Source organism: Stegostoma tigrinum, chromosome 17, assembly GCF_030684315.1.
Source record: "Stegostoma tigrinum isolate sSteTig4 chromosome 17, sSteTig4.hap1, whole genome shotgun sequence".
NCBI lineage: Eukaryota > Metazoa > Chordata > Chondrichthyes > Orectolobiformes > Stegostomatidae > Stegostoma > Stegostoma tigrinum.
This window is the reverse complement of record NC_081370.1, coordinates 33788459-33860547: the sequence shown is the minus strand read 5'-3', so window position 1 is coordinate 33860547 and position 72089 is coordinate 33788459. Positions and strand designations below refer to the sequence as shown.

Here is a 72089-nt window from a genome sequence, read left to right as displayed (position 1 = left end):
CTGTGCTCTGTGCCGATCGGGTGTCCGTACTAGGATCAGTGTCCGCATGGTGCTCCTCGGGGAACCTGGGCTCACCAGGTGCGCTGCTGAGGGGTGAACCGGCCCAGGTCGGAAACGGAGCAGGTCAAAGCCCCCGCACTGTTCCGTAGTCGGATCGCACCTGTGAATAGATGCAGCAGTGCAGCCGGACCAATACAGTGAGACGCAGCCTTTTACACCACTCTTTACAGAGCGCCACGCCCAATAGCGCTTCCCAACTTTTGCCAACGCTGCAAACAATCTCACTTTCTCAATCCTCCTTCCCTCCGCACTCACTCGCGCCGCTACCCCTCCCACCGTTATTCACTCTCACTGTCTCCAAACTTTACAACCTCATCAACGAATACACACAGCTTCCAAGAAGCAAATCACCGCCGTCCCTCCACACTCACACAAACACCTTCTCCCCATCATTACCTTCATATCCGACACATTCTACACGGCCGCTTCTCTCTCCTCTACCTTCTACTGCTCCCTGCTGTTCACGGTAGCTACTGCCTGGAGTAAATCTCCACTTTCCACAAAACTACCAGCCTCGCACAGCAGAGAGCGCATATTTCTCTGCATTTCCTCACAGAAACACACGCACACGCACAGAGAGAGAAGCAGCAACATTCGTCATTCTAGACTTTAACTGGAAGCTCCGAGGCAGGTCACTTTTCAAAGTCCTCACCAACGTACTACCTCTGGAAGGTAACAAAGTGTGGAGCTGGATGAACACAGCAGGCCAAGCAGCATCTCAGGAGCACAAAAGCTGACGTTTCAGGCCTAGACCCTTCATCAGAAAAGGGGGTTGGGGTGAGGACTCTGAAATATATAGGGAGAGAGGGGGAGGCGGACCGAAGATGAATAGAGGAGAAGATAGGTGGAGAGGGGAGTATAGGTGGGGAGGAAGGGACGGAATAGGTCAGTCCTGGGAGAACGGACAGGTCAAGGGGTCGGAATGAGGTTAGTAGATATGAAGTGGAGGTGTGCCTCGAGGTCGGAAGAAGCGGGAGTGTCAGGTTCGTTTTCGGAGACCCTCACGGACTTGATGCAATAACAAGACACTGACCTGTTTAGAGAAACACAAATCCTTTTATTACAAAGCAAGTAGAAGCTGTGGAGAATCACCGTACTTAACCCGGCTCAGAGTGCAGAGTCTCGTAAGTAATTCTCCCCGAGCAGCGGACAGTCCCCACTTTTTATACTTTACGAAGTACATAATACATAAAACTATATCACTTCTCACAATCACATGATACATGAAACAATTATTACAACAGACAAATACAGGATACAAAACAATTATTACATCAAGAACATAAAAAAACAGCATATAGTATCGATCGTGCGTGAAGTGGCTGCCAAAGGCTGGAGGCGATTTCAAGTCGTTAACGAGGCAAATTGTAATTTCAAGTTACCGATGTGTGTGCCTGGAACAAAGTCAGGGCCCCGGCCCCTTCATCAGGGTCAGAAGTTACATACTTCAGAAGCCTCACACCTTTACAAATGTTCCTCATTTAACCTTATTTGAGACAGTTTAACTCTAATTCTATTCAGTCAGGAACCTTAAGGTAAGGTCTGCATACCGATGCATACGAAAATGAGGAGTTACAAAGTCTTACACCGAATTCCTAGCTGGGCGGGAAGCTTTAGGGCAGTGCCTGCATACCTATGTGTAGGCAGATAAAGGACATTAATTTATAGAAATATAGAAAGCAATGGAATGTGGTCCCAATAACATCTCAGTAGGTGGGAGGAAGAACAGGTTACGGAGGCGGGGACGAGCTGGGCTGGTTTTGGGATGCAGTGTGGGGAGGGGTGATTTTGAAGCTTGTGAATCGCTATTTCTCACGTTCCAACCGTCCCTTTCTCCGCGAATACACCACATCTTTCTCGCCATCAACCTTTGACATTTCTTGTGGAATACCTATACGTGGTCTTCCTCCAATTTCGAACTTTAAGTTTGAACTACCAGCCTCGCACAGCAGAGAGCGCGAAATTCTCTACATTTCCCTCACAGAAACACACACACATGCCCAGAGAGAGTGAGTCCGTCCCTTTGAGAATACACGTCATCTTCCCCGCTATCAACCTTTGAAATTTCTTGCAGAACACCAATATGTCGTCTTGCTCCAATTTCGACCTTTAAGTTTGAGGTCAGGTCTGTGCTTTTCCGTCACCACTTTAAATCTATCAGAATTATCATCACTCGCCTCAAAATGCTCGCCCACCAACCCCTCTGTCACTTGCCCGGCCTCCATTCGCCACAGATGTTCAGGTTTTGCTCCTTCGCGACTACACGCGTCCACAATAAGACAGCTTCCTGCCGCACACTTGTGTAGTTTCACTCTCTTCAAGCCCTTTACACTACGGCAGTCCCAGTCGATGTTTGGAAAGTTCAAATTCACTACATTACACTCCTAACATTGTTACAGATAGCGGACATTGTCGTGTAAAATGACCAGGAGACGGAGAGAGTTCTTCAAGAAGGCAAACCTTTATTTTCATGCAAAGGCTGTGCCAATCAGAAAGTTGTTCTGTTCCTCTAAATTCATCAGCATGGCCAATTGTGTCACCTCGCGTTATTTCTCTAAAAGCGCGCAATAAACCAATTGTGTTAGTCCATGTTATCTTTCCGAAGCTATTCATCTTCTGAATCATGTCCGGTGCAATGGTCTTCTACCCTACTCCTAGGTTATTACACTATATCACTGTGGCATTCAACAATCACTTAATTTAACTACGTTATGCCACCATGATATGAATAGTCACGTGATCATGTGATTTTTTTTTTTTTACTATCCTCCCAGTTGAAACTATATGGCCAACAATTGATATTATACAGCGACTCGACTTAATTGTGTCGACTTAAGTGTCCGGCCTGGTGTTTGATCTGGTCTATCAGAACACTTATGTGTTCCTGCCCTTTGATCTACTCGAACCTGGCAACTAGCGGCTACTGCCCTTTGATCTGTACTAGCCTAGCACTAAGTTGCTGTGATAATGGGAACTGCAGATGCTGGAGAATCCAAGGTAATAAAATGTGAGGCTGGATGAACACAGCAGGCCCAGCAGCATCTCAGGAGCATAAAAGCTGACGTTTCGGGCCTAGACCCTTCATCAGAGACGGTGAAGGGTCTAGGCCCGAAACGTCAGCTTTTATGCTCCTGAGATGCTGCTGGGCCTGCTGTGTTCATCCAGCCTCACATTTTATTAGCACTAAGTTGCTAATGTCTTTTGATCTATGCTAACATACTGGTATGTCAATCTATTTCTCATACATTCATGCTGGTATGCTGGCAATTGCCGACCTGTGGACCTATTTGACATTTGGTATGTTACTTTATTTTCCATAACATCTCTATGCTGACGTGCTTGTCAACTTCCAGCTGACAGTTGCCTGCTCAATTCTACAATCCCAATAAGCTTATTATTCCCTTCTTATCTCAATTCCACTCAAGCTGGAAAACACCCCGGAAAATACTCTCAACGCACAGGCGTATTGCTACCCCTGCACAAAAACGCCTCACCCGCTTCTGTTCTCCCTACACCATCTATACCGTGCAGCATGAAGCTGTCACCTCCAAGCAATCTCTGAACCACGTCTCTGTGATGGCTGTCATATGTCAATTCCATCTTCCTAACCATGGTTCAAATACCCGAAAAGACATAGGCATACCCTGGGAAACCAGCGTTTGTCTATACCCACACCTTAGTCTTGAAGAAACTGATGAGTGAAAGCAAAACCTATTACAAAGTAAGATTGGTTCATTCAAGCGAAGGACGGTTGACTATTCGAAGCTCTCTTTCTTTCAGATGCTCCAAGGGATCTCGCCTTGATGCTTTCCGCCAATCCTAATATGCTGGAAATCCCTGCTGGTTTGTCAAAAATGATTTCAGATGCAGAAACGAAAGCAGCTTCCGACCTACGTGATTGTAATTTTTAGAGTGTTGGTACATCTTACGCAAACCGCCTCACACTGTAACGGTACAAATCAACTCCTTTCGTCCGGCACTCGTCCACTCCACTGGGTCTGGAAGGAGCCAACATCGTTGGAGAGATGATATCAAGCAGAAGTGGAATAAATGTGTCAAATGCAATAAATGCTCTCACTCGGAGGCAGAGAAAAGCGGAACATAGCAGCTCATACGCCGACGGGCTCAGGCGAGGAACGGCAGCTCCCTGTAATATTTGCAGCGCCGACTGCAGCGGAGCGCTGGCTCCCATTCGAAATGAAGGCGGCTCGATCAAACTCGCCGCTCGCCGGGTGCTGTGGCGCGCACCTGTAATCCCGCCGCTGGGAGGCTGAGGCTGCCGGATTGCTTGAGGTCGGGAGTTCTGGGCTGCTGTGCTCTGTGCCGATCGGGTGTCCGTACTAGGATCAGTGTCCGCATGGTGCTCCTCGGGGAACCTGGGCTCACCAGGTGCGCTGCTGAGGGGTGAACCGGCCCAGGTCGGAAACGGAGCAGGTCAAAGCCCCCGCACTGTTCCGTAGTCGGATCGCACCTGTGAATAGATGCAGCAGTGCAGCCGGACCAATACAGTGAGACGCAGCCTTTTACACCACTCTTTACAGAGCGCCACGCCCAATAGCGCTTCCCAACTTTTGCCAACACTGCAAACAATCTCACTTTCTCAATCCTCCTTCCCTCCGCACTCACTCGCGCCGCTACCCCTCCCACCTTTATTCACTCACACTGTCTCCAAACTTTACAACCTCATCAACGAATACACACAGCTTCCAAGAAGCAAATCACCGCCGTCCCTCCACACTCACACAAACACCTTCTCCCCATCATTACCTTCATATCCGACACATTCTACACGGCCGCTTCTCTCTCCTCTACCTTCTACTGCTCCCTGCTGTTCACGGTAGCTACTGCCTGGAGTAAATCTCCACTTTCCACAAAACTACCAGCCTCGCACAGCAGAGAGCGCATATTTCTCTGCATTTCCTCACAGAAACACACGCACACGCACAGAGAGAGAAGCAGCAACATTCGTCATTCTAGACTTTAACTGGAAGCTCCGAGGCAGGTCACTTTTCAAAGTCCTCACCAACGTACTACCTCTGGAAGGTAACAAAGTGTGGAGCTGGATGAACACAGCAGGCCAAGCAGCATCTCAGGAGCACAAAAGCTGACGTTTCAGGCCTAGACCCTTCATCAGAAAAGGGGGTTGGGGTGAGGACTCTGAAATATATAGGGAGAGAGGGGGAGGCGGACCGAAGATGAATAGAGGAGAAGATAGGTGGAGAGGGGAGTATAGGTGGGGAGGAAGGGACGGAATAGGTCAGTCCTGGGAGAACGGACAGGTCAAGGGGTCGGAATGAGGTTAGTAGATATGAAGTGGAGGTGTGCCTCGAGGTCGGAAGAAGCGGGAGTGTCAGGTTCGTTTTCGGAGACCCTCACGGACTTGATGCAATAACAAGACACTGACCTGTTTAGAGAAACACAAATCCTTTTATTACAAAGCAAGTAGAAGCTGTGGAGAATCACCGTACTTAACCCGGCTCAGAGTGCAGAGTCTCGTAAGTAATTCTCCCCGAGCAGCGGACAGTCCCCACTTTTTATACTTTACGAAGTACATAATACATAAAACTATATCACTTCTCACAATCACATGATACATGAAACAATTATTACAACAGACAAATACAGGATACAAAACAATTATTACATCAAGAACATAAAAAAACAGCATATAGTATCGATCGTGCGTGAAGTGGCTGCCAAAGGCTGGAGGCGATTTCAAGTCGTTAACGAGGCAAATTGTAATTTCAAGTTACCGATGTGTGTGCCTGGAACAAAGTCAGGGCCCCGGCCCCTTCATCAGGGTCAGAAGTTACATACTTCAGAAGCCTCACACCTTTACAAATGTTCCTCATTTAACCTTATTTGAGACAGTTTAACTCTAATTCTATTCAGTCAGGAACCTTAAGGTAAGGTCTGCATACCGATGCATACGAAAATGAGGAGTTACAAAGTCTTACACCGAATTCCTAGCTGGGCGGGAAGCTTTAGGGCAGTGCCTGCATACCTATGTGTAGGCAGATAAAGGACATTAATTTATAGAAATATAGAAAGCAATGGAATGTGGTCCCAATAACATCTCAGTAGGTGGGAGGAAGAACAGGTTACGGAGGCGGGGACGAGCTGGGCTGGTTTTGGGATGCAGTGTGGGGAGGGGTGATTTTGAAGCTTGTGAATCGCTATTTCTCACGTTCCAACCGTCCCTTTCTCCGCGAATACACCACATCTTTCTCGCCATCAACCTTTGACATTTCTTGTGGAATACCTATACGTGGTCTTCCTCCAATTTCGAACTTTAAGTTTGAACTACCAGCCTCGCACAGCAGAGAGCGCGAAATTCTCTACATTTCCCTCACAGAAACACACACACATGCCCAGAGAGAGTGAGTCCGTCCCTTTGAGAATACACGTCATCTTCCCCGCTATCAACCTTTGAAATTTCTTGCAGAACACCAATATGTCGTCTTGCTCCAATTTCGACCTTTAAGTTTGAGGTCAGGTCTGTGCTTTTCCGTCACCACTTTAAATCTATCAGAATTATCATCACTCGCCTCAAAATGCTCGCCCACCAACCCCTCTGTCACTTGCCCGGCCTCCATTCGCCACAGATGTTCAGGTTTTGCTCCTTCGCGACTACACGCGTCCACAATAAGACAGCTTCCTGCCGCACACTTGTGTAGTTTCACTCTCTTCAAGCCCTTTACAATACGGCAGTCCCAGTCGATGTTTGGAAAGTTCAAATTCACTAACATTACACTCCTAACATTGTTGCAGATAGCGGACATTGTCGTGTAAAATGACCAGGAGACGGAGAGAGTTCTTCAAGAAGGCAAACCTTTATTTTCATGCAAAGGCTGTGCCAATCAGAAAGTTGTTCTGTTCCTCTAAATTCATCAGCATGGCCAATTGTGTCACCTCGCGTTATTTCTCTAAAAGCGCGCAATAAACCAATTGTGTTAGTCCATGTTATCTTTCCGAAGCTATTCATCTTCTGAATCATGTCCGGTGCAATGGTCTTCTACCCTACTCCTAGGTTATTACACTATATCACTGTGGCATTCAACAATCACTTAATTTAACTACGTTATGCCACCATGATATGAATAGTCACGTGATCATGTGATTTTTTTTTTTTACTATCCTCCCAGTTGAAACTATATGGCCAACAATTGATATTATACAGCGACTCGACTTAATTGTGTCGACTTAAGTGTCCGGCCTGGTGTTTGATCTGGTCTATCAGAACACTTATGTGTTCCTGCCCTTTGATCTACTCGAACCTGGCAACTAGCGGCTACTGCCCTTTGATCTGTACTAGCCTAGCACTAAGTTGCTGTGATAATGGGAACTGCAGATGCTGGAGAATCCAAGGTAATAAAATGTGAGGCTGGATGAACACAGCAGGCCCAGCAGCATCTCAGGAGCATAAAAGCTGACGTTTCGGGCCTAGACCCTTCATCAGAGACGGTGAAGGGTCTAGGCCCGAAACGTCAGCTTTTATGCTCCTGAGATGCTGCTGGGCCTGCTGTGTTCATCCAGCCTCACATTTTATTAGCACTAAGTTGCTAATGTCTTTTGATCTATGCTAACATACTGGTATGTCAATCTATTTCTCATACATTCATGCTGGTATGCTGGCAATTGCCGACCTGTGGACCTATTTGACATTTGGTATGTTACTTTATTTTCCATAACATCTCTATGCTGACGTGCTTGTCAACTTCCAGCTGACAGTTGCCTGCTCAATTCTACAATCCCAATAAGCTTATTATTCCCTTCTTATCTCAATTCCACTCAAGCTGGAAAACACCCCGGAAAATACTCTCAACGCACAGGCGTATTGCTACCCCTGCACAAAAACGCCTCACCCGCTTCTGTTCTCCCTACACCATCTATACCGTGCAGCATGAAGCTGTCACCTCCAAGCAATCTCTGAACCACGTCTCTGTGATGGCTGTCATATGTCAATTCCATCTTCCTAACCATGGTTCAAATACCCGAAAAGACATAGGCATACCCTGGGAAACCAGCGTTTGTCTATACCCACACCTTAGTCTTGAAGAAACTGATGAGTGAAAGCAAAACCTATTACAAAGTAAGATTGGTTCATTCAAGCGAAGGACGGTTGACTATTCGAAGCTCTCTTTCTTTCAGATGCTCCAAGGGATCTCGCCTTGATGCTTTCCGCCAATCCTAATATGCTGGAAATCCCTGCTGGTTTGTCAAAAATGATTTCAGATGCAGAAACGAAAGCAGCTTCCGACCTACGTGATTGTAATTTTTAGAGTGTTGGTACATCTTACGCAAACCGCCTCACACTGTAACGGTACAAATCAACTCCTTTCGTCCGGCACTCGTCCACTCCACTGGGTCTGGAAGGAGCCAACATCGTTGGAGAGATGATATCAAGCAGAAGTGGAATAAATGTGTCAAATGCAATAAATGCTCTCACTCGGAGGCAGAGAAAAGCGGAACATAGCAGCTCATACGCCGACGGGCTCAGGCGAGGAACGGCAGCTCCCTGTAATATTTGCAGCGCCGACTGCAGCGGAGCGCTGGCTCCCATTCGAAATGAAGGCGGCTCGATCAAACTCGCCGCTCGCCGGGTGCTGTGGCGCGCACCTGTAATCCCGCCGCTGGGAGGCTGAGGCTGCCGGATTGCTTGAGGTCGGGAGTTCTGGGCTGCTGTGCTCTGTGCCGATCGGGTGTCCGTACTAGGATCAGTGTCCGCATGGTGCTCCTCGGGGAACCTGGGCTCACCAGGTGCGCTGCTGAGGGGTGAACCGGCCCAGGTCGGAAACGGAGCAGGTCAAAGCCCCCGCACTGTTCCGTAGTCGGATCGCACCTGTGAATAGATGCAGCAGTGCAGCCGGACCAATACAGTGAGACGCAGCCTTTTACACCACTCTTTACAGAGCGCCACGCCCAATAGCGCTTCCCAACTTTTGCCAACACTGCAAACAATCTCACTTTCTCAATCCTCCTTCCCTCCGCACTCACTCGCGCCGCTACCCCTCCCACCTTTATTCACTCACACTGTCTCCAAACTTTACAACCTCATCAACGAATACACACAGCTTCCAAGAAGCAAATCACCGCCGTCCCTCCACACTCACACAAACACCTTCTCCCCATCATTACCTTCATATCCGACACATTCTACACGGCCGCTTCTCTCTCCTCTACCTTCTACTGCTCCCTGCTGTTCACGGTAGCTACTGCCTGGAGTAAATCTCCACTTTCCACAAAACTACCAGCCTCGCACAGCAGAGAGCGCATATTTCTCTGCATTACCTCACAGAAACACACGCACACGCACAGAGAGAGAAGCAGCAACATTCGTCATTCTAGACTTTAACTGGAAGCTCCGAGGCAGGTCACTTTTCAAAGTCCTCACCAACGTACTACCTCTGGAAGGTAACAAAGTGTGGAGCTGGATGAACACAGCAGGCCAAGCAGCATCTCAGGAGCACAAAAGCTGACGTTTCAGGCCTAGACCCTTCATCAGAAAAGGGGGTTGGGGTGAGGACTCTGAAATATATAGGGAGAGAGGGGGAGGCGGACCGAAGATGAATAGAGGAGAAGATAGGTGGAGAGGGGAGTATAGGTGGGGAGGAAGGGACGGAATATGTCAGTCCTGGGAGAACGGACAGGTCAAGGGGTCGGAATGAGGTTAGTAGATATGAAGTGGAGGTGTGCCTCGAGGTCGGAAGAAGCGGGAGTGTCAGGTTCGTTTTCGGAGACCCTCACGGACTTGATGCAATAACAAGACACTGACCTGTTTAGAGAAACACAAATCCTTTTATTACAAAGCAAGTAGAAGCTGTGGAGAATCACCGTACTTAACCCGGCTCAGAGTGCAGAGTCTCGTAAGTAATTCTCCCCGAGCAGCGGACAGTCCCCACTTTTTATACTTTACGAAGTACATAATACATAAAACTATATCACTTCTCACAATCACATGATACATGAAACAATTATTACAACAGACAAACACAGGATACAAAACAATTATTACATCAAGAACATAAAAAAACAGCATATAGTATCGATCGTGCGTGAAGTGGCTGCCAAAGGCTGGAGGCGATTTCAAGTCGTTAACGAGGCAAATTGTAATTTCAAGTTACCGATGTGTGTGCCTGGAACAAAGTCAGGGCCCCGGCCCCTTCATCAGGGTCAGAAGTTACATACTTCAGAAGCCTCACACCTTTACAAATGTTCCTCATTTAACCTTATTTGAGACAGTTTAACTCTAATTCTATTCAGTCAGGAACCTTAAGGTAAGGTCTGCATACCGATGCATACGAAAATGAGGAGTTACAAAGTCTTACACCGAATTCCTAGCTGGGCGGGAAGCTTTAGGGCAGTGCCTGCATACCTATGTGTAGGCAGATAAAGGACATTAATTTATAGAAATATAGAAAGCAATGGAATGTGGTCCCAATAACATCTCAGTAGGTGGGAGGAAGAACAGGTTACGGAGGCGGGGACGAGCTGGGCTGGTTTTGGGATGCAGTGTGGGGAGGGGTGATTTTGAAGCTTGTGAATCGCTATTTCTCACGATCCAACCGTCCCTTTCTCCGCGAATACACCACATCTTTCTCGCCATCAACCTTTGACATTTCTTGTGGAATACCTATACGTGGTCTTCCTCCAATTTCGAACTTTAAGTTTGAACTACCAGCCTCGCACAGCAGAGAGCGCGAAATTCTCTACATTTCCCTCACAGAAACACACACACATGCCCAGAGAGAGTGAGTCCGTCCCTTTGAGAATACACGTCATCTTCCCCGCTATCAACCTTTGAAATTTCTTGCAGAACACCAATATGTCGTCTTGCTCCAATTTCGACCTTTAAGTTTGAGGTCAGGTCTGTGCTTTTCCGTCACCACTTTAAATCTATCAGAATTATCATCACTCGCCTCAAAATGCTCGCCCACCAACCCCTCTGTCACTTGCCCGGCCTCCATTCGCCACAGATGTTCAGGTTTTGCTCCTTCGCGACTACACGCGTCCACAATAAGACAGCTTCCTGCCGCACACTTGTGTAGTTTCACTCTCTTCAAGCCCTTTACACTACGGCAGTCCCAGTCGATGTTTGGAAAGTTCAAATTCACTACATTACACTCCTAACATTGTTACAGATAGCGGACATTGTCGTGTAAAATGACCAGGAGACGGAGAGAGTTCTTCAAGAAGGCAAACCTTTATTTTCATGCAAAGGCTGTGCCAATCAGAAAGTTGTTCTGTTCCTCTAAATTCATCAGCATGGCCAATTGTGTCACCTCGCGTTATTTCTCTAAAAGCGCGCAATAAACCAATTGTGTTAGTCCATGTTATCTTTCCGAAGCTATTCATCTTCTGAATCATGTCCGGTGCAATGGTCTTCTACCCTACTCCTAGGTTATTACACTATATCACTGTGGCATTCAACAATCACTTAATTTAACTACGTTATGCCACCATGATATGAATAGTCACGTGATCATGTGATTTTTTTTTTTTACTATCCTCCCAGTTGAAACTATATGGCCAACAATTGATATTATACAGCGACTCGACTTAATTGTGTCGACTTAAGTGTCCGGCCTGGTGTTTGATCTGGTCTATCAGAACACTTATGTGTTCCTGCCCTTTGATCTACTCGAACCTGGCAACTAGCGGCTACTGCCCTTTGATCTGTACTAGCCTAGCACTAAGTTGCTGTGATAATGGGAACTGCAGATGCTGGAGAATCCAAGGTAATAAAATGTGAGGCTGGATGAACACAGCAGGCCCAGCAGCATCTCAGGAGCATAAAAGCTGACGTTTCGGGCCTAGACCCTTCATCAGAGACGGTGAAGGGTCTAGGCCCGAAACGTCAGCTTTTATGCTCCTGAGATGCTGCTGGGCCTGCTGTGTTCATCCAGCCTCACATTTTATTAGCACTAAGTTGCTAATGTCTTTTGATCTATGCTAACATACTGGTATGTCAATCTATTTCTCATACATTCATGCTGGTATGCTGGCAATTGCCGACCTGTGGACCTATTTGACATTTGGTATGTTACTTTATTTTCCATAACATCTCTATGCTGACGTGCTTGTCAACTTCCAGCTGACAGTTGCCTGCTCAATTCTACAATCCCAATAAGCTTATTATTCCCTTCTTATCTCAATTCCACTCAAGCTGGAAAACACCCCGGAAAATACTCTCAACGCACAGGCGTATTGCTACCCCTGCACAAAAACGCCTCACCCGCTTCTGTTCTCCCTACACCATCTATACCGTGCAGCATGAAGCTGTCACCTCCAAGCAATCTCTGAACCACGTCTCTGTGATGGCTGTCATATGTCAATTCCATCTTCCTAACCATGGTTCAAATACCCGAAAAGACATAGGCATACCCTGGGAAACCAGCGTTTGTCTATACCCACACCTTAGTCTTGAAGAAACTGATGAGTGAAAGCAAAACCTATTACAAAGTAAGATTGGTTCATTCAAGCGAAGGACGGTTGACTATTCGAAGCTCTCTTTCTTTCAGATGCTCCAAGGGATCTCGCCTTGATGCTTTCCGCCAATCCTAATATGCTGGAAATCCCTGCTGGTTTGTCAAAAATGATTTCAGATGCAGAAACGAAAGCAGCTTCCGACCTACGTGATTGTAATTTTTAGAGTGTTGGTACATCTTACGCAAACCGCCTCACACTGTAACGGTACAAATCAACTCCTTTCGTCCGGCACTCGTCCACTCCACTGGGTCTGGAAGGAGCCAACATCGTTGGAGAGATGATATCAAGCAGAAGTGGAATAAATGTGTCAAATGCAATAAATGCTCTCACTCGGAGGCAGAGAAAAGCGGAACATAGCAGCTCATACGCCGACGGGCTCAGGCGAGGAACGGCAGCTCCCTGTAATATTTGCAGCGCCGACTGCAGCGGAGCGCTGGCTCCCATTCGAAATGAAGGCGGCTCGATCAAACTCGCCGCTCGCCGGGTGCTGTGGCGCGCACCTGTAATCCCGCCGCTGGGAGGCTGAGGCTGCCGGATTGCTTGAGGTCGGGAGTTCTGGGCTGCTGTGCTCTGTGCCGATCGGGTGTCCGTACTAGGATCAGTGTCCGCATGGTGCTCCTCGGGGAACCTGGGCTCACCAGGTGCGCTGCTGAGGGGTGAACCGGCCCAGGTCGGAAACGGAGCAGGTCAAAGCCCCCGCACTGTTCCGTAGTCGGATCGCACCTGTGAATAGATGCAGCAGTGCAGCCGGACCAATACAGTGAGACGCAGCCTTTTACACCACTCTTTACAGAGCGCCACGCCCAATAGCGCTTCCCAACTTTTGCCAACACTGCAAACAATCTCACTTTCTCAATCCTCCTTCCCTCCGCACTCACTCGCGCCGCTACCCCTCCCACCGTTATTCACTCTCACTGTCTCCAAACTTTACAACCTCATCAACGAATACACACAGCTTCCAAGAAGCAAATCACCGCCGTCCCTCCACACTCACACAAACACCTTCTCCCCATCATTACCTTCATATCCGACACATTCTACACGGCCGCTTCTCTCTCCTCTACCTTCTACTGCTCCCTGCTGTTCACGGTAGCTACTGCCTGGAGTAAATCTCCACTTTCCACAAAACTACCAGCCTCGCACAGCAGAGAGCGCATATTTCTCTGCATTACCTCACAGAAACACACGCACACGCACAGAGAGAGAAGCAGCAACATTCGTCATTCTAGACTTTAACTGGAAGCTCCGAGGCAGGTCACTTTTCAAAGTCCTCACCAACGTACTACCTCTGGAAGGTAACAAAGTGTGGAGCTGGATGAACACAGCAGGCCAAGCAGCATCTCAGGAGCACAAAAGCTGACGTTTCAGGCCTAGACCCTTCATCAGAAAAGGGGGTTGGGGTGAGGACTCTGAAATATATAGGGAGAGAGGGGGAGGCGGACCGAAGATGAATAGAGGAGAAGATAGGTGGAGAGGGGAGTATAGGTGGGGAGGAAGGGACGGAATATGTCAGTCCTGGGAGAACGGACAGGTCAAGGGGTCGGAATGAGGTTAGTAGATATGAAGTGGAGGTGTGCCTCGAGGTCGGAAGAAGCGGGAGTGTCAGGTTCGTTTTCGGAGACCCTCACGGACTTGATGCAATAACAAGACACTGACCTGTTTAGAGAAACACAAATCCTTTTATTACAAAGCAAGTAGAAGCTGTGGAGAATCACCGTACTTAACCCGGCTCAGAGTGCAGAGTCTCGTAAGTAATTCTCCCCGAGCAGCGGACAGTCCCCACTTTTTATACTTTACGAAGTACATAATACATAAAACTATATCACTTCTCACAATCACATGATACATGAAACAATTATTACAACAGACAAACACAGGATACAAAACAATTATTACATCAAGAACATAAAAAAACAGCATATAGTATCGATCGTGCGTGAAGTGGCTGCCAAAGGCTGGAGGCGATTTCAAGTCGTTAACGAGGCAAATTGTAATTTCAAGTTACCGATGTGTGTGCCTGGAACAAAGTCAGGGCCCCGGCCCCTTCATCAGGGTCAGAAGTTACATACTTCAGAAGCCTCACACCTTTACAAATGTTCCTCATTTAACCTTATTTGAGACAGTTTAACTCTAATTCTATTCAGTCAGGAACCTTAAGGTAAGGTCTGCATACCGATGCATACGAAAATGAGGAGTTACAAAGTCTTACACCGAATTCCTAGCTGGGCGGGAAGCTTTAGGGCAGTGCCTGCATACCTATGTGTAGGCAGATAAAGGACATTAATTTATAGAAATATAGAAAGCAATGGAATGTGGTCCCAATAACATCTCAGTAGGTGGGAGGAAGAACAGGTTACGGAGGCGGGGACGAGCTGGGCTGGTTTTGGGATGCAGTGTGGGGAGGGGTGATTTTGAAGCTTGTGAATCGCTATTTCTCACGTTCCAACCGTCCCTTTCTCCGCGAATACACCACATCTTTCTCGCCATCAACCTTTGACATTTCTTGTGGAATACCTATACGTGGTCTTCCTCCAATTTCGAACTTTAAGTTTGAACTACCAGCCTCGCACAGCAGAGAGCGCGAAATTCTCTACATTTCCCTCACAGAAACACACACACATGCCCAGAGAGAGTGAGTCCGTCCCTTTGAGAATACACGTCATCTTCCCCGCTATCAACCTTTGAAATTTCTTGCAGAACACCAATATGTCGTCTTGCTCCAATTTCGACCTTTAAGTTTGAGGTCAGGTCTGTGCTTTTCCGTCACCACTTTAAATCTATCAGAATTATCATCACTCGCCTCAAAATGCTCGCCCACCAACCCCTCTGTCACTTGCCCGGCCTCCATTCGCCACAGATGTTCAGGTTTTGCTCCTTCGCGACTACACGCGTCCACAATAAGACAGCTTCCTGCCGCACACTTGTGTAGTTTCACTCTCTTCAAGCCCTTTACAATACGGCAGTCCCAGTCGATGTTTGGAAAGTTCAAATTCACTAACATTACACTCCTAACATTGTTGCAGATAGCGGACATTGTCGTGTAAAATGACCAGGAGACGGAGAGAGTTCTTCAAGAAGGCAAACCTTTATTTTCATGCAAAGGCTGTGCCAATCAGAAAGTTGTTCTGTTCCTCGAAATTCATCAGCATGGCCAATTGTGTCACCTCGCGTTATTTCTCTAAAAGCGCGCAATAAACCAATTGTGTTAGTCCATGTTATCTTTCCGAAGCTATTCATCTTCTGAATCATGTCCGGTGCAATGGTCTTCTACCCTACTCCTAGGTTATTACACTATATCACTGTGGCATTCAACAATCACTTAATTTAACTACGTTATGCCACCATGATATGAATAGTCACGTGATCATGTGATTTTTTTTTTACTATCCTCCCAGTTGAAACTATATGGCCAACAATTGATATTATACAGCGACTCGACTTAATTGTGTCGACTTAAGTGTCCGGCCTGGTGTTTGATCTGGTCTATCAGAACACTTATGTGTTCCTGCCCTTTGATCTACTCGAACCTGGCAACTAGCGGCTACTGCCCTTTGATCTGTACTAGCCTAGCACTAAGTTGCTGTGATAATGGGAACTGCAGATGCTGGAGAATCCAAGGTAATAAAATGTGAGGCTGGATGAACACAGCAGGCCCAGCAGCATCTCAGGAGCATAAAAGCTGACGTTTCGGGCCTAAACCCTTCATCAGAGACGGTGAAGGGTCTAGGCCCGAAACGTCAGCTTTTATGCTCCTGAGATGCTGCTGGGCCTGCTGTGTTCATCCAGCCTCACATTTTATTAGCACTAAGTTGCTAATGTCTTTTGATCTATGCTAACATACTGGTATGTCAATCTATTTCTCATACATTCATGCTGGTATGCTGGCAATTGCCGACCTGTGGACCTATTTAACATTTGGTATGTTACTTTATTTTCCATAACATCTCTATGCTGACGTGCTTGTCAACTTCCAGCTGACAGTTGCCTGCTCAATACTACAATCCCAATAAGCTTATTATTCCCTTCTTATCTCAATTCCACTCAAGCTGGAAAACACCCCGGAAAATACTCTCAACGCACAGGCGTATTGCTACCCCTGCACAAAAACGCCTCACCCGCTTCTGTTCTCCCTACACCATCTTTACCGTGCAGCATGAAGCTGTCACCTCCAAGCAATCTCTGAACCACGTCTCTGTGATGGTTGTCATATGTCAATTCCATCTTCCCAACCATGGTTCAAATACCCGAAAAGACATAGGCATACCCTGGGAAACCAGCGTTTGTCTATACCCACACCTTAGTCTTGAAGAAACTGATGAGTGAAAGCAAAACCTATTACAAAGTAAGATTGGTTCATTCAAGCGAAGGACGGTTGACTATTCGAAGCTCTCTTTCTTTCAGATGCTCCAAGGGATCTCGCCTTGATGCTTTCCGCCAATCCTAATATGCTGGAAATCCCTGCTGGTTTGTCAAAAATGATTTCAGATGCAGAAACGAAAGCAGCTTCCGACCTACGTGATTGTAATTTTTAGAGTGTTGGTACATCTTACGCAAACCGCCTCACACTGTAACGGTACAAATCAACTCCTTTCGTCCGGCACTCGTCCACTCCACTGGGTCTGGAAGGAGCCAACATCGTTGGAGAGATGATATCAAGCAGAAGTGGAATAAATGTGTCAAATGCAATAAATGCTCTCACTCGGAGGCAGAGAAAAGCGGAACATAGCAGCTCATACGCCGACGGGCTCAGGCGAGGAACGGCAGCTCCCTGTAATATTTGCAGCGCCGACTGCAGCGGAGCGCTGGCTCCCATTCGAAATGAAGGCGGCTCGATCAAACTCGCCGCTCGCCGGGTGCTGTGGCGCGCACCTGTAATCCCGCCGCTGGGAGGCTGAGGCTGCCGGATTGCTTGAGGTCGGGAGTTCTGGGCTGCTGTGCTCTGTGCCGATCGGGTGTCCGTACTAGGATCAGTGTCCGCATGGTGCTCCTCGGGGAACCTGGGCTCACCAGGTGCGCTGCTGAGGGGTGAACCGGCCCAGGTCGGAAACGGAGCAGGTCAAAGCCCCCGCACTGTTCCGTAGTCGGATCGCACCTGTGAATAGATGCAGCAGTGCAGCCGGACCAATACAGTGAGACGCAGCCTTTTACACCACTCTTTACAGAGCGCCACGCCCAATAGCGCTTCCCAACTTTTGCCAACACTGTAAACAATCTCACTTTCTCAATCCTCCTTCCCTCCGCACTCACTCGCGCCGCTACCCCTCCCACCGTTATTCACTCTCACTGTCTCCAAACTTTACAACCTCATCAACGAATACACACAGCTTCCAAGAAGCAAATCACCGCCGTCCCTCCACACTCACACAAACACCTTCTCCCCATCATTACCTTCATATCCGACACATTCTACACGGCCGCTTCTCTCTCCTCTACCTTCTACTGCTCCCTGCTGTTCACGGTAGCTACTGCCTGGAGTAAATCTCCACTTTCCACAAAACTACCAGCCTCGCACAGCAGAGAGCGCATATTTCTCTGCATTTCCTCACAGAAACACACGCACACGCACAGAGAGAGAAGCAGCAACATTCGTCATTCTAGACTTTAACTGGAAGCTCCGAGGCAGGTCACTTTTCAAAGTCCTCACCAACGTACTACCTCTGGAAGGTAACAAAGTGTGGAGCTGGATGAACACAGCAGGCCAAGCAGCATCTCAGGAGCACAAAAGCTGACGTTTCAGGCCTAGACCCTTCATCAGAAAAGGGGGTTGGGGTGAGGACTCTGAAATATATAGGGAGAGAGGGGGAGGCGGACCGAAGATGAATAGAGGAGAAGATAGGTGGAGAGGGGAGTATAGGTGGGGAGGAAGGGACGGAATATGTCAGTCCTGGGAGAACGGACAGGTCAAGGGGTCGGAATGAGGTTAGTAGATATGAAGTGGAGGTGTGCCTCGAGGTCGGAAGAAGCGGGAGTGTCAGGTTCGTTTTCGGAGACCCTCACGGACTTGATGCAATAACAAGACACTGACCTGTTTAGAGAAACACAAATCCTTTTATTACAAAGCAAGTAGAAGCTGTGGAGAATCACCGTACTTAACCCGGCTCAGAGTGCAGAGTCTCGTAAGTAATTCTCCCCGAGCAGCGGACAGTCCCCACTTTTTATACTTTACGAAGTACATAATACATAAAACTATATCACTTCTCACAATCACATGATACATGAAACAATTATTACAACAGACAAACACAGGATACAAAACAATTATTACATCAAGAACATAAAAAAACAGCATATAGTATCGATCGTGCGTGAAGTGGCTGCCAAAGGCTGGAGGCGATTTCAAGTCGTTAACGAGGCAAATTGTAATTTCAAGTTACCGATGTGTGTGCCTGGAACAAAGTCAGGGCCCCGGCCCCTTCATCAGGGTCAGAAGTTACATACTTCAGAAGCCTCACACCTTTACAAATGTTCCTCATTTAACCTTATTTGAGACAGTTTAACTCTAATTCTATTCAGTCAGGAACCTTAAGGTAAGGTCTGCATACCGATGCATACGAAGATGAGGAGTTACAAAGTCTTACACCGAATTCCTAGCTGGGCGGGAAGCTTTAGGGCAGTGCCTGCATACCTATGTGTAGGCAGATAAAGGACATTAATTTATAGAAATATAGAAAGCAATGGAATGTGGTCCCAATAACATCTCAGTAGGTGGGAGGAAGAACAGGTTACGGAGGCGGGGACGAGCTGGGCTGGTTTTGGGATGCAGTGTGGGGAGGGGTGATTTTGAAGCTTGTGAATCGCTATTTCTCACGTTCCAACCGTCCCTTTCTCCGCGAATACACCACATCTTTCTCGCCATCAACCTTTGACATTTCTTGTGGAATACCTATACGTGGTCTTCCTCCAATTTCGAACTTTAAGTTTGAACTACCAGCCTCGCACAGCAGAGAGCGCGAAATTCTCTACATTTCCCTCACAGAAACACACACACATGCCCAGAGAGAGTGAGTCCGTCCCTTTGAGAATACACGTCATCTTCCCCGCTATCAACCTTTGAAATTTCTTGCAGAACACCAATATGTCGTCTTGCTCCAATTTCGACCTTTAAGTTTGAGGTCAGGTCTGTGCTTTTCCGTCACCACTTTAAATCTATCAGAATTATCATCACTCGCCTCAAAATGCTCGCCCACCAACCCCTCTGTCACTTGCCCGGCCTCCATTCGCCACAGATGTTCAGGTTTTGCTCCTTCGCGACTACACGCGTCCACAATAAGACAGCTTCCTGCCGCACACTTGTGTAGTTTCACTCTCTTCAAGCCCTTTACACTACGGCAGTCCCAGTCGATGTTTGGAAAGTTCAAATTCACTACATTACACTCCTAACATTGTTACAGATAGCGGACATTGTCGTGTAAAATGACCAGGAGACGGAGAGAGTTCTTCAAGAAGGCAAACCTTTATTTTCATGCAAAGGCTGTGCCAATCAGAAAGTTGTTCTGTTCCTCTAAATTCATCAGCATGGCCAATTGTGTCACCTCGCGTTATTTCTCTAAAAGCGCGCAATAAACCAATTGTGTTAGTCCATGTTATCTTTCCGAAGCTATTCATCTTCTGAATCATGTCCGGTGCAATGGTCTTCTACCCTACTCCTAGGTTATTACACTATATCACTGTGGCATTCAACAATCACTTAATTTAACTACGTTATGCCACCATGATATGAATAGTCACGTGATCATGTGATTTTTTTTTTTTACTATCCTCCCAGTTGAAACTATATGGCCAACAATTGATATTATACAGCGACTCGACTTAATTGTGTCGACTTAAGTGTCCGGCCTGGTGTTTGATCTGGTCTATCAGAACACTTATGTGTTCCTGCCCTTTGATCTACTCGAACCTGGCAACTAGCGGCTACTGCCCTTTGATCTGTACTAGCCTAGCACTAAGTTGCTGTGATAATGGGAACTGCAGATGCTGGAGAATCCAAGGTAATAAAATGTGAGGCTGGATGAACACAGCAGGCCCAGCAGCATCTCAGGAGCATAAAAGCTGACGTTTCGGGCCTAGACCCTTCATCAGAGACGGTGAAGGGTCTAGGCCCGAAACGTCAGCTTTTATGCTCCTGAGATGCTGCTGGGCCTGCTGTGTTCATCCAGCCTCACATTTTATTAGCACTAAGTTGCTAATGTCTTTTGATCTATGCTAACATACTGGTATGTCAATCTATTTCTCATACATTCATGCTGGTATGCTGGCAATTGCCGACCTGTGGACCTATTTAACATTTGGTATGTTACTTTATTTTCCATAACATCTCTATGCTGACGTGCTTGTCAACTTCCAGCTGACAGTTGCCTGCTCAACACTACAATCCCAATAAGCTTATTATTCCCTTCTTATCTCAATTCCACTCAAGCTGGAAAACACCCCGGAAAATACTCTCAACGCACAGGCGTATTGCCACACCTGCACAAAAACGCCTCACCCGCTTCTGTTCTCCCTACACCATCTTTGCCGTGCAGCATGAAGCTGTCACCTCCAAGCAATCTCTGGACCACGTCTCTGTGATGGCTGTCATATGTCAATTCCATCTTCCCAACCATGGTTCAAATACCCGAAAAGACATAGGCATACCCTGGGAAACCAGCGTTTGTCTATACCCACACCTTAGTCTTGAAGAAACTGATGAGTGAAAGCAAAACCTATTACAAAGTAAGATTGGTTCATTCAGGCGAAGGACGGTTGACTATTCGAAGCTCTCTTTCTTTAAGATGCTCCAAGGGATCTCGCCTTGATGCTTTTCGCCAATCCTAATATGCTGGAAATCCCTGCTGGTTTGTCAAAAATGATTTCAGACGCAGAAACGAAAGCAGTTTCCGACCTACGTGATTGTAATTTTTAGAGTGTTGGTACATCTTACGCAAACCGCCTCACACTGTAACGGTACAAATCAACTCCTTTCGTCCGGCACTCGTCCACTCCACTGGGTCTGGAAGGAGCCAACATCGTTGGAGAGATGATATCAAGCAGAAGTGGAATAAATGTGTCAAATGCAATAAATGCTCTCACTCGGAGGCAGAGAAAAGCGGAACCGAGCAGCTCATACACCGACGGGCTCAGGCGAGGAACGGCAGCTCCCTGTAATATTTGCAGCGCCGACTGCAGCGGAGCGCTGGCTCCCATTCGAAATGAAGGCGGCTGGATCAAACTCGCCGCTCGCCGGGTGCTGTGGCGCGCACCTGTAATCCCGCCGCTGGGAGGCTGAGGCTGCCGGATTGCTTGAGGTCGGGAGTTCTGGGCTGCTGTGCTCTGTGCCGATCGGGTGTCCGTACTAGGATCAGTGTCCGCATGGTGCTCCTCGGGGAACCTGGGCTCACCAGGTGCGCTGCTGAGGGGTGAACCGGCCCAGGTCGGAAACGGAGCAGGTCAAAGCCCCCGCACTGTTCCGTAGTCGGATCGCACCTGTGAATAGATGCAGCAGTGCAGCCGGACCAATACAGTGAGACGCAGCCTTTTACACCACTCTTTACAGAGCGCCACGCCCAATAGCGCTTCCCAACTTTTGCCAACACTGCAAACAATCTCACTTTCTCAATCGTCCTTCCCTCCGCACTCACTCGCGCCGCTACCCCTCCCACCTTTATTCACTCTCACTGTCTCCAAACTTTACAACCTCATCAACGAATACACACAGCTTCCAAGAAGCAAATCACCGCCGTCCCTCCACACTCACACAAACACCTTTTCCCCATCATTACCTTCATTATCCGGCACTTTCCACACGGCCTCCTCTCTCTCCTCTACCTTCTACTGCTCCCTGCTGTTCGCAGCAGCTACTGCCCTGAGTAAATCTTCACTTTCCACAAAACTACCTGCATCGCACAACAAGAGAGCGCAAATTTCTTTGCATTTCCCTCACAGAAACACACGCACACGCACAGAGAGAGAAGCAGCAACATTCGTCATTCCAGGCATTAAATGGAAACTCCGAGGCAGGTCACTTTTCAAAGTCCTCACCAACGTACTACCTCTGGATGATCGCTATTTCTCACTTTCCAGCCGTCGCTTTGACTCCGAATACACTTCCCCACTATCAACCACTGAAAATTCTTGCAGAACACCAATATGTGGTCTTCCTCCAATTTCGAACTTCAAGTTTGAGATCAGCTCTGTGCTTTTCCGATAAGAATCATCATCACTCGCCTCACAATGCTCGCCCACCGACACCTCTGTCACTTGCCCGGCCTCAATTCGCCACACACGTTCAGGTTTTGCTCCTTCTCGAATACACACATCCACAAAAAGACAACTTTCTGATGCACACTTATCTAGTTCCACTACATTCAAGCCCTTTACACTAAGGCAGTCCCTGTCGATGTTTGGAAAGTTCAAATTCACTGACGTGGCACTCCTATTATTGTTACAGATAGCTGACATCTCTTCAGTAACGCGCTTCTCAATTTCCCGCTGACTACTGCGTGCTCAAGAGCACAATCCCGATCAGCTTATTGTTCCCTTATTTCTCAATACCTCCCAAACTGGAAAACTCCCCGGAAAATACTCCCAACGTACAGGCGTATGGCTACCCCTAAACAAAAACGCCTCACCACCTTCTATTCTCCCTGCACCATCTATACCGTGCAGCATGAAGCTGTCACTCCCGAGCAATCTCTGAGCCACGTCTCTGTGAAGGCTGTCATATGTCAATCCCATCTTCCCAACCATAGTTCATATATCCGTAAAGACGCAGGCATAGCCTGGGAGACCTGCGTTTGTCTGTACCCACACCTTAGTCGTGAAGAAACAAACAAGTGAAAGCAAAACTAGTTCAAAGTAAAATTGGTTCGTCCAAGCGAAGGACGGTTGGCACCAGACGGTGGCTATTCGAAAACAGATGATTGAAAGCCAAAATAACTCCCCCCACCCCACCCCGGCAGGTGTCGAGAACGTCCTCTACCATATCTCCTGCATTTCAGGCAACTCATCCCTCACACCCCAACCCCGCAATAACAACCTAAAAAGAAACCCCCTCGTACTCACCTACCGTCCCACCAACCTCCTGATCCAACACACCATTCTCCGATACTTCCGCCAAGTACAATCGGACCCCACCACCTGAGACATTTTTCCATCCCCACCCTTTTCTGCATTCTGGAGGGACCACTCTCTCCGTGACTCCCTTGTCAGCTCCACACTCCCTTCCAACACGCGGCACCTTCCCCTGCAACCGCAGGACCTGGTACACCTGCCCCCACACCTCCTCCCTCATCTCCATCCCAGGCTCCATGAAGACTTTCCACATCAGCAGATGCTCACCTGCACATCTGCCAATGTGGTCTACTGCATCAGCTGTACCCGTTGTGGCCTCCTCTACATTGGGCAAAGCAACGGGTGGCGTGGGGACCGCTTTGCAGAACACCGACGCTCGGTTCGCAAGAAACAACTGCTCCTCCCAGTCGCGAACCATTTCAACTCCCCCTCCCATTCCTTAGATGACAGGCGGATCCTGGGCCCCCTTCGGTGCCACAACGATGCCACCCGAAGGTTGCAGGAACAGCAACTCATACTTCGCTTGGGAACACTGCAGCCCAATGGTATCAATGTGGATTTGACAAGCCTCAAAATCTCCCCCACCCCCCAGCGCATCCCAAAACCAGCTCAGTTCGTCCCCGCCACCCTAACCTGTTCTGACCTCTCACCTAACCGTTCCTCCCACCTAAAGCCGCCACACCATTTCCTATCTACTAACCTTATCCCGCCCCGTTCACCTATTCGTCCTTCCGGACTACCTGTCCCTTCCCTAACTCCCCAACTACACTCACCTCAACGGGCTCCTTCCCCGCCCCTTTGACTTGCCCGACTCTGCTCCATCAATCTTCTTTTTATCCATATTCCATTCGCCACCGCCTCTATCACTATTTCTTTCAGAACCCCGTCCCCCTCCCCAATTTCTGATGAAGGGTCGAAGCCCGAAACTTCAGCGTATGTTCTCCTAAGGTGCCGCTTGGCTGCTGTGTTCATCCAGCTCCACACCTTGTTACGTCTATTTCAAAGTACGATTGGTTCATCCAAGCGAACGACGGTCGGCGCCATACAGCGACGAGTTGAAACTCTCTTTCTTTCAGATGCTCCAAGCAATCTAGCCTTGATGCTTTTCGCCATTCGTAATAGGCTTGGAAATCTCTGCAGGTTTGTCAAAAATGATTTCAGATGCAGAAACGAAAGCAGTTTCCGACCTACGTGATTGTAATTTTTAGAGTGTTGGTACATCATACGCAAACCGCCTCACACTGTAACGGTACAAATCAACTCCTTTCGTCCGGCACTCGTCCACTCCACTGGGTCTGGAAGGAGCCAACATCGTTGGAGAGATAATACCAAGCAGAAGTGGAATAAATGTGTCAAATGCAATAAATGCTCTCACTCGGAGGCAGAGAAAAGCGGAACCGAGCAGCTCATACACCGACGGGCTCAGGCGAGGAACGGCAGCTCCCTGTAATATTTGCAGCGCCGACTGCAGCGGAGCGCTGGCTCCCATTCGAAATGAAGGCGGCTGGATCAAACTCGCCGCTCGCCGGGTGCTGTGGCGCGCACCTGTAATCCCGCCGCTGGGAGGCTGAGGCTGCCGGATTGCTTGAGGTCGGGAGTTCTAGGCTGCTGTGCTCTGTGCCGATCGGGTGTCCGTACTAGGATCAGTGTCCGCATGGTGCTCCTCGGGGAACCTGGGCTCACCAGGTGCGCTGCTGAGGGGTGAACCGGCCCAGGTCGGAAACGGAGCAGGTCAAAGCCCCCGCACTGTTCCGTAGTCGGATCGCACCTGTGAATAGATGCAGCAGTGCAGCCGGACCAATACAGTGTGACGCAGCCTTTTGCACCACTCTTTACAGAGCGCCACGCCCAATTGCGCTTCCAAGAAGCGAATCACCGCCGTCCCTCCACACCCACACAAACACCTTCTCCCCATCATTACCTTCATTATCCGGCACTTTCTACACGGCCGCTTCTCTCTCCTCTACCTTCTACTGCTCCCTGCTGTTCACGGTAGCTACTGCCTGGAGTAAATCTCCACTTTCCACAAAACTACCAGCCTCGCACAGCAGAGAGCGCATATTTCTCTGCATTTCCTCACAGAAACACACGCACACGCACAGAGAGAGAAGCAGCAACATTCGTCATTCTAGACTTTAACTGGAAGCTCCGAGGCAGGTCACTTTTCAAAGTCCTCACCAACGTACTACCTCTGGATGATAACAAAGTGTGGAGCTGGATGAACACAGCAGGCCAAGCAGCATCTTAGTTCATCCAAGCGAAGGACGGTTGGCACCTGACGGTGACTATTCGAAAACAGGTGATTGAAAGCAAAAATAAATCCCCACCCCGCCCGGCGGCAGTTGTCGAGAACGCCCTCTACCATATCTCCTGCATTTCGGGCAACTCATCCCTCACACCCCGTCCCCCCAATAACAACCAAAAGAGATACCCGCTCATGCTCATATACCGCCCCACCAACCTCCTGATCCAATGCATCATCCTCTGACACTTCCGCCACCTATAACCCGACCCCGCCATCTAAGACATTTTTCCATCCCCACCCTTGTCTGCCTTCCGGAGAGACCACTCTCTTCGTGACGCCCTTGTCCGCTCCACACTCCCTTCCAATACGCGGCACCTTCCCCTGCAACCGCAGGAAATGCTACACTTGCCCCCACACCTCCTCCCTCACTCCTATCCCAGGCCCCAAGATGACTTTCCATATTAAGCAGATGCTCACCTGCACATCTGCCAATGTGGTATACTGCATCAGCTGTACCCGGTGTGGCCTCCTCTACATTGGGGAAAGCAAGTGGAGGCTTGGGGACCGCTTTGCAGAACACCTCCGCTCGGTTCTCAATAAACAACTGCACCTCCCAGTCGCAAACCATTTTAACTCCCCCTCACATTCCTTCGATGACATGTCCATCATGGGCCTCCTGCAGTGCCACAACGATGCCACCCGAAGGTTGCAGGAACAGCGACTTCCGCTTGGGAACCCGGCAGCCCAAATATCTCCCCTACCCCCACGGCATCCCAATACCAGCCCATCTCGTCCCCACTTCCCTAACCTGTTCTGACCGCTCTGCTACTCCCTCCTCCCACCTAAGCCGAACCTCAATTTCCTACCTTCTAACTGTCAGGTTGGTTTTCGGAGACCCTCACGGACTTGATGCAATAACAAGACACTGACCTGTTTAGAGAAACACAAATTCTTTTATTACAAAGCAAGTACAAGCCGTGGAGAATCACCGTATTTAACCCGGCTCAGAGTGCAGAGTCTCGTAAGTAATTCTCCCCGAGCAGCGGACAGTCCCCACTTTTTATACTTTACGAAGTACATAATACATAAAACTATTTCACTTCTCACAATCACATGATACATGAAACAATTATTACAACAGACAAACACAGGCTAGAAAACAATTATTACATCCTTTGTGAAGTGAACGCTGATGGCAGGAGGCATTTCAGGTTGTTGACGAGACAGATTGTAATTTCAAGTTGCCGATGTGTCTGGCTGGAACAAAGTCAGTGCCCTGGCCCCTTTGTCAGAGACAGAAGTTACATACTTCAGAAGTCTCACACCTTGACAAATGTTCCCCTGTGCAGGGGGATAAAGATTTGCACAGTTTAACTCTAATTCTATTTATACAGACCGGGAGCTTAAGGCAGTGCCTGCATGCCGACGTGTAAGAAGATAAGGAGTTACAAAGTTTTACACTAATTTCCAGCTGGGCAGGAAGTTTGAAGGCAGTGCCTGCATACCTATGCGTAGGCAGATAAAGGACATCAATTCATGGAAGTATAGAAATCAATGTGATGTTATCCCAGTAACATCTCACTAACCGCATCCCGCCCCGTTGATCTGTCCGTCCTCCCCGGACTGCCTGTCCCCTCCTTAGCTCCCCAACAACACTCACCTGAACGGGCACCATCCCCGTGCCCTTAACTTATCCGTCTCCGCTCCAACTATCTCCTCCACGATCTCATCTTCCATCCTCCACGCCTCTCTCCCTAATTATTTCTGAACCCCGCCCCCTCCCCCATTTCTGATGAAGGACCGAGATGTCACCTCATGTGCTCCTAAGATGCTGCTTGGCCTCTAATTCAAAGTAAGATTGGTTCATTCAAGCGAAGGACGGGGAGGCGTCACACGGTCACTATTCGAAACTCTCTTTCATTGAGATGCTCCAAGAGATCTCGTCTTGATGCCTTTCGCCAATCGTAATATGTTGGAAATCTCTGCAGGTTTGTCAAAAATGATTTCTCATGCAGAAAGGAAAGCAGCTTCCGACCTAAGTGATTGTAATTTTTAGAGTGTTGGTACATGATACGCAAACCGCCTCACACTGTAACGGTACAAATCAACTCCTTTCGTCCGGCACTCGACCACTCCACTGGGTCTGGAAGGAGCCAACATCGTTGGAGAGATGATACCAAGCAGAAGTGGAATAAATGTGTCAAATGCAATAAATGCTCTCACTCGGAGGCAGAGAAAAGCTGAACCGAGCAGCTCATACGCCGATGGGCTCAGGCGAGGAACGGCAGCTCCCTGTAATATTTGCAGCGTCGACTGCAGCGGAGCGCTGGCTCCCATTCGAAATGAAGGGAGAGGGAGATGCAGGAACATTCGTCATTCTAGGCTTTAACTGGAAGCCCCGAGACAGGTCACTTTTCAAAGTCCTCATCAAAGTACTACCTCTCGATGATAACAAAGTGTGGAGCTGGACGAACAGCAGGCCAAGCAGCTTCTTGAGAGCGCAAGAGCTTACGTTTCGGGCCTCTACCCTTCATCAGAAAAGGTGGGGTGGGGTGAGGCTTCTGGGATAAATAGGGAGAGAGGGGGATGCTGACCGAAGATGAATAGAGGAGAAGATAGGTGCAGAGGAGAGTACAGGTAGGGAGGTAGGGAGGGGATACGTCAGTCCAGGGAGGACAGGCAGGTCAATGGGGCGGGATGAGGTTAGTAGGTGGGAAATGGAGGTGTGGCTTGAGGTGGGAGGAGGGGATAGGTGAGAGGAAGGACAGGTTAGGGAGGCGGGGACGCGCTGGGCTGGTTTTGTGTTGCAGTGGGGGGAGGGGACGAACTGAGCTGGTTTTGGGATGCAGTGGGGGAAGGGGAGATTTTGAAGCTGGTGAAATCCACATTGATACCATTGGGCTGCAGTGTTCCCAAGCGGAACATGAGTCGCTGTTCCTGCAACCTTCGGGTGGCATCATTGTGGCACTGCAGGAGGCCCATGATGGACATGTCATCTGAAGAATGGGAGGGGGAGTGAAAATGGTTTGTGACTGGGAGGTGCAGTTGTTTATAGCGAACCGAGCAGAGGTGTTCTGCAAAGCGGTCCCCAAGCCTCCGCTTGGTTTCCCCAATGTAGAGGAAGCCACACCGGGTACAGTGGATGCAGTATACCACATTGGCAGATGTTCAGGTGAACCTCTGCTTAATATGGAAAGTCATCTTGGGGCCTCGGTTGGGGGTGAGGGAGGAGGTGTGGGTCAAGTGTAGCATTTCCTGCAGTTGCAGGGGAAGGTGCCGGGTGTGGTGGGGCTGGAGGGCAGTGTGGAGCGAACAAGGGAGTCACGGAGAGAGTGGTCTCTCCGGAAAGCAGACAGGGGTGGGGATGGAAAAATATCTTGGGTGGTGGGGTCGGATTGTAAATGGCGGAAGTGTCGGAGGATAATGCGTTGTATCCGGCGGTTGGTGGGGTGGTGTGTGAGAACAAGGGGGATCCTCTTTGGGCGGTTGTGGCGGGGGCGGGGTGTGAGGGATGTGTCGCGGGAAATACGGGAGACGCGGTCAAGGGCGTTCTCGATCACTGTGGGGGGCAAGTTTCGGTCCTTGAAGAACTTGGACATCTGGGATGTGTGGGAGTGGAATGCCTCATCCTGGGAGCAGATGCAGCGGAGGCGGAGGAATTGGGAACAGGGGATGTAATTTTTGGAGGTGGGTGGGTGGGAGGAGGTGTAACTTTCCCCCCACAGTGATCGAGAACGACCTTGACCGTGTCTCTCGCATTTCCCGCAACACATCCCTCACACCCCGCCCCCTCCGTAGCCGCCCTAAGAGAACCCCCTCGTCCTCACACACCACCCCATCAACCTCCGGATACAATACATCATCCTCTGACACTTCCGCCATCTATTCTCCCTACACCATCTATACCGTGCAGCATGAAGCGGTCACTCCCGAGCAATCTCTGAGCCACGTCTCTGTGAAGGCTGTGATATGTCAATCCCATCTTCCCAACCATGGTTCATATCCTCGCAAAGACGCAGGCATAGCCTGGGAGACCAGCGTTTGTCTATACCCACACCTTAGTCTTGAAGAAACTGATGAGTGAAAGCAAAACTATTTCAAAGAAGGGTCTAGGCCCGAAACGTCAGCTTTTGTGCTCCTGAGATGCTGCTTGGCCTGCTGTGTTCATCCAGCCTCACAATTTATTATCTATTTCAAAGTAAGATTGGTTCATCCAAGCAAAGGACGGTCGGCGCTAGAGGGTGACGAGTTGAAACTCTCTTTCATTGAGATGCTCCAAGCGATCTCGCCTTGATGCCTTTCATCAATCGTAACATGCTGGAAATCTCTGCGGGTTTGTCAAAAATGACTTCCCATGCAGAAACGAAAGCAGCTTCCAACCTCTGTGATGGTAATTTTTAAAGTGTTCGTACATCATCCCAAACCGCCTCACTCTGTAAGTTTCGTCCGGCACTGGTCCACTCCACGGGGTCTGGAAGGAGCCAACATCGTTGCAGAGATGATATCAAGCAAAAATGATATAATTGTGTCAAATGCAATAAATGCTCTCAAACAGAGTCAGAAAAAATGTGACCCTAGCAGCTCATGCGCCAATAGGCTCAGGCCAGGAGCTGCAGCATCTTGTGATTTTCCCTCCCGGTGTCGTCAGTGAAATGCTCAACGTGCAGTATGTGTATGTCATCCACACTCTTTCACTTCTGCAACGTTTTGACATAACAACCAGTCACCCTTTTTTTGACTGTAATGTTTTCGAAAATCACTTTCACTAACTCTCATATTGTTTTCTTGTTTTAAAGAGATCGTCAGAAGTGCTGATGCTGGTGTCGGAGATAACACAGTGTGGATCTGAAGGAACACAGCAGGCCAGGCAGCATCAGAGGAGCAGGAAAGTTGATGTTTCGAGTCGGAACCCTTCTCCAGACCCTTTTGAAGGCTCCCCATCCGAAACGTCAGCTTTCCTGCTCCTCTGATGCTGTCTGGTCTACTGTGTTTCTCCAGTTCCACGCTGTGTTATTTCGTTGTTTTAAAGTTAGTTTCTCTATGATTTTTTTGCCAGTGTCTTATCATTTAAACTATTGTTTTGGGGCTCTTCCAAGCCAAACTAATCATTTAAAATCGGTGTATATGTCTGAGACCCGTTATTCAGTGCATTACCATTACCATCTCATGCTGATTACCTCTGAGATAACATTCCTTTTTTCACACTTGCATCGCTATCCCAAGACCATGTCATGCATTCTTGGCTCCCACATGATATTATCAAATAATCTGTGTGGTTTTACTTATCTGCCCACGTATGATCTTGATGCCATGGATCGTGGGTTGATCATTTCTCTTAAAAGTAAGATAAGGACACAAACATCACCAGGAAAAAGCTATCAGTTTTGCACTCTCTTCTAAACTTCCTTTTCACTATTGTCACATTTTAACCTGATTTGCCACTTCAACTCATTATTCTAATTGCTTACTGCCTTCTGCCACCAGCCTCCACCCTTAATTACTTCATCTCATCCAATTGTGCAACTTAGTTTTTCTGCCATATCTAATTCCGGAGACCTGTAGAGATGGGTATCCCATGGAACATAATCCCATATTTTAAAACAGAAGTCAAATATATCTGTTTCATTGAAGTACAGCTTATTTATTTGTTCTTTTTCTCAAATGACCCAAAAGTTACTTGATGACTCATCCCAGGTATTTGATATATCTCTCTGTAAATTTGTCCACATTCAATATTCCGTTTATTCCCTTAAAGTCACTAACCCTTTTTATGTGTGAACAATTGAAACAGTGTGCATGCACATTCTCATTTCCCAGGATCCATTTAAATTTTCTGGTAACTATTCCATTTGAGTGTTTTAGAATCCCAGAACATGTGAGTATTAATACAGTTTTTGTCATGATGTGCCTCAATGTAAGCAGGTTCAATGGTTTTGAGATTCCTGACACTCTATACAATTAATATTTCCGCTGTACTCCTACAACACTGAAATGTGTTCTTGATACATGGCTTGATGGGTTGAGGATGCCTCATCCATCACTGTATTGCGATGTTGAAATTTGGCAAATGAGTTCAGCCTTCAGTGTCGACAATTTCTAGACAAAAACAAATAAGCTCCATCCATTCTACATCAAGCTGAATGGGTTAATTAGTATTCAGATTCGAAAAGATGTGGGTGGGGTGTATACTCCTGCATGTAACTACACAATCTGTCTCTCCTCCTCCTTGAATGGTGGAAAAGCACACCCCTTTGTTAAATTTGCCTTTCCCAAACTTCTTGCACAGAGGAATTTGCGATTTCAACAGACCAATTTCCCTATCACTTGGATATTAATAAGGAACCAATCTTATCATCCAAAATTAAAGATTCACTGATGTTTTCATTCTGGCCAGAAAATGAAATTCCAAACATGGTAATTTCAAGGTCTAAAATTTACCCAATTCCAAACACCATACAAATCCAATTCCAAAAGACAGATTTTTACCAAGCTTTATAAAACCAATTTTTTTGCATCAACATTTCACAGATTTTTGCTTTACTCAACCACTGACCATTTCTTACAAGGATATTACATTAACCATGTATGCTCCACATAGATACAGGCACACAATGCACTTTCAAGTCACCAGGCACCCTCAAGATACAAACTAAAACCTCAAAGTATTCCCAGATCTCAAGGTCCTGGGAACCATAAGACACAAACTGTTCAAAACAACATTTAGCAACCAACAAAAAAAAAATGCATTCAAACCAGACCACAAAATGTTAACACTTCTTCTATATTCTTGAAAATAATCTGAATGACATTTTAAGGTCATTGTGATTATTTACAACAGTGCTCACCAAGAAATGTATGGGCTTGAACAGATTGATTTTTGCACAGAACATGGCCTTCGATTGATTTGCACTGTGTTCCTCAGAATGAGACCTTACTTGAGCAAGCTGCATCAGTGCCAGATTGAATCACTTCTAATAACACAGTTTGTGCCCCTTCTACATTTGCATTCAGTTTGGTTGTGAGCTCCTCAGTTTTTGGAAAATGTGGATAGGGGCAGGAGGTGCACAAGGTGCAGTGACTGATGGTCCTGTTTGAGAATATTTCACTATGCCTTGTAGCTTTTTTGTTTCTGCTGATGTTGTCGGTTTCCACTGTGTGTAATTCCACTGTGTGCTCCAGCTGGGTGTCAAAAGTTCAGACTGTTTATTCTCCAGTGCAATAAATGAATTATTTTAAGATTACCATTTATCATCTTAGAAATCTTGCTAAGATGTTCTCTGTTTTGCCCCGATTGTAATGCTTCCAACAGAGAACTGTGCAAGCACTCATCTTTCTATACAGGCTTCTGAACAATGGGCTTGAATTTCTTGACAGGCCCAAATGTGTTGGTATTGGGTTTGATATTAAAGCAATCTGTGTGAAAAGAAGGTGAAGGTTCTGACTGCATCACAAATACTGTCTCGTAACTGGAGAAGATACAGCAGATATTGTAGGCATATTTGAGGCACATAAACTATGTGAGGTGTAATGTGAGCACTTTTGACAGAATCTGAAAGTAAAGGTGAAACTGGGTTGATTACAAGGCATCACAGATGCATTAACTGACAGATCACATGGAGCACTCAAAATCATGACATCCTTCATAAAAGGTGAATGTATTTTACCTTATTGAATCTGCCTATTTACAGTGGAATATTGCATGTCAATAGGAAAGTCATGCAGGTCTTTAATGAAGGAATTCTGATTGGGATCAGCTTTAGGTGCCTTATGTGTTATGTATTATCATGTTTTCAACATTTTTTGTGTTGGAGTGGAGTGCAAACCTTGTCTTCTGTTTGTTTTCCTTTCCTTCCTCAACATCTGATTTGATCTCTCTTACATCCTTCATGCTTCGGAGGGCAGTGTGTTCTCCACATGTTGTACATGGCATTATTTGTACATGGCGAATAATCTTTTTATTCATTCATGGGATGAGGGCATCACTGGTGAGGCAGCATTTATTGCCCACCCCTAATTGCACAGAGTGCAGTAAAGAGTCAACCACACTTCTGTGTGTCTGGAGTCACATATAAACCAGACCAGGTAAGGCTGGCAGTTCCTTTCCCTGAAGGACATTAGTGAACCAGATGGGCTTTTCTGACATTCGACAATGGATTCACAGTCATCATTAGACTCTCAATTCCAGAAGATTATTAAATTCAAATCCACCGTTTGCTGTGGCGGGATTTAAACCCATGTCCCCAGAACATTATCTGGATTTCTAGATGAACCGTCCAGTGAAAATAACACTAGGCTGTTGCCTCCCTAAGAGAAACGACAGCTGCAATTTGCTTAAATATGAATGTTTATTAATTTATAATAATCATTATAGTGGTAATAATAAATGGAAAAGAGAAAAATCAACAAGTTTCACACCCTTCTGGAAAAAGCAATAAGTCTCATGCCCTTCTTCCCATCGAGGGCCCCTTGATCAATGGCTGGTCTGGAGGCTTAGGTTCATTCCTGGCACTGTTCAAGATTCCAAGCCGACGCAAAGTCTAGCAACTTAGAACAAAACTCTCTCTCTTATACAGTGTAACAAACTGCTGGTACAAAGAAAGCAGATACTGAAGACAAAACATAGCTACAGAAAAGAACAAGTTGCAGGCACCATCGTCGACCCATTTAACAAGACTCATCCAAGGTCATGCAGCTTGTCGTGCATCAACAACTTTAACCATTCAGCCCATCCTATACAATCTATCTTCTTGTGCAGCTGTTGAATGTCATCATTAATTTTTAGTCCTTTGGCCCACCCTGTAGAAGACCTCTCCTTCAGAATTAGTATCTGTGCATTATGGATTGGAACCCATCGGCCCATGCAACTCTTATCCTATACCAATTTCTCAAGATTTAGTTTGTAATCTACAGATTATTACCATTTTAGTGTTGTGTTTGAAATTACACTTCTCACTGGTGTTTTGGAGCAATTTCAAGGATTTTGATCCATCAACACAGGAAGAATGAGGCATAATTTCAGGTTAGCATTTAATAGCAACATGCACACATTTTTCAGTTGCCCTTGTTCCTCTGGTGGATGTGATAATGGGAACTGCAGATGCTGGAGAATCCAAGATAACAAAGTGTGGAGCCTGCTGTGTTCATCCAGCTCCACACTTTGTTTCCCCTGGTGGATGTTGCTGGTTTGTAAGGTGCCACACAACCAAGCTGATACCAACATTTTAAACAAAGGTAAAAAAATGAATCACTCACTCCTGAGGGTGTGTGGGGTTGAAAAGAACTTTATCTCCTACTTTTAATTTACATCTTCATGGGAATGTCGCATACTGAAATTGAAGACATCACCAGCAGTTATCAAGCTTGGAGAAAATGAGCTCAAGCAAGGAAATAAGCAAACAGCCTTGCATTTCAAGGAGTTGCTTTTGTCAGAGGAGGAGATGAAATAATTTAATATATTTGTAGAACCTGCTGGTAAAAGCTCTCCCTCTCTTTCTCTCCATCTCTCAAGAAGAAAAAGCACCCAATGATAATAAAGAATAAAAATAAACATCAGTTCCTTGTAGCTACAGTATAAATTAGCTACATTTAAATACAGACATATGCAACCTTGTGCTAAGAATAACAGAATTTTTTAATTGCAGCTGACCAGGAAGATTGAAAAAAGAGGAGCAAATTTAACCCTCCAGCACTGACAAGCAAAAACAGCAACTTTGACTTGCAGAACCCACATGGATGAAGGCGAGGTCAGGCAGGAATCAGTACAGGCCACAATTCAAAGGGTTCACAGTGAGAGGGTAGTTTGAGGAGCAGGAGAGGGCACAGTTTAGAAGATTGTCAGCACTGGGGCGGGTTAGGGAGTGGGGGACCTGGCAATTTGGGGTGTCATCCGTGAGAGTGGATTAGCCAGCAAGAGAGGGTACATGAAATTGCACTATGAATGAGTGGATCAAAGACTATATGGGTAGTGAGCAGGACATTCATGAGGCAGGATCAGTGGTGAGCAAAATGAGCACTGAGTGAGGGGGATACAGAACGTTAGCAAATTCCTTTTAAAATGTTGACTTTATTTCATTTTAAGGCCATATCTTTTACCAAGATTGAAATTTAGCCATGTACAATACTTCAACATTCAAGGTATTTTTTAAAACTTTATTTTTCTGAAGGGCAAGTTCTTACAGGATCTAACAACAACTTTTCCATTGACTTCAATGGAAAATTCAGATCATTTCTTGAAGTTGCATTTTTCAAGACAGGACAATTACAACTTTAAGTTTCATTAAAGTTGACAGGGGAGTCTGTATTTCTTGAAATCTGCGTTTTTGGTGGCGAAAAATGATTAGTCCAGTATTGCATGGGTCAAGTTAATGAACTACTCTTTTTAACTGTTTTCTGTCTTGGCTGGAGCATACCCGTGTCAGTTGGAAGCGTACCATGCAGGTAAAATTAAATTATCATTCCCCTCAGAAAGCTGGTAATTGTGACGGAAAGAAGGAATTCAGAAAAGCCTTTGAGGGGAGAATGTGCTGGGGGCAGAATGAAAGTCCCTTGCCTAACTCAGATCTGCAGCTATGTCATGACAGTTATTAGGATACAATATTCAGGCAAAAGGGAATAGGTGTCCAAAACCTAGTTTCAATACTGCCAGTGTAGATTAAATCTGGCACTACCTAACAAGGAACAACCCATTTCTCTCAGCTTCCTGGTTCTACAGGGCTCAGAATTATATTGAAGGTACATGGACCGACTGAGTCTTTGGGGAGAAAGTACACATCATGACGTCTTGGAAAGCAGGGTAAAAAGAAAGAAATTTGTCAGTCTCTGAACCCGCAACTCACAAAAATCAGGATCCAGATTGATTCTCTTTCCATGTGTAAAATCAAAATTAATAGCTGAAGGCATTATCATAGTTAGCTCATACTTCAGACTCGGAGTTTTTTGTTCATGGCCATGGACTTCTCTGACAGACAGATGTGCCATATCTGCATGTTGGTCCTGTTCTGAGTTAATTCCACCAGATATTTATTTGTTAAAGAGTGACAAAGATGAAAGAATGGAACTGCCTCTCAATAAATGCTTATTTCTCCATTGCTTCATGCGCTATCCATCATTATTCTCTGATGAAGTGGCATTGAAAATAACATGTGTGTGTACTTGTCAAAGATACTTCACACTATGGCAGAGTTGTTGCTCAGAATTAACAAGTTTCATCCTAAGGAAGTGAAACATAAATACTAATATATGATTGATTGTACAGTGAACAATAAAAAAAGTTAATGTGTTATAAGACAGCCCCAAATTTTTATAACTTGGAGTGGGGTGTCAGAATCAGGAAGTTGAGAATCCTTGCTGTATTCCACGATGAAGATGGAGGTGGGATTGCATGCTTAACATGTATTTATCTCTGATCTGTGAAGTGACATGGGTACCCATTGAAACATAAGACTCCAAAATGGCTGGTGTCATACCAGTGTTGCACATTAATTGAATAATGATCTGCTTACTCTGCATTTTTCCAACAGACTTCAACTGCACATGCATTAGAACCTTCACCAATGTGGTGCCAGTCATGATTCATGCCAAAATGGTGTTAGGTACAGCCTAAAAGTTTGTTCTGCAAAAGGGCACTTATAGCATTCCAACATTAGGTATTTATGCACCCAACTTTCCTGCTTCAATTTGTAATTGCAGGTCAACATTCAACATTTTCAATATGAAAGCCCCCTGTTGTCCCTGCTGCATTATACACTGTAAAGATGAAGGTCCTACACCAATCTTCCCCGAGCCAGTTGAACACCCTCACCCCATCCAAATGGAAGGGATGGCTCTGGAGTATGTGCAGCACTTCCCAAATCTTGGCAATCACCTCTTGCAAACAACTATCATCATGGAACAAGTACAGCACCAGGCCAATTGTTCGAATGCTGCCTTCAAGTTGCAACTATGTGTCTTTGGAAATGTGGATCTCTGGAAGTGAACAAATGACAAGGTCTATGATGCTGTTGTATTTACTACCTTACTGCAGTGAAATCTGGACGTCTATCAAAGTTACATTAAGATCCTTCAGAGCTTCCACCTTTAGTGCCTATGTCAAATCCTGGGGATTAAATGTGAAGAGTCACAGACTCATAGATGTTTATAGCACAGAAGGAGGATTTTGGAACATCACGTCCATGCAAAAATCTAACTGCAGACACCCAATTGGCAGTACTTGGCCCATAGCCCTGAAGGCTATGGCAAAGGAAGTGTCTAAATAACGCTTGAATATTTCAAGTGTTTTTGACTCAATTGTCCTTTTAGCAGTGAGTTTCAGATGCATACAACCCTCTGGCTGAAAGCCAATTTTCCTCAACTCCTCTATTAGCTTCCCATCCACTATCTTAAATAGACTCCCTCTGGTTGTTGATCCCTCTCCTATCTGGAAATAAAACAAGTGCCTTCCCATCCACTTTATCTATGTCCCTCATGATCTTCTGCACCTCTATCAGGTTTTCTCTCAGCCTCTGCTGCTCCAGCCCATCCAATCCTTCATCATATTTCAGACCTTCCAGCACAGGCAGCATCTTAGCAAATTTCCTCTGCGCCCTCTTAAGTGCTTTCACATCCTTTATACAATGTGGTGACCAAAGCTGTACACAATGCTTCTATTGCGGCTTAATCAGCATCGTATACAGCTCCAGCATACCTTCCTTGGCTGAGTTTACAGTTTGCCATTTTGCACGGAGTATCATAGGTCAGAGTGTGACATCAACATGCTATATAGGAGATACACTCCCTTCTGGAGATCCTTGACAGCATGGCTGAGGACACAAATTTTAAAAAGTTTCAAGAATTAACATTGAACACGTCATTTCATTTCATTTGAGATCTCAAAGAGCTTTCAGGGCATAACAAATACAAAATACATGACAATTAATCAACACTGCTTTGCAATAAGGTATACATAAGCAAATATTAAATATAATTGAATAAACATATTTTAACAAAATAACTCGTGATTTTGTCCTCAAATACAATACTTTCATGTGTATAGTTCACAGGCAGTGCATGTTGTGACATTACTATGACTTTAAGAGATGTATTTTGCTCTGTTTGTTTGTGAAGAGAAACTGAGACAGAGGTAATGAGTGGTATTCTTCAAGCCAATAAGGTAAACAGCTTGTGAGGCCTTGGTTTTATTTTAAAGTTGGAACAATAGAAGCAACCTGAACGGGTGGGTCAAGCATTCGTTTTAGCTTTCAGTTGGGGTTGTGAAAGCTGCTACATCCCTCTCTCTCTTTGCTACAACTGAAAGCTTGGGTTCTCTTCCTGCTGCCAAAATTGCATGTGACAATCTATCTCACTGAATTTGCCTTTGCCAAAGGTATCCTTATGGGATATTACTCTATTGGAATAGTTAATGAGGAGTTTATTAATTTGTTAAATATTTCAATTGAGTTACAGTTAATCCAAATCCTTTATTTTGTCTGTATTTTACCTATGGTATATGAATAAAGTGTGTTTTACATCAAGCAAGTTTGACTAATCGAACTACATCTGGACCGCAACACCTGCCTTAATAACAAGAAAAAATTAGAGTCTAATCTACCTCCTTTATATGTTTTACGGGGCTGTTGGTCTGGTCTATAACCACGGCCAGTTTGGAAAATGAAATGAGGTCAGCATCATTTTCGGGCGATAATTGGTATGAACGGAATTGTAACAACAAATGCCAAATAATGGCCAGCAGACAGCAGTAGCAATGTTTAGAAAAAAATGTACAATTCATATTTTTGCGACATATAATTGCATTACAATGGAGTGTTTCGTTTGCAAGTACAACGATGTAATGTAGAAAATAATGAACGCCGCAGTTTATAAGAAGGGTCGTAAAAATATGTTTGTGTTTATAGTTAAGGATGTGAAATGCGGAAATATGGAATCTGTGGTTGAAGGAGCAGGGACGTGGAAACAAAGTTAGTTTTGGTAATTACCATGGCTAACTACAAACAAAAAGAAAAAGTACTCTGCATTCTCTAAGTCCGAAGGAAAAGTTCAAAATGCTGGCTATGATCGTGGTTAGCTAGAGTTAGCGATTCAGATTACTGACTGTCTTTTGCATTTCCAGCAGCCGGCCGTTCTAGTGTCAATGTACATGCACTTCAGCACAAAAGAAAACGGCGTCCCAACACACATTCATAAACACAAACATATCCCCAGTACACAGTGGTGATTTTGATCTGTTTCCTTTCATTCCTGGAACTGATATGGCCCTAGGCGCCCCGCGGAGCTGAATTTACCTACAGGTTCTGAACTTGGTGTGGATCCTTGATTGGTGTAGCCCCCACTAAGTCCCGAAACGCCGACCTCCCGCAGCCTCCGCCTCCCATTCACGGGATGAGACGCGCGCCACCGCTGAGGGAGCGCGCTCGAGGATCCGCGCGAACCAGCCAAACGCGAGCATGGAGGGGTGGGACTGCACAGGCGTATTACTAACATGGGCGGGGCGCGGCGACAGAAGAGGCGCAGGCGCAGAACCCTCCTTCTCTTTCTTTTCCGTCACCGCCATGGGTCGAATGCACGCTCCTGGGTAAGGGCCCGGGAGGAGGTGGAGATCAAGCGCGCTTCAACTTAGTGGGCTCTTGGCGTTGCGCAGCTTGTTTTGTAGCTGCTCACGGAGGGAAAGTTAAGGGGGCTTGCTGCGGATGGGAGTGGCGGCTTTTTCGGGCGGGCGGATGGTGGCGGAGCTCCTGGAGCAGCCCCACGAGGAGCCACGTAGGCCTGACGCCCGACCTCGGGCCTTAACCTGGACAGTTTCGACCAGAAATATTTTCCGCATCCCCACTGTTTGTCCTTTGTTCAAGTGTTTAATTCGCGGCCTGTGTCTCTACAACACGCAGCTCGATGGCTGAATTCATTTCTGGGTTACAGCGTGTGCGTCCTGACCTGTGGGGGTGGGGTGGAGAAGGTGCTGCTGATAGCATGGTTTTTTCGGTTTTTATGCTTAGTGCTTCAGTTTCATCGTTGATCCAAAACAGATTTGGATGATGATAATGAAGACAAGCAGATCATGTAAAAGCATTCAGCCTTTCGGAGGCAACGTAACTTGCCGCACTTTCCATTGTGTTAAAAATGCATAAAGGAGAGACTGAAACTTTGGATTGTCGTTAGAGATGGATCTGCATGTTTATTTTCTCCTTTTCTTGTTTGCAGCAAGGGCTTGTCCCAGTCAGCTTTACCTTACAGGCGCAGTGTGCCCACTGTAAGTCAATCGATTTTTCTCAAGTAATTGTTACATGCGATTATATTTTTAAAAAATCCTGGCTGATACGTTTTCGAGGGTATTACTAGTTGGATTACAAAGAATCCTATATATTGCATATTTTGCTTTTCAAAAAGCAATTAATAGTGTCCCAGCTAAAAAGTGAATGTATGTGTTAAACCTTCCTAAAGTTCTGGTGTCAGCATGGACAGAAGGTTATTAACTGATGGATGGTTGGGTGAAATGAGGCACTTCTAAATGGGCAGACTGTAACTGGAGTACTCCAGTGATTTGTGCTGTGGCCTTAGCTATTTACAATATGTTTATAACTGGTGTGAAGGACCAGTGATAATGAAGCTTGCTTTTCTAATGATATGGAGATGGTTTGGGTTGAGTGAGCTCGGGTGAATGCAGTCTGCAAAAAGCTGTACCCAGATTGCCTTACTGGCAAACAAAGTGACTGGGTTATAATGTGAGGAAGGGCAAAATTATTCACTTTAGTCAGAAGAGGATTTGTTTTTCAAGATGGACAGCTTGTAGATATCTTTGTTCAGATAAAATCCTTGGAGAGAGTAAACTAATCTTTTGAGTCAAGACTCCTTGTTAGCTTGCTCTTTTGACATGGGTGCTGTATGTTGTGTTCAGTATAGATTCCAGCATCTACAGGAATTTGCTCCAGTGTGATGTTCAGAGGTACTTGGGTGCTCATAGGCAAATAAAAGGGTGCGAGAAGAATCCACAATGTTAGAATTGAGGGTGTACCATGAGTGAATGTAAGGCGAGGGACCACTGGTCTGGGGCCTTCACAGATTCATGTGTGGGTGTGAAAAATGGAGAACCAAAAGAACTGTGGATGCTGTAAATCAGGAACAAAAACAAAGTTGCTGGAAAAGCTCAGCAGGTTTGGCAGCGTCTGTAGAGGAGAAAAAAAAGTTAACGTTCCTGGTCCAGTGAACCTTCCTCAGAAAATGAAGCTTAGTCCAAAATCAGCCATATCATCTTGCAATATTAACCCATCTGTTTGCTGTTCTGATAGTTTTGATCAGGGATGACCGGTGTCTATAGCTAGTCTATTACTGATCTCTTCAATACTTGAATGTGATTGTTTGTTTGTAATTATTTGCAGCCTTCTCAAAAAGTTTGTATTATTGTGTACTAGTGCTCTTGAGCAATTTTTGTCCAGCTTGTATCTGAAATTTAATAGATTCAACAGGACGATCTTGGCTTTATTTATGTTGTGACATTTCTATTTTGTCTCTCTTCTAGTGGCTCAAACTAACATCAGATGATGTAAAAGAACAAATTTACAAGCTCGCAAAGAAGGGCTTGACCCCATCTCAGATTGGTGAGTATACAATTCAGTTGTGTAGAATTTTCAGTGCAGAAGCTGACGCATTGCTAACACAAGGAAAATATTGAAGGTGCTGGCAACTTGAAATAAAAGGAGTATATGGGAAACGTTCAGGCAGCATTTGTGCAGAGTTCTGCTTCAAGTCTGAAGAATTTTTGGTCTGAATTGCTTTTTGTTAAGCATGGGCAGGCTTTTTTTAAGGTAGTGTGATGCCCCGAGTACTGCTATACTAGAGGATTGTTCTCATTCTAAATGGAAATGAGAGAAAAACAAGAAAGTTATGCTAATTTGAGTAAATTAGTGGTTTTCCCTTAGCTGCTAAAGTGTACAATTCTGCACCACGCTTGAGTAAATGTCAGTGTCATTAAGATTATCCAGAAAACACTACTGCAATGGTGTCAGGCTTTCAAGATGCTGAGATACATGAGCTGGGTTGTATTTACAGCAGATGGGGTCAAGGTAAGTGAGTGTTAAGAGGAAGGTTGATACGTTTACATCGAGCAAAAGCTTTCACTGGATCAGGGGTCTGGCACTCAGTTGTCAGTACTTAGAATTGAGGAAATATGCCTTATGAAATGGTGGATATATTTTAGTAGCAACTTTTGGGGCATGGGTAAGCACTATAAACAAACATTTGCTGTTATTAACAGCAAGAAAATAGTAAACCCCTCAAAGCAATTTTTTTGTATTGTAATATCTGCTGGAGTGCTGATTGTGCTTTAATATTTTTCCATTAATGTCTAAAGAGCAGCAGAATTAGTGTTTCCGGATGGAACAGGGCTTTCAAACTTCCCTGTACTAAATGGCTGTTATCCTGATGGATTAAATTTATAAACCTATGGCTTCCTGTTGTACAAATTCTGAAAAGTGTGTGCATTCTTTTCGTGGCTAATGCAATATGACATAATCAACTCAGCTGCCAATATTAACTTTAAGTTGAAAATTTTCAGTTTGTCATTTAATTGAGAATCGAAAGTTACTTTGCTTAAAGTAAGCTTAATTAGCATTTTTAAGAGTTAGTGACCTTTTCTGTTTTCTGCCCCTTGATCCAGTTTGGTTAAATATTGTCACATATTTTGTTTGCTGTGAACTAGTGGGGCAGTTGTACTGTTAGGTGATTTGCTCACAATGATGACTGTTTCCAATTCATTCGCAGTTTCCCCCAGAAAGGTTTAGTCCATGTGTTGGTTTGACCTTCCTTGGATGTCTGAGTGAGCATTTCCAAGTAACTGGCTGTTTCACTGAGAGTAGATGTATTTAAATTGTTGTTCTAAAGCACATTAGTACATAGAATTGTCATTCAATTTGGCCAGTTAAATTAGATGTCTAAAGAAAAGTTTTTAAACCTGTCTTTTAGGTGTGATCCTTAGGGATTCGCATGGTGTTGCCCAGGTGCGTTTTGTTACTGGGAACAAAATTCTCAGGATCCTGAAGTCAAAGGGGCTTGCTCCAGACCTTCCAGAGGATTTGTACCACTTGATCAAGACTGCTGTGGCTGTCCGCAAACATTTGGAGAGGAACAGGAAGGTTAGTGCGACTCAAAGCTGTTAGGCTTCGCTCAAGAATGCTCATGGCTTTAAACAGAAAGATTAGTGTGCTCTGGAAGTTTTCATCAGTTCAGTTTAGTACTGGTAATTGCAGTTGTGTGGAAAGTTTGCCTCAACAGCCCCTCCGCTGCCAGTAATTCAGTCTTTTCCCAGTGGTTAATCTGCCTGCACGTTTGGTTTCCAGCAGTTGTTATCCATTTCAGCAGAGTAATAATGGCCAACACTGGTTATCTCAGCAAAACTGCTTAACTCCTCTGGCCCTACCCATGAAAGATAGTAAATGGGAAAAGTAGATATAAATATCAAGTTTTGTTTGGAGTTGAAGTTGCATATGAAAGGACTTGAGACAGAGTAGCCGAAGGCTTAGATTGTATTATAGAAAATGATTTAATGTTAAACCGAGATGCAAATTTAAGATTTGCAGTCTAAAATATCATGTTGCCTGTATTTTATATTTTTAATTCTGAATGTTGTCTTAAGGTTGCAAGCCAATTTTCACAACTGTTGTTGCATGTATTTAGCTCACAATGATGAATGTTTATCCAACATTCGCAGTTTCCTCCAGAAGGGGCTTTTTACCTAATGTTGGTTAGTCCTTCCTTGGATGTCTGAGTGAGCTATGTAGTTATGGTGAAGTAATAGTTTAAGGGGTTGCCTTTTAAACACCCTAAGTTAAAACCTAACAATCAGTTTGAACAATATGGTATTCTCAACACAGGATAAGGATGCCAAATTTCGTTTGATCCTTATTGAAAGCAGGATTCACAGGCTGGCTCGTTATTACAAGTCCAAGAGGGTACTTCCACCAAATTGGAAATAGTGAGTATTTAATACCTATTTTATAAAATCATACTGCTCAGATTTGATTTGTGCATATGATATAATTTTTTTATTTCAAGCTAGCTGTATTGTTAGCTCACAATGATGACTGTTTTCTCCAACCATTCGCAGTTTCTTCCAGAAAGAGATTTGCTCTTAATGTTGGCAAACTCTTCCTTGGATGTCTGAGTGAGCTACATAGTCAGATGAAGCAACAAGTGCAAACTTGTCAAAATACCAAGAGATCACTACTGCAAAAAGCCCAGCAGTGTATAAAAATTGGAAATGGAAAAGCATAGTTAAGCACTGTGATGGCATGAGTAAAACATTGAAAACTCCAAGGTATTTTGTAAGTCAAGTCTGAGGAAGGAATGGCCCATTAGCAACCAAAATTATTTGTTTCAGATGAATATTTTGCATCTTTTTTTTTGCTGGAGTGAAATGACACTAGTTTGAGACATATGAAATATTAGGATTAACGTATTGAAAGAGTAACAATTAAAATTTTGGCATCCTTTAAATGTCAATTAAATCTGACTCCAGGTGATGTACCCTAAACTGCCATTAGAAAAAAATAATGGCACCTGTAGCCATTCATCACAGGCTACCAACCTGATTCCAAAAGACTGCCAACATCATTACCCTCCAAAGAAAGGAGGGGGATCATTTCTGGTATAGAAGGTATATTGGAACAGGTCAAGTTTTAAGATAACAAGGTGTAGAGCTGGATGAACACAGCAGGGCAAACAGCATCAGAGGAGCAGGAAGGGTGACGTTTCGGGCCCAGACCCTTGGAGGCTAGTCGCGTACAGTCAGGATGAATTAAAGAAAAAGTTGCTTGATAAGGTATGTTTAATTCCTAGCATTGAGAAGAATCAGTCAGGTTTGTATTTGATACAGCAGTTATATTTTAATGAGGTCTTTTTTATCATTGCCTGGAAGCAAGGGTTTTAGTCAATGGATATTTGAGTTTGGAAAGCTGCTTTTAGTGAAGTTTACCATGCTCCCTCCAAATCCTTATGCATTCACTAGACTCGAATGTTTTTAAACTCTTCTCACGTGCATGACTGAGAAGCATTCGTGAAAATGTTGCTTCTTTGAAGGCATCTGTAGATTGTAGGAATATGTCAAGACTGGAGCCGATGTCAGAATTTTACAAAAATGTTGGAGGCCAAAATATTTTCACTGACGAATGTTTAGATGGACTGGCATTTGTTAGATCGGAGGTACTGTGGCAGAACCTTAATTGAGGGATGTCAAATTGCAGAGTTTGGATTGATTTTGGTTTGACTTCTCATGTGTACTGAGATGGTGAAAAGTCATGTATTGTATGCTAACCAGACAAATTGTACCTTCTATAATACTTCAGGGTAGTAGAACTGAATGAAGCATATAATGTCATAGCTACTGAGAAAGATCAACTCTAAAATGAGAGCCCTGTTCATAGTGTGACTTAAATCTGTTGGTATGTTTTTCTGCCCCATGGAAGAGAGTACAACTATTGAGGGGAGGGGGCTTTGATTGTGTTAGCTCCTTTCCTGAGGGAGTGGGAAGTGTAGGTGGCGTCATTACAAGGAAGGCTGGTTTTCATTTTGGACACGGCTGTGTTCACAACTCCTTGTAATTTCTTTCAATCTGGGGCAGATCAGTTGCCATACCAAGCTGTGGTGTGCCCTGATGCACCTGCGATAGGGTTAGGGTTAGAGTTAGAAAACATTCTGTAGAAGTTGTTGGTAAGAGTCATTGCTAACATGTGAATTTCCTTAGCCTGCTGAAGAAGTAGAGTCATTGGTATACTTTCTTGACTCTAGCTAATTCATACAGTTGGGCCTTCAGGTATTTTAATGCCAGTGGAAAATATCATGGATAGGACAAGATATTTTCCATTGAAAAGTTCCTATGCCAAGTGGTATTCTTAAAATCAGAGGTGAATTAAGGGAACCAACTTTGGAGGTTGTTGGGTGTTTAACTTGCTGGCTGAAAGTATAGTTAGAGGCAGAAATTCTCATTGAATCTCTTTTAACTTTGGCGATGCACTTGATGCAATAAGATTCAAAACTGGATTGAACTGGTTTGTTCTTTCTCAAATTTGCACAGCCGTGATGCTGTCAATGTTTAGCAGTTCTAGGTATTGATAAATAAGGAGTGGACTTTGCATCTCTCAGATCAGTTTTATTGTCCATACAGTAGGCTAATTATCACTACTTTTTTCTCCACAGTGAATCCTCCACAGCTTCAGCACTTGTTGCCTAAGAAGTTTCTTCATTGGTTTACTGGACCTGAAAAATAAAATTCTTCTATCTTATTCGTGTCAACCTGTCTGACTTTCTTTTGAGAGTTTTGTTTTATCATCCCATTATTTACATATGACATAATGTCAGGGCAGTTTCCAAATACATTTCTGATTGGAGGATTTGGAACTCCTTATTTAACTTGAGTACTAAATAATAAAGCAAATTACTGTGGATGTTGGCAATCTGAAACACAATGCTGGAGAGACTGTAGGGTCCTGGCAGCACCTGTAGAAAGAGAAACAGTTGTTTCAAGTTAAGTATAGTAGCTTATGTTTTGAAGCGTCACTGGACTTGATGTTGACATTTGTTTAACTTTCTCTTCACATATGCTGCTAAAACTGAGTTTCTCCAGAATTCTGTGGTTTGAGGTACTGCTATTGATGGGTACCATTGCATAAACAAACCCAAAACGGTAGATATAGGATGGGGATGAAAGTTGCATCCTAAATTGTGAAGACCACTGTGTTGAAAATGGAGCTAACTTGATCTTTTAATCAGAACAAAAAAGGCCAGAAAACACAATTGAATGTTTGTATGTGTAAGTTTCTTGATTTACATTGAAGTAAATTGGTGCTTTTGTGGAAAATTGAAAGTCAACAACTATTTGACTTTTTCAATCTTCTATATAGTTATAAATCCACCTTCTCTCTCTTTTTCCTCCCCCCCCCCCCCCCAAAAAAAAAAGTTGAGCACTGTTGGGTGCCCTGCAACCCCCCACATTTCCAGTTGTCATCACCAGCCCTGCAGCAGTTCATTAAGAACCAGGGAGTGGGAGCAATTTGCTTCTCGACAGTATTGAAACAGCGTTTTAAGTAACTTCCAAGCATTGCTAAATTCTTGACTTATGAGGGTTTTTAACCATTCCCTTTTTTGCATTTATTCATGTAAAGAAGAGGTTGGAATCCATATTTCATGCCAAAAAAATTTGAGGTCTCTTCTGGGGTGATCGGGTAGCTTTTCACTAACCAGTTCACATGAACGTTTCTAGTCAGATACAAGTGTGTATTCTGTTTAATCCCCTGTTTTGGAATATTCAATAATAGAGCTATCAGACTAATAGAATTATTATTCAGAGGAGTGGTTAATCTTCCCTTTTTTCCAAGAGAACTAAAATTTGGATAGGTGCAATAAACAACTGAAAATATGCACACTGTGTATTTTAACATTACCAAGTCATTATCATTTACTGATTTTTTTTTTAGTGGTATAGTTTTGTCCAAGCTTCTGGTAATACTGGATAAATCAATTTCCAGAGTGAAACCTGACCTGAGATAGTAGGAGCTGCAGAATCTGATATAACAACAAAGGATAGAGCTGGATGAACACAGGCCAAGCAGTATCAGAGAAGCAGGAAGGCTGGCTTTTTGGTTATTTGTGAAACCTGACCTGTTAGGTTTATTGTATCAGTGATAATGGGAACTGCAGATGCTGTACTCCTGAGATGCTGTTTGGCCTGCTGTGTTCTTGCAGCTTCACACTTTGTTATCCTGTTAGGTTTATTTATATGTCTGGTGTTTGCAGTTAGTTGCTATGGTTATTAGTGATTGAAGATTTCAGATAGATGTGCATGTTTTTCTTAAATTATATGGAACAAAGAAATAAAATGGCCCTGTTGGATGTCTAACTAGAATACCAAGTTTCAACCTGTTTTTGAACACGTTTCATATTGAAACGTTTGATGCCAGAGAGTTAGTACTCCAATCTCGTTAATTTCGGTGAATTTTTTTTTCTGTTTTTGGATTGCAGAGACAATTTTGCAAATTTACTTTAAAGTGCTGGCGTGAACTAATCTCAATTTTTATGGAGTAAATTGTCAGTTCTAATAACTTGGAAGATTTCAAAAGTGAATAAATCCATTTCAGCATTAATGGCGTTTAATGACCTAACGATATCAAGGTCTGGGAATCCCTGTTATGCAATGAACGAGTTACGTGCCTTCTCGAAATTGTTGCATTATCGTCAATAGTTTGAAATCGCACGTTTTACAAATTATCTAATTAACCTACATCGATTTTCAAGATTTGCGTTTTGAAATGTCATAAACCTTTCAAAGAAGTGTAACTGCCCTCAAAGTGGAGATCAGTTCGTAAACGGAATCCATCACCGGATCTTGTGGAGGCCATTAAATCCTTGCATGCAGTCATGTGCTTGGCCCCTTTGTGCAAATTTTTTTCTTATTCATGGATTAGATTCGATTCCCTACAGTGTGGAAACGCCCTTCGGCCCAATAAGTCCACACCGCCCCTTGAAACATCCCACCCAGACCCATGCCCCTATAACCCACACACCCTGAACATTATGGGCAATTTTAGCATAGCCGATCCACCTAGCCTGCACATCTTTGGACTGTGAGAAGAAACCCACGCAGATACGGGGAGTCCAAGATAACAGTGTGAAGCTGGAATGAACACAGCAGGCCAAGTAGCATCTCAGGAGCACAAAAGCTGACGGTTCGGGCCTAGACCCTTCATCAGAGAGGGGGATGGGGGGAGGGTTCTGGAATAAATAGGGAGAGAGGGGGAGGCGGACCGAAGATGGAGAGTAAAGAAGATAGGTGGAGAGAAGAGTGTAGGTAGGGAGGGGACAGGTCAAGGAGGCTGGAGCCGCACCTCCATTTCCTACCTACTAACCTCATCCCACCTCCTTGACCTGTCCGTCTTCCCTGGACTGACCTATCCCCTCCCTACCTCCCCGCCTATACTCTCCTCTCCACCTATCTTCTTTTCTCTCCATCTTCGGTCCGCCTCCCCCTCTCTCCCTATTTATTCCAGTTCCCTCTCCCCATCCCCCTCTCTGATGAAGGGTCTAGGCCCGAAACGTCAGCTTTTGTGCTCCTGAGATGCTGCTTGGCCTGCTGTGTTCATCCAGCCTCACACTTTGTTATCTTGGATTCTCCAGCATCTGCAGTTCCCATTATTTCAGACACGGGGAGAATGTGCAAACTCCGCACAGTTACCCGAGGCTGGAATCGAACCTGGGTCCCTAGCGCTATGTGGCTGCAGTGCTAACCACCGTGCCGCCCTCAAATTTTAATAAATTGTACTGTACATATGAATACAGTTACTGATTGGAACCGCGGTTTTGTAGTTTTGCTATGCCAGTCATGTTTACAACGGATTAGCTATTGAAACAGTTGTTGAGTTCGGATCTATCTTGTGGTTATAGTTGTCAATGTACTGTCAGTAGTGCATGGTGGTGAAATTTGAGTTTTATTAATGAAGCAGGAATTAAGCAGGTTGGCCTTTAAGCAAAGAAATCTTCAGTCACTACCTGGCCCTACCCCCATGTGAATCCAGGCAAGGTGGTTGACTTTTACCAGTCCTCTGAAGCGGCTAGCAAGGAATTCAGTTGGAAATGACAATAGCGCACACACTTTGTTCTTGCCAATCCTAGAAATTTCCTACACACTAGTAAATGTACATAGGTACATTCATAAAATTCCAAGACAGCATTACCGCTATTTTTTAACATTGTAGATAGAAGGCTTTTTATAATATCAAAAGGTGGAGTTGAGGTTAGCGAACGAGACTCATTTTTTTCAGTGTTCATACTCATATTTTGCGGTCTTTTCATTCATTGTAGACTAAGGATGGCAGTGTGTGTGCATGAAACTCATAGATGCAGTTTCGGGGCAAGAGTGGTGGTTCCCGTGTGATGTTAGGGAAATTTCGCGCAAAGTGAGGAAACCACGCTGCTTCGAGTTGTTTCGTCTTAATAAGGGAGTGAGCTGAGATAATTAAGTAATCCGGTTCTAACATCCAGTAATCAGCATTGCTGGTTTTGAAAACCGGTCAGAGCGGACTGACTGTAATAAGTTGATACAGAATTAAACAAGGACAGCGCAATAACAGTGAGAATCCGGTTCCATAACCTCCTCTTTTAAGTGAAAAGAGAGTGTGCCGGATTACTTTGTTTGACTAAATCGGGATTTAGCTGCTGATTCTGGTAATCGCCTCCGTACGTCGAAGACTCGTCGGTCTTCATGTTCAGCGTGGCCGCTTCACTGTCAGTGCTGGGGCACTTCGGAGTTGCTGTAATGGGCACTATCAGAGACTTCTTTGGATTATCATTAAGATTGCCCACAGGTAGGTGGAACCGAAGTATTCGCTGGGGAGTGAGAGCAGTGCTCAAACGCTGAAAAGCGTCAGTATATTTTCGAGTGATTGGGGTCAGACCCTGGTTCGCAATATAGGCCCAATGGCTGTTTTCACAAAAGACGTTTTATATCGTTGGGCTGTTGAAAATTCTTCCACATTTGAACTGAGACTGTAAAGTAGAATACGTTAAAGGAGGGGTTATAAACTGACATTTTGGGGTCGTGAGCTCTGAGGGAGCAGTAACCGCCCTGGAGCTCCGACTAAGTCGAAACAGCTGCAGTGCTGCCGTCACACTTCGGTCCCCTTCACACTCCTCATAAGGGTTTATGATCATTTTCACACCTCGAAACGCCAGCACAGTAAGGGAAACATTGATTCAACACTGCCTTAAAATCGTCTTAACTTTTTCCTCGATGTTGTTGGCCCTTGGACGTCAACACGTCTGCTTTTGGCGAAGAAAATGAGCACAGAGCTGAAGCTGTTTGTGCCATTACTCGTGCTGTGTAAAATGCCTTTATTGGTTTCTAGTTACTTGATTTTGTGCCCCTACACAGTGAAAGGGAAACTCCATTCTATTTCCCTTGGTTCCTTTCTGTTTGGTTTCAGGTCTATGTAGTACTGCATCCTGTCTGACAGTCTGTGTCACTATTTGTAGAGGAAGATATAAAATATTTGTAGTATTAAATTCAACATTCAGTATATGGACTAATGTCTTATAACATCTTGTGAAACATACATGCAATGCAAATGTTACACTTCCAATTCTGCATCACAAAGGAGACATCTGTTTGCTATTTTGTCTTCAGCCACTGATAGATAAATGGTTAACTTGCTTGAACAGACCTTTTGGAGCAAATGAAATTAAATCTGCCAGTATCTTGACTCTCGACATTAAATTTACAGTGCACTTTTCAGTGTAGGGTGATGAATCTGTGGAGTTCTTTACTTTTTTATGTACAGGCCTCCTAACAGTGATCAGGACCAGGGGCGCAAGATGCACTGAGAAATAGCTAGGGCATGTCAGAAAGGCAAGGTCACAGTGATCATGGGGGACTTTAATATGCAGGTGGACTGGGTCAATAATGTTGCCGGTGGATCCAAAGAAAGAGAATTCATGGAATGTTTGCAGGATGGCTTTTTGGAACAGCTTGGAATGGAGCCCACAAGGGAGCAGGCTATTCTGGACTTAGTGCTATGTGATGAGCCAGACTTTATAAAAGACCTTAAAGTATGGTAACACTTAGGAGGCAGCGATCATAATATGGTAGAGTTCAGTCTGCAGTTTGAAAGAGAGAAGGCAAAATCGGATGTAATGGTGTTACAGTTAAATAAAGGTAATTATAGGGGCATGAGAGAGGAAGTGATGAAAATTGACTGGAAGCAGAGCCTAGTGGGGAAGACAGTAGAATGAGAATGGCAGGAGTTTCTGGGTGTAATTGAGGACACAGTACAAAGGTTCATCCCAAAGAAAAGAGAAATTATTCAGGGTGGGATTAGACAGCTATGGCTGACAAAGGAAGTCAGGAAATATATCAAAGAAAAAAAGAGAGCCTATAAAGTAGCCAAGAGCACTGGGAAATCAGAAGATTGGGAAGGCTACAAAAACAAACAGAGGATAACAAAGAGAGCAATAAGGAAGGAGAGGATCAAATATGAAGGTAGGCTAGCTAGTAATATGAGAAATGATAGTAAAAGCTTCTTTCAATACATAAACAAACGAGAGGCAAAAGTAGACATTGGGCCGCTCCAAATTGATGCTGGAAGGCTAGTGATGGGAGATAAGGAAATAGCTGAGGAACTTAATAAATACTTTGCGTCAGTCTTCACAGTGGAAGACATGAGTAGTATGCCAACAATTAGGGAGAGTCAGGGGGCAGAGTTGAGTGTGGTAAGCGTTACAAAAGAGGAAGTGCTAGAAAAGCTAAAAGGTCTAAAAATTGATAAATCTCCTGGCCCTGATGGGCTACATCCTAGAGTTCTGAGGGAGGTGGCTGAGGAAATAGCAGAGGCTTTGGTTGTGATCTTTCAAAAGCCACTGGAGTCAGGGAAAGTCCCGGATGATTGGAAAATTGCTATTGTAACCCCCTTGTTTAAGAAAGGATCAAGGCAAAAGATGGAAAATTATAGGCCGATTAGCCTAACCTCGGTAGTTGGTAAAATTCTTGAATCCATTGTCAAGGATGAGATTTCTAAATTCCTGGAAGTGCAGGGTCAGATCAGAACAAGTCAGCATGGATTTAGTAAGGGGAAGTCGTGCCTGACAAACCTGTTAGAATTCTTTGAAGAGGTAACAAGTCTGTTAGACCAGGGAAACCGAGTAGATGTTATCTATCTAGACTTCCAAAAGGCCTTTGATATGGTGCCTCACGGGAGGCTGCTGAGCAAGGTGAGGGGCCCATGGTGTTCGAGGTGAGCTACTGGCTTAGATTGAGGATTGGCTGTCTGACAGAAGGCAGAGAGTTGGGATAAAAGGCTCTTTTTCGGAATGGCAACCGGTGACGAGTGGTGTCCAGCAGGGTTTAGTGTTGGGGCCGCAGGTGTTGATATATTAATGATCTGGATGAAGGGACTGGGGGTATTCTGGCGAAGTTTGCCAATGATACAAAGATAAGTGGACAGGCAGGTAGTACTGAGGAGGTGGGGAAGCTGCAGAAAGATTTAGACAGTTTCAGAGAGTGGTCCAGGAAATGGCTGATGAAATTCAATGTGAGTAAATGTGAGGTTTTGCACTTTGGAAAAAAGAATACAGGCATGGACTATTCTCTAAATGGTGAGAAAATTCGTAAAGCAGAAGTACAAAGGGATCTGGGAGTGTTGATCCAGGATTCTCTAAAAGTTAACTTGCAGGTAGAATCTGTGATTAAGAAAGTGAAAGTAATGTTGTCACTTATCTCAAGAGGGTTGGAATATAAAAGCAGCGACGTGCTTCTGAGACTTTACAAAGCTCTAGTTAGGCCCCATTTAGAATACTGTGTCCAATTTTGGGCTCCACACCTCAGGAAGGACATACTGGCCCTGGAGCGTGTCCAGCAGATATTCACACGGATGATCCCTGGAATGGTAGCTTTAATGTATGATGAACGGCTAAGGATCCTGGGATTGTACTCATTAGAGTTTAGAAGGTTGAGGGGACCTCTAATAGAAACTTACCAGTTAATGTATGGCTAGGAAGTTGTTTCCATTAGGCGGGGAAATAGCAGAGGCTTTGGTTGGACCCGTGGGCATAGCCTTAAAATTAGAGGGGGTAAATTTAAAATGGAACTGAGATGACATTTCTTCAGCCAGAGAGTGGTGGGCTTGTGGAATTCATTGCCACTGAGTGCAGTTGAGACCGGGGCATTAGATGCCTTCAAGGCAGAGATCGACAAATTCTTGATCTCAGAAGGAATCAAGGGCTACAGGGAGAGTGCAGGGAAGTGGAGTTGAAATGCCCATCAGCCATGATTTAAATGGCGGAGTGGACTTGATGGCCCGAATGGCCTTACTTCCACTCATATGTCTTATGGTCTTTTGTGGCTTGGCCGTAGATCAAATGTTAATCAGTCAGGGAATGGAGGACAATGGCAAAAGGCAGGATGGCGGACATCTGGGTTAACAGCTATGAGCTCATTGAATGGCCTACATCACTCCTATGTCTTATTCTACCTATGTCATTGGTTTCAGTATAAATCAAAGCTCCGACAGTCATCCATTGAATTCCAAGTTATTCTCCAGCAGCAAGATGCCCTCCACCTTGGCATCAAGCAAGTAAAAATGGCCTTTGAAACTGCTCCTCCTAATGACCTGGAACAACATCCATTCCCTCGATTATACTGTCACATATCATTAGTACATTTGTTTTTGCTGCACCACAACCCATTTCAGTACCATGATGGCATGGATTGTTGAATCCAGTGTATAGGCTGTGCCTTTATCCATAAAAATCTTGAGACTTGCCTGTGAACAAAACAAAAGATCATGTACCATTTCGCCTTGAGTTCCTTTTATCTGACTGACTCTCAATCAGAGTTTTAAACAACGAGTTGGTTTCTTTCTGTGAAATCTCGGCCATTAATGTTGAACTCTTACAGTCAGAGGGGGTGATGGCATTCTGGGCTTAAGCACATTTGAGTTACAGAAGTGGTTCTTGAGAATGATAAGAGTCTTGAACTAATTCTGGATACCAGTTTACAATCATTATCCCATTGATTTTGTGTCTAATGTATCCATACAGATGTTGGATAAGTTATCGTGCCATTCAATTTTGAATGTTGTGATCTTTTCTGTCTCGTCAGACATGTCCACATGTCAACACAGTCTTCATAAGCTGGTGGAGTACTAGTGTTGTCATACTAATGTATGATAGTGTTGTGAAGTTGAGTAGAGTCCTTGTGAATTAGAAGGCAAATGTTAGAATTTGTTTGTAAAAGTGGTAGGGGATGAGAGTGTGTAGCCCCTTTAAGAGATGACGTGCTTTTCTAAGCTTGGAGATTTAAAAACCAGTCTGCAAGAAGCTGCAGATGCATAGACAGTTCTGAAATTGAAACAAATGTATCAATTGGTTGTCTGATTGGCAATCCAGGCTTCTTCTGATGGTAAGGCAACCGGCTTGAATGTTGCTCAATTAATTTAAACCAGATATGAGACACCAAACACCACTTAAGTTTAAATTAATGGCGTTGATGACCTGGAACCATATATATGAAAACTAACAGGTCATCAAGGGTATATAAGAAGATGAGGTTTTTCGAAAATCAGGGAGAAAACAAACTGCCATTGGAAGAGTAAAATGCTGGCACTCAGAAATCTTTAACTCCTCTGATTAAGCACCATCTAAAAGATGCTATGGCAGTCTTAGCTAATATTCTGACACAAGGATTTGACAAAGAAGGAGTTTCTGACTGAAGAATAGCAGAAAAGGCATAGAACTTTCTGGAATATGCATCCTGACTGTAAGTTTTAATTTATTTTCCTTATCAATTTGGTTTATATAAGTGCGGCTCGTATTTATAGAAACAGCATACTATTGGAAATTTGTTTTATTTGGGATTAATTAGGAGTTAAGGGGGGAATTGTTGAGTTTTAGTTATTTTGTTAATTTGCTCACTGTTAAAGTTAGATAAATAAATTGTTACTTGTTGATTATAGTGCGAGGTGGGGATTTCATTTCACCTCTCTTCTGTGACAGATTGGGAGGTGGAAGGCAGATTATACCATTTCTCCCATTTCGTTTTGCAGATTACAAGATGAGGCGAGCTACTGTGGGTGTTTTGGTTTTAATTATCAGAGGGATTCGACCTCCTCACCATAACATTAGTCGATTAAGAATAACAGCAGGTGAGGAGGAATGTGTAAATACTCCAGGATGTTTGGATGATTTGTCATATTCCTCAAGTGTGTAGTTGACTGTTCTGCATATCTTGATAACATCACCGAATGCAATGTCCGTGAGACTATGTAGGATCACTTCATCACAAATATATTTTGTATGATTGACTGGCTATTCATGTCAAAATACATATTATAAATAAAGGGGCTTTTTTTTAGTTCTCCACATAGAATTAACAGGTGTATTCAAACAGCAACTGACAAATTCATAACTGAAGTCTCATCAACTAGAGAAATTTTGAGGTTTTTTTTCAAGTAAAAGAAGGAAGCAGACGTGAGGTATAGACAGCAGAGATCAAAAGAATCCCAAGAAGAGTATAAAGGCAGTAAGCGTATCCTTAAGAGGGGAATCAGGAGAGCAAAAGGGGGACATGAAATCGTTCTGGCAAACAGTGTTGAGGACAATCCAAAGGGATTCTACAAATACGTTAAGGACAAAAGGTTAACTCGGGGGGGGAAAATAGGGCCTCTTAAAGATCAACACGGCCACCACTGTGTGGAACCACAGGAGCTGGGGTAGATACTGAACAAGTATTTTTCATCAGTCTTTACTATGGAGAAGAATATGGATGATATAGAACTAGGGGAAATAAATAGCGAAATCTTAAAATGTCCTGATCACAAAGGAGGAGGTGCTGGACGGCTTCAAACGCCTAAATGTGGATAAATCCCTGAGACCTGATCAGGTATACCCTAGAACTCTGTGAAGCAAGCGGAGTGATCCCTGGGCCCTCTTGATGAGGTACTTGCATCATCAATTGCCACAGGTACGGTGTTGGAAGACTGGAAGTTGGCTAACATGATGCCACTATTTAAGAAAGGTGGCAAGGAAAAACTAGGGAGCTCTAGACCAGTGAACCTGACATGAGTGCCGGGTAGGTTGGGGGAGGAAATTCTGAGGGACAGGATTTTTAATGTATTTGGAAATGCGAGGACTAATTAGGGATAGTCAACATGGCTTTGTGCATGGGAAATAATGTCTCACTAACTTGCTTGAGTTTTTCTTTTGGAAGAAGCAACAAAAAAAGATTGAGAGCAGAGGAGTGGCTGTGATCTATACGGAGTTCAGTAAGGTGTGTGATAAAGTTCCTTCATGGTAGACTAGTTACCAAGATTAGATCACATAGAATACAGGGAGAACTAATTATTTAGATACAGAACTGGCTCAAAGTTAGAAGGCAGAGGATGGTGGTGGACCTGAGATGCTGCTTGGCCTGCTGTGTTCATCCAGTTTCACACTTTTGTTATCTTGGACGGTGATGGAGTGTTGTTTTTCAGACTGGAGGCTTGTGACCTGTGATGTGCCACAAGTTTTGGCGCTGGCTCCACTGCTTTTCTTCATTTATGTAACTGAATTGAATGTTAACAAAGAAGATATGGTTCGTAAGTTTGCACATTACACCAAAATTGAAGGTGTAATGGACAATGAAGAAGTTTACCTCCGAGACCAATGTGATCTTGATCAGATGGGCCAGTGGGCTGAGGAGTGGCAGATGGAGTTTAATTTAGATAAATGTGAGGTGCTGCATTTTTTTTTCAGAAAGACAAATCAGGACAGGACTTAAACACTTACTGAGCGTAAGTAGTTGTGTGCTTAAGTAGGAAATGCGTATTTTTGTTTTTGTTTCTGCAACTGTAAAGAAGCTCTGAGAAATATCAAAATTCTAACTTTTGTTTTCCTCTCTGCAAAGACTGTACAAGTGTGATTTAGAGCCTTATGCACTTAGACATAGTTTTGCGAATAAAGTATATATTTGAAATTTTAAAAAGCCATCTAGCTAACCGACTGTCACCGAACTAGGCTATTGCTGTTTGGAGATAATGGGAACTGCAGATGCTGGAGAATTCCATGATAATAAAATATGAGGCTGGATGAACACAGCAGGCCAAGCAGCATCTCAGGAGCACAAAAGCTGACGTTTCGGGCCTAGACCCTTCATCAGAGAGGGGGATGGGGAGAGGGAACTGGAATAAATAGGGAGAGAGGGGGAGGTGGACTGAATATGGAGAATAAAGAAGATAGGTGGGGAGGGGATAGGTCAGTCCAGGGAAGACAGACAGGTCAAGGAGGTGGGATGAGGTTAGTAGGTAGATGTGGACTTCACCAGTTTCAAGATCTCCCCTTCCCCAACTGCATCCCTAAACCAGCCCAGTTCGTCCCCTCCCCCCACTGCACCACACAACCAGCCCAGCTCTTCCCCCCTCACCCACTGCATCCCAAAACCAGTCCAACCTGTCTCTGCCTCCCTAACTTGTTCTTCCTCTCACGCATCCCTTCCTCCCACCCCAAGCCGCACCCCCATCTACCTACTAACCTCATCCCACCTCCTTGACCTGTCCGTCTTCCCTGGACTGACCTATCCCCTCCCTACCTCCCCACCTATACTCTCTCCACCTACCTTCTTTACTCTCCATCTTCGGTCCGCCTCCCCCTCTCTCCCTATTTATTCCAGTTCCCTCTCCCCATCCCCTTCTCTGATGACGGGTCTAGGCCCGAAACGTCAGCTTTTGTGCTCCTGAGATGCTGCTTGGCCTGCTGTGTTCATCCAGCCTCACATTTTATTATATTGCTGTTTGGAGATGGGTTCAAATCCCATTATGCCAGCTTGTGGAATGTTAAGTTCAATTAATAAATCTGGAATACAAAGCTAGTCTTAGTAATGGATACGATGAAGCTATCATCAATTATTAACACTTAGAGTCATAGAATTGTACAGCATGGAAACAGACCCTTCGGTCCAATTTGACCATGCCAACCAGATATCCTATATTAATCTGAATTCATTTGCCAACATTTGACCCATATCCCTCTAAACCCTTCCTTTTCATATATCCAACCAGTTGCCTTTTAAATGTTGTTATTACCAAACTTCTCCTCTTCTGGCAGTTCATTCCATACACACACCACCCTGTGCATGAAAACATTGCCCCTTGGGTTCCATTTAAATCGTTCCCCTCTCGCGTTAAAGCTATGCCCTGTAGTTTTGGACTCTCCCACCCTGCGTAAGAGATATTGGCTATTCACCTCATTCATGCTCCTCATGATTTTATCTCCTTGTAAGTTCATCCTTCAGCGTCTGTGGAAAATAGCCCCAGCCTATTCAGCCTCTCCCAATAGCACAAATCCTCAAAACCAGGCACCTTTCAACTGGTTTTCTGAACCCTCCCAAGTTTCACAACATCCATCCTATCACAGGGAGACTAGAATTGCAAGTACTATTACTGAAAGAAATTTACCATCCTTACCTGATCTAGCCTTCATGCGACTCCAGACCACAGCAATGCCTTCTGAACTACCTTGATAAGCCATTCCATTTAAGGACCATGTGTGAATAGGCCACAAATACTAGCCTTGCCAATGATTCCCATATCCCATTCAAGATTTTGCATTTTTTGATATGTGTATTCCAGAACAGATTGGTTTCTCTTGCAAAGAAGTAGGAAGATTGGATTGGAGGCTGGAGATACAGCCAGTCAAAAAATTCAATGCTGCAACCCAGATGTAAGATGCATGTGGAGGGGATATCAGTGTTGTAGCTCCATAATTGGTTCTTGCTGTAAAGACCGCCTCCCAGCAAAGAAATGGAATTTTATTTTCAATACCAATCAGTATTGTTGAAAACATCCTAAAAGTAAACTGAAGTGTTCTACATTTAGCCTTGCTACATGGTTTACCCCATCGTAATGTTTATACAAATCAACACTTAGTATGTCTCTTTTCACCAGTGGATGTTATGCCATTCCTGTCAATCTGATCTTGAATTTGATATTTTACAGTTCTTCGGTTGTGCAGTGCAGTGCTTAATCAGCTTATCAAAGATTCACCATTAAGCAACAGCCAGTTTGAAGACGTTAAAGAAATTGGCAAAAAATTATTGTTTTTCCCTTGGTTTGGAAGAGTGAATACTACTTGTGAAAAAAGTGGTCTTGAATCTGTATGTAAACAGCAAGAAGATGGAACTATTGCACAGCTTAACTCGAGCAAATTCAATCAACAACAAATTAACAGCAAAGGACCTTACAAATCTTCAAATACAACTGAAGATAATTTGCTACAAAGTACTGAACGGAATTGCAGCCAGCGTTATCTGACCAAATCTAACCAAAATCATTTTGAGCGTGATAATGAGTGTGTAGCTATCAATCACTTAAGCTGTCATTGCATGATTCCAAAACATTCAGTATCTCCATCAGACTGGAACAAGATGATGAATAATGGAGAAGATTACAATTCTATGGATAGTGAAGAGTGGGAGGACTCTGAGGAAGATTCTGAAATGGTGTGTAGCAGTGATGATTCATTTAGTGATGAGAGTGATCAGGAACTGAATGATGTGCCCTGGAAATGTTCTTTTAGTGCAGACACTTCTGATCCTTTGAACTTCACAGCTTGTCGTACCAGCTCGTCTACAAACAGGAAAGCAAGTGTGGATTTGAATACACAAGGTTTGGGAAAATGTGAGAGTGGAAGAAAAAGCTTAATCAAAGTAAAATTGTCAATTTCACAGAAACCAGTATTACGACAGATACGTTTCAGACACTCCTGCATACCTAACACTGGAGAAGAAGTCAGATTTTGTACTAAAGAGGTATCGGCAAAATCTGTAAAAGCTGAAAGAAAGGACAACAAAGTGGAAAAAACATCTGTTAAGAAGGTAGGCTATCACAATAATGCCTGTCTCTTGATCACTTTGCTTATCTGCTGCAACAACACTCACCTTCTAACATTCCTTTCATACAAAGGAATGTACAAATTGAAAATACTGTGAATATTAAGTTGGGCAGCATCCATGGACCAGGAAATAGTTTAAGGTTTTATGTTGCTGGTATTTTATTATTATCTCACTTACCTCCCATTAGGTTCGCTTTGGCCATTTATTCACTGATAGCTCCTGTTGTGCTTATGTCACTGGACTTGTAATCGAGATGCATAGTGCTTTAGGTACACTGCTTCAAATGCAAGAATGGCAGTTACTGGAATTTAAATTCCATTAATAAAATTTTACCATTGGTCTCCACTTCACAGTAATCATCATTATTATTAATTATTCTGAAAAATCTACATGGTTCACCCATGTTTTCTTCACGCAAGAAATCTGCCACCCTTGTCTAGCCCGGCCTGCATGCGACTTCAAGTACCTGGAAATGTGATTTAACTCTTGAGCACCCTGTGAAATGGCCTAATGAGCTACTCACTTTAGGGAGAATGAGGCAGGGGGGGCAACAAGTACTGTCCTTGCCAGTGATACCCACATCCCATAAAAGAATAAAGGAGATAAAAACCCTTTTTCCTCCTCTCTTCTATCTGATTTTGTAATTGCCTTAAGTGTTTATCTCTGTCTCCCATTCAGATGGAAGTCCATTGGCTTGAAATATTCAGATATTGCTCATCTTACTGGGTATTCCTGTTTTTTTTCCTGCAGGTTAAACTTTCCAATCCTTGCAGTATTTTCTAACTTAAAGCTTTTCTTTAAAAGAAGAAGAAATCGTCTTTTGTCCAGCTACTTTGTTCTGCAGAACTAAGTTTCGTGACCACTTTCCCTGTAAACCTAGAGAGGGTCAAGGCAGTATTACAAAAGGACTATCTTGCTGAAACCTATCTCTCATCTCAACTTCACTTAAATATTTTGTGTTCATTGTCCAATAAGCATAGAATGGCCTATTTCTCTGCTGTAACCATTCAGCCTGTCTTTTCTATGCCAGCTCACTGCAAGAGCAACTTGATTAGTTCTACTCCGTTGCTTCTTCCGTAGCCCTACTAGTCTTTTATTTTCAGTTAATTGTCCAGTTCTGTCTTTAAATATATCTTGACTATACACTGTAGTAATGCATTCCACATCCTAACCGTCTCCTGCGTAAAATGGATTCTCTTGTGTTACCTTTGCTACTTCTTGATTCTTCTATATTGGTATCTTCTGGTTCTCGACACTTCTTCCAAGAGAAACAGATAATCCCCATCTATTGCTCTAAATGCAAGATTTTGAACATCTCTAAGAAAACACCATCTTCTCTTCTTTGAGGAGAACAGCCTCAGCTATGTGTCATCTAACCTTCTAATTCTGACATTATTCTTGTAAAATGTTTCTGTACACTCACCAACACCATTTTATATCCTTCCAACACTTTAGAACTCAGATTTAGATGTTTGTTGAGGTCAAATCAGTGTTTTATTGGATTTCGTCATAATCTCTTAGTTTTAACACCTTTGTGCAACTATTCATGAATCCCAGGATTGCATGCTTTAGTAATCACTTTATCAACCACCCTCTTTAACAAAAACTTGTGCACAAAAATCCCTACATCTGACCGCTCTTTCCTCCTCTTAGATTTGAACCTGTTATTTTATATTGACTCCTGTGAACCCTCCTCTCAAAATGTGTCACCTTGCATTTCTCCACATTATCTTTCATTGATACCGTAACCAAATATTCCATCTGCCTGTCACTGTTCTCTTGAAAACTTATCGTAAAGTTTTTTTTTCAGCTGCAGTTTCTGAAATAGTGCTCTGCACTCTTTCTCATAGATTAAGAACAGCAGCTGATCTCTGCAGTTACAGTTTACCTTTCTTTTCTTTTTGTCATTCCTATCCAGGCTGCTACTGTCTCTTTTTGTTTAACGTATTTTGACTTTCCTGAGAAGCCTATTAAGTGACAAGTTAGCAAAAACTTTTAGAAAGTCCATGTTATCTCTGGCAGCATTTGTAGAGAGAAAAGAGTTAGTGCTTTGAGCTCGGTGATCCTTTTTCAGAACTTATTATGGAAAAAGAGGTATTTATGCAGAATATATGCATGAGTGGGGGTTTAACGAGTAAATGGATGGGTGGAGACTGAGCCCAGAGTGAGAGAGAAGAAAAAGGTAGACCAAGGGATCTCTGTAAACCAGGAAGCAGATAGGTTAGGTGATAATGGGACTGAATGGGTGAACGGGCTGGCTGTGCTGAAAGCAATACATATCATGACAGGATCTGAAGTATAGAGGAGGTGGATAAAAGATGTGGAGGTAGGTATTTAAGCTCTAAAGGCCACCAGATGGAAGATGAGATTCCAATCCTCCAGCTTACACTGAGCCTTGTTGGAGCACTGCAGCAGATACAAATATTTGCATGGGGTATATGGTGGTGTGCTAAGTAACAGTCACTGAAAGCTGAATCATTTATAAGGACAGAGGATAAGTATTCCACATAAGTTACCCAGTCTGTATTTTGTTTCTCCAGTGTAGAGGAGACTATTAGGTGAATACTAATACACTGGGCTCCTGAATGACCACTTTGTGGAACACCTCCTTTGTGAAAATTACAGTGTTCATTATTTACAATGTGGTCTCCATGCTCATTTTGTTCAACCAGGCTTGCAAACCACAGAACAATATTTGCACCATTACATGTTATTCTACTACTGGAAATAATTTAGTAAATAAGCTGAACTGTAAGCAGAAACCAATTTAAACTTATCAGTTTGGCTTACAGTGTGAAGTATTTGTACAAATTAGTAGCAATGCACTTACACTGGACCCTGTTTTATCTAGACATTGGAAATTTGTACATGCATCGTCTGTTGGATTTTAAACCATTAGATGAGCAAGTTTCTGAAAATCACATAGGATTTTCCTCCTTTAGAGAATTTACTTTTTATTTCATTTTTCTTTTTCAGGTCAGATTTTCTCCTCTTGTTGAAGTTCACAAAATGGTAACGTGGTCCTTTGCTTCAAGGGAAGCTCGCAAGGGCCACTGGATGCAAATAGCTCTTGACCGGATCAGATTCCTGCACCGAATACAGGCTACAGAAGATGCTATTAGTTATTGCTTACAGCAAAACCATAGGAACAAAATATTGAAAAGAAATTCAGAAATTCCAAAATTGAGGGATATGTGTCATTATTGAAACTTAGCCCCATAAGCACTTTTTTGAGTGAAGGTTAAGCGCGTAGTTTGCTGGTGTTCGTTTCTACGTATGAATGGCTAGGACCATTCAATAGAGTGTGTACTTCGCAGGTGTCTTTATTTACGGGTGAAACCTGGATTTTCGTCATATTCATCACACTTTCATTAACTATTTATTCGGGGTCACAAACCTGAGTATGAACATAATTCTCTGGAATACATTTATGGTCCAGGATACAACACTGAGTTTCTTCAAATTTGTCGTTTCGGGAGGCCTTTCTTCACCTAGGGGTATGGGCGCACAGGAAGAGAGTGTGAGATGCTGTGAGGTGGCATATGCTCTAGTTTAATCACTCCATTTAATATGCTGTAATGAAGACAAACCACATAATCTTGTTGAATAGTAAGGGGTAGAAAGTAAATGATAGTGAATGTTTGGTTAAATTGCATCAGTTACAAGTGTACAAAAGAAGTGGTCAGCTGAGTACCATGGTGTGGGAAAGAAACACCCCAGTGGCTTCTGACTACTCCTAATTGGCACAGCTATAGCAAAATATCATTAGACTGCCAATGTGATGTCATGCCAATTTAGTAAAATTTGGAGCAGTTTATTCAGCATAATACCATTGAGGATGTAAAGAACTAAATGTTAGTGATTTGAGTAGAAAAATAGCAAAATCAACCATCCAGTGGGAACGAATTGCCTAAGGAAGAGTACGCTTACTATCTGAATATCTTGTCTTGCAGTAGTAGGCCCCTTTCTCCGATCCATGCTGCCTGGATTCAAGTCCCACCTGTTCTAAAGGTGTGTAATACCATCTCTGACCAAGTTGATTTAGAAAACTCCTGCTTACATGAAATGCTGCTGCTGCTGCCTCCTAAGACACACATTGTTTATTTTCTCCATATCTACAGAATTCATAGTTTTGTTCCAGAAATAATTGAAGCACAGCAGTTGGGAACCTACCTCCTTCTGAGCAGACCAGTTGTCTGAACTGTTAACTAAAGTCACTTAGTACTTTCTGTGCAGATCACTGTTGTTGATTTGTACAGATTGTTCCTAGCCATTTGAGGAAGTTTCTGCACTTGAGATGTTCAAGTTTCAGTAGGCACGAGCTTGTAGTTATGCACTGACAGAAACAGAGTTAAAGCTAGTGCACAAATGCTCTGGCTGAAATTGTTTTGACACACGAATGCAGCATTGGAAGCTTTTGATAAAAGTAGCTCATGGATACCTTTTAACAAGTAGCTCGTATAGTCGTAATCGAATCTGAATGAAATGCTATATTCTCATCTTGAAAGTTTAGTTGCATCTTGTGTAAATTGTTCAAAGCTGAATAAAGTTTTGATTTTTTGTTAGCAACATTTTGTATATTACTTATTGCTTTCATGTTGTTTTTGTTCAGATCAATGTTATGTTGTGTTTATTTGTCTCTGCAAATATACAATATGTTAAAAATACTCAGTGTGTTCTTTAAAAAGATTAGTAGGCCAGAGACTATTCTTGTCAGCATACTGAAGCAGTGGTTACGGGGTAAATGAGGAGCCAATTTTTGTTATCACTAATCGTTGTTTTGCTGTAACCATTTATGGCTACAAGCAAAAGCTAAGATTAATGTAAAGGGTGTTACTTTCAATTGCTGTGAAAGATATTTGGCATTTCTGTTGGGTATTTCTTTAGATTTAACATTCATTGTCTTGCCTGTAGAGGACTATTTAATCCATACAAACTGGAGTTAGTACTGAATGGTTCCTATTATTTAAATGAATATAAATATTGCAAGACCCCAAGATTTCTAAATGAGCATCTGATCAATCTATTGCATTTTATTACAACAAATGACCAGCTGCCATGTTATCTCTTTTTTTTCCCCTCAGAGTCTGTTAGAAGTGCTTCTGTGCTTCCTGCAAATAATTTACCAGACTCGTTAATTGATAACTGAGCATTCAATTCATTAGTTTGCAGTAATTGCAATCTTTTCTAAACTCAATTGTGAATACTTATCATTAAACTGCATCGAAACCTGTGTTTGCTTTACTTTCTGTGTGTCTTTTTGCTTGCATTGATATTTTTGTCTTGCTCTGTATCTCTTATGGCCTTAGGTTGACTGTTCTTTATAAACTGTTGTTGAAAATATAGCTACAAATTTATTGGTGTATATTTAAGTTTGACTTCCAAATGTTGAACGCTTTTGGAATAAATGCTCTGAAATATGGAATATTTCAGAGCTCATGTCAAAATAGTTTTGTTCAGATCATGTTAAGAAAAGTATTGTTGCATTATTCATTTGTTAGCATTCTTTATGCCATTTTGTTCACAAATATGCATGTCAGTCACAGCCCGCATTCAACAAAATCTTGGTGAATTTGTTCAGTACAGGTACCAGGGACATGCAAAAGGGCTATGCACAGCAGGTAAATCGTGCACTTTTATCATGCTGACTTTACACAGTTGGTGTCATTAATGATCTTGGAATGCAAACTGGTGCAGCGCAGGCAGAAGCCATTGTTCTAATGATAACAAGGTGTAGAGCTGGATGAACACAGCAGGCCAAGCAGCATCAGAGGAGCAGGAAGGCTGACGTTTCAGGCCTAGACCCTTTATCAGAAGCCATTGTCCTATCATGACTGTACTAGTTCTGAACATTTTGACTTGGAGCCGCTCTCCTGCTGGCCTTCGTAAGCATACACGTTGGAAGTTATTTTAAATAGAAATGATGACCTCTTTACTGTTGTAATTGAACCTATGTCCACACATGTCCAGGCCACGCATTCCAGATCCAACTATTTGTTGTGTAAAATTTGTCCTCATTTTTCATTTGCTGATTTTGAAATTACTTTATGGTGTGCCTTCTCATTTTTCAAACCTTTTACAAGCAAGAAAAATACCAACCTTCCAATTTCTCTCTGTAGAAGACAGTTCCAACTTTTCCAATTTATCCTCATAACTAACATTTTTCAATCTTGCAACAACTCTAATAAACTTCTGCATTTTTCTCCAATGCATTCACAACTTTCCTGTAGTGTAACACCCACAACTCTGTGGTACTCTGTCCGAAGTCTAACCAATGTTCTAAATAATTGAGCATGGCCTCCCTAATTTTGAACTCTCCATCCCTATTAGTGAAGCTTCAGAGAATCTGCTATTTTTTTTAAACCTGACCTGTCACCTTGAACAATTTATGCGCCCTGGTCTGTCGTAGCCATACAATATGGAAAAAGACTCTTCAGTTCCAAACACACTCTGCTGACCGTAATCCCAAACTAAACTGGTCACACCTGCATGCACTTACCCAATATCTCTCCAAACATTTCTTATTCAAGTACAATATTTAAATGTCTCCAATTTTGTAATTGTACCTGCATTCATCACTTGCTCTGAAAATTCATTCCATGTATGAACTACCCTATTTGTTTAAAGAAAGTTGCCCCTGTTTTTAAACCTTGCCCCCCAGTCTTGCAATCCCGAACCCTTGGAAAAAGGCACCCGTCGTTCACCTTAACTCCACCCCTTGTGACCTTCTAAACCTCTATAAGGTCACCCCTCAACCTCTACACTCAAGTGGAAAAAAACGTTCTAGCCTCTCCTTTGCAACTCAAATCATCCATTCTCGGCAATGTCCTGGTAAATCTTGCCTGAATCCTCACTAGCTTAACAATATCCTTCCTCTAAAAGGATGAACAGAACTGGACACAGTACCCCAGAAGAGGCTTCACCAACATCTTGTGCAACCTCAGCATTGTGTTCCCAACAATGAAGACAAACATGCTAAATACCTTTTCAACAACCCTGTGTACGGGTGATGCAAACTTCAAAGAACAATTATATGAACCCCTATGTCACTGTTCTACAGCACACCCAAGGCCCTACTTTTAATTGTACAACTCTTGCCCATGTTTGTTTTACCAAAATGCAAACCTCACATTTATCCAAATTAAACTCCTGTTTGTTCCTGTGTAACCTTTTTTGAGTAGTGTCTATTTTATTTTACACACTCTTGCATTATCCTTCCCAACAAAAATGTATCAATGCACACTTAGATAACGAGGTGTAGAGTTGGATGAAAACAGCAGTCCAAGCAGCATCAGAGGAGCAGGAAGGCTGATGTTTCAGGCCTAGACTCTAATGCACACTTCCCCACATTGAACTTCATCTACCATCTATTCACCCACTTCACCAAATTTTTCTCAAGTCCTAAGCTGCCGTACGCTGATCTTTAAATACTTTGAATCTTTTGGAAGTCTACATATACAATATTGGCAGCCTTCCCTTCATTAAACCTCTTTAATTGTTCTGAGTTAGTTAGACATTTTGATTTTTAATAAATCCTTTATTCTCTTGAATTGATCCACGTTTTTCCATGTGACCATTAACTTAATCCTGAATAATTCTTTCTGGAAAATTCCTGACTGAAGTTAAACTGACTAGTCTGTGATTAACTGGACTTAACTTTATCCTTGTTTAAAAATGGTTATAATATTTGCAATTCTCCAGTCCTCTACCGTCACTCTAGATTGAAGTTTGTTGTCACTGCGTTTGCAATTTTGCTCCCACGTCCTTCAATATCCTTGGATATATATCATTCATTCCTGATACTTTGTCAACTTTAAGTCCTAATAGATTATCCAATTCTATGTCCTTATCAATTTTAAAAACATCACTTGACAGAGTTCTGTCCTTTGTCATTGTGGCCTTGATAATATTTGTCTTTATCTAGACGTTGCATGTATTCATTTAATATGACACCATGCCTCTTGCCATGTGTGTACATCTCCTATTTCTTGCTTTAACTATTACATAGAACATAACAGCACAGTACAGGCCCTTTGGCCCTCGATGTTGTGCTGACCTGTCATACCGATCTCAAGCCCATCTAACCTACACTGTTCCATGTACGTCCATGTGCTTGTCCAATGACGACTTAAATGTACCTAAAGTTGGCGAATCTACTACCGTTGCAGGCAAAGCGTTCCATTCCCTTACTACTCTCTGAGTAAAGAAACTACCTCTGACATCTGTCCTATATCTTCCACCCCTCAATTTAAAGCTATGCCCCCTCGTGCTCGCCGTCACCATCCTAGGAAAAAGGCTCTCTCTATCCACCCTATTTAACCCTCTGATTATTTTATATGTTTCAATTAAGTCACCTCTCAACCTTCTTCTCTCTAATGAAGACAGCCTCAAGTCCCTCAGCCTTTCCTCGTAAGACCTTCCCTCCATACCAGGCAACATCCTAGTAAATCTCCTCTGCACCCTTTCCAGAGCTTCCACATCCTGTTAATGTTCTTATATGAGTGCCATGGTTTTTTTTTCCACATTCTCTTTTTGCATCCTTTATTTCTTTTCTCACCTCACTCCTGAGTCTTCTCCTAGTCACATTGGCCCTCTTTTGTACTTATCAGTTAAGAAATGTCATAAACACACCTTTTTTTTTAGTTTAGTTCATATCTCCTTTTGATGTCCAAGGGGCTCTGAATCTTTTTATCTCACTTCTCCCTTTCGATAGAATATACCTTGACTATACCCAAACAATCACTTCCTTGAAAGTAGGCCATTATTCAGCTATTGTTTTCCCATTAACTATTGGTTCCAGTCTGCCATGCCCCCATTCCATTCCTGCCCCATTGATGTCAGCTCTCCACTCCTTTGAGTATTCTTCCTTTGGATTATTCATTGTTCATTTTTCCATCACTGCCCACTTATGACCCAATGATCACTCTCACTTGAGCTTTTGACCCGCCTCATTTCCGAGAGAGAAGTCTTACAGTGCCTCCTTTAATTTGTGCTAGATACATGGTATGTTAGCAAATGAAGAATAGGCAATAGTCAGTTATGTAGTAGTGCCATCTGACGATCTAACATTTTTCCAATTAGCTCACACCCTTCCAATGGCAGGTCACTTTACTTTTAAGAAAACAAAGAATAAAATAGTAAAACATTTTGGTCGGGGTTAAATAACTGTGTGGTGAACTTTTGCCACACACGTATGACATCAGGTAGTGGGGGGACACGACTCATCAATTAAACCTGTACCTTTAGTTCCATGAGCAATTAGTGAATAACCATTTTGCTGGTTCTTAATTAATTGTGTTGGACAATTGCCTAAAGCCATGAGTGGATATCAGTTTCTTTTTAACAATTATGGATATTTCAACAAGACTTCTTGAGGCAGTGCCTTTGGGAAAATTTATGGCAAAACCACAGTTGAAAAATTAGGTGCTTTTTTTCTCACAGGAGATGGGTTACCCAAAGAAATACTATGGGATCAAGTCTCAAATTTTACATCCCACATGTTTAAGCAGAAGTTTTGGAATAAACTGATTTATATCTACACCTTATAATATAGAATATCAAGGAGAATTAGCAAGATAATGTCAATCTCTTTTTGTCAGGAATATTCTAATCATTGCAATAAAGCAATTTCCTTGTTACTGCCTTTATGATGGATAATTATATTTTTAAACAGAATCGTAGCAACTTCTGCTCATCTGTTGTGATGATGTTGAAATAAGATGGATCATGAAGTCAACATAGTAACAAAGGGAGGTCTATATCCAATTCCTTGATTGTAGAACTGCATTGGCAGAATTGGACAAGCATGATTTGATACAAAAGTTGACTTCATACAAGACCCAGTTCTGTTGACAAACAAAACCAAAAAAAATTTGATTCTGTAACACTGGATGGACTTCATCAATATAATGTAATGCTGTTTGGAATGAAAAATACAGAAGCAACATCTCCATAATTAACCAACAAAGTTATCAAAGGATTTTGCAACTATGTTGTTTGTATAAATGATTTGGATATGTTCAGCCACACTGGAAAACAAGATTTTCACCACTTGAACAAACTGGTTACAGAGAGCCAATGTGTTCATAAATTTGGTAAAGAATAAATATACCAAAAGCAAAAGTGATGTATTTGGGCCACACTGCGGGCTAAAGCCAAGATGTGCTTACAGAAACAAAAATTGAGGGTTATCTAGGGTTTTCCCATGCCTAAGGCTAAACACAGAATTCTGCGATATATTGAGATGAATGTATTGTATCAGAAGTTTGTTCTGATGACAAGTTTATTGTCAGAAAATAAAAAAAAATGTTTATGGCCAGAAGAATATCAGAGTGCTAAACAGAATTTGATAGTTGCACTGGCTACCTCACAAATTTTAGGAGCACTTCATTTTGGTTATAATTATGTTGGCAATGGATGCCAATCATATCTGTGTTTGTGCAGTTTTGTTACAAGAAAATGGGATGGGGATCAAATGGTTAATTTTCCAATAAATCTCATGTGTATCACCAGAAATACTCAATGATAGAGAGAGTGATATTAAAATTCGTTTTGACTGCTCAAATTTTTGTACATATTTACATATCCAGCCACTTTAGAGCAAATGTTATTCATATGAACCACAACCCTCTAACTATTTTGGAAACATTCTGGAACAAAAACCTAAGACTTTTCCATGGAGTTTATTGATACAATTTAGAAATCCTGCATGTTGCAGGTTTTCAAATAAAAACAATATCATAGAAAATGCTTTGTAAAGAGCAAATATGGAAGAGAATAACTGCTGTAGTCAATAATGAACTTGCTTGGAAGTTTTTTTCTGATAATCCTTGTGTTTCATTTTTTTTTAAAAAAGTAAAG

General features: G+C 43.6%; 2 protein-coding genes and 3 non-coding genes across 5 annotated transcripts; all 5 read left to right on the top strand.

Moving 5' to 3' along the window:
* The first annotated feature begins 40330 nt into the window (after window positions 1-40330).
* rps13 (ribosomal protein S13) lies at window positions 40331-47103 on the top strand. The gene is made up of 6 exons (XM_048545027.1): window positions 40331-40409; window positions 41033-41081; window positions 42348-42426; window positions 43790-43959; window positions 44698-44798; window positions 47018-47103. The coding sequence occupies exons 1-6, from the start codon at window positions 40387-40389 to the stop codon at window positions 47049-47051; spliced, it is 456 nt and encodes a 151-aa protein (XP_048400984.1). The 5' UTR covers window positions 40331-40386; the 3' UTR covers window positions 47052-47103.
* LOC125459575 (small nucleolar RNA SNORD14) lies at window positions 43556-43647 on the top strand. The gene has a single exon (XR_007249041.1). It is a non-coding gene; the product is annotated as a small nucleolar RNA SNORD14 (small nucleolar RNA).
* LOC125459574 (small nucleolar RNA SNORD14) lies at window positions 44502-44595 on the top strand. The gene has a single exon (XR_007249040.1). It is a non-coding gene; the product is annotated as a small nucleolar RNA SNORD14 (small nucleolar RNA).
* Window positions 44896-44991, top strand: LOC125459576 (small nucleolar RNA SNORD14). Its single transcript, XR_007249042.1, has one exon. It is a non-coding gene; the product is annotated as a small nucleolar RNA SNORD14 (small nucleolar RNA).
* Window positions 47104-51072: 3969 nt separating the features above from the next.
* Window positions 51073-65660, top strand: ppp1r15b (protein phosphatase 1, regulatory subunit 15B). Its single transcript, XM_059651869.1, has 3 exons — window positions 51073-51177; window positions 60334-61211; window positions 64206-65660. The coding sequence occupies exons 1-3, from the start codon at window positions 51075-51077 to the stop codon at window positions 64434-64436; spliced, it is 1212 nt and encodes a 403-aa protein (XP_059507852.1). The 5' UTR covers window positions 51073-51074; the 3' UTR covers window positions 64437-65660.
* Window positions 65661-72089: the final 6429 nt, after the last annotated feature.

Bases quoted from the DNA above. Each gene is read 5' to 3' on its own strand.
- ppp1r15b (XM_059651869.1), top strand. From the start codon at position 51,075: ATGTTCAGCGTGGCCGCTTCACTGTCAGTGCTGGGGCACTTCGGAGTT. The intron at 51,178-60,333 runs GTAGGTGGAACC...GATATTTTACAG, and splicing joins ATCATTAAGATTGCCCACAG to TTCTTCGGTTGTGCAGTGCA. The intron at 61,212-64,205 runs GTAGGCTATCAC...TTTCTTTTTCAG, and splicing joins AAAAAACATCTGTTAAGAAG to GTCAGATTTTCTCCTCTTGT.
- rps13 (XM_048545027.1), top strand. From the start codon at position 40,387: ATGGGTCGAATGCACGCTCCTGG. The intron at 40,410-41,032 runs GTAAGGGCCCGG...TCTTGTTTGCAG, and splicing joins GGTCGAATGCACGCTCCTGG to CAAGGGCTTGTCCCAGTCAG. The intron at 41,082-42,347 runs GTAAGTCAATCG...TCTCTCTTCTAG, and splicing joins ACAGGCGCAGTGTGCCCACT to TGGCTCAAACTAACATCAGA.